The 72,089-nt window shown below is 47.2% G+C and overlaps 1 protein-coding gene across 2 annotated transcripts; it reads left to right on the top strand.

Moving 5' to 3' along the window:
• Positions 1 to 32,578: 32,578 nt before the first annotated feature.
• Positions 32,579 to 48,663, top strand: TMEM250 (transmembrane protein 250). Of its 2 annotated transcripts, none has more exons than XM_086921010.1 (2): positions 32,579 to 32,718; positions 47,960 to 48,663. In XM_086921010.1, the coding sequence occupies exon 2, from the start codon at positions 48,078 to 48,080 to the stop codon at positions 48,510 to 48,512; it is 435 nt and encodes a 144-aa protein (XP_086777136.1). In that variant the 5' UTR covers positions 32,579 to 32,718; positions 47,960 to 48,077; the 3' UTR covers positions 48,513 to 48,663. The 2 variants fall into 2 exon arrangements, with proteins under 2 accessions (XP_086777136.1, XP_086777137.1); XM_086921011.1 differs by having other exon boundaries at positions 32,712 to 32,849.
• Positions 48,664 to 72,089: the final 23,426 nt, after the last annotated feature.

Here is a 72,089-nt window from a genome sequence, read left to right as displayed (position 1 = left end):
TGGATCTGACAGACAGGCCCTTGGATGAACCGGACGGGGAGTTGTATGTGGATGGGTCTTGTTACAAACTGCCAGATGGTACATCGACAGCAGCATATGCAATAACGACATTACAGACGGTAGTGGAGACCTCTAGGATACCTTACAATTCGGCCCAAGCTGCTGAGATCATAGCCTTACTGAGAGCATGTGAATTGAGTGAGGGGCTAGACGTGAACATTTATACTGACAGCCAATACGCCTTTGGCGTGGCTCATAATTATGGGCGACTTTGGGCAGAACGGGGATTTCTGACTTCTCATGGCCAACGCATACAAAATGGCCCACTGATATTACGACTGCTAGCGGCACTGACGTTACCCAAAAGATTGGCTGTGATAAAGTGTAGCGCACATAAGACAATAGTGGACGATGTGGGACGAGGCAACGCCTTTGCAGACGAAACAGCAAAAGAGACTGCTCGGACAAAATTACCACGGATGTTTGTGGCTGGACCAGCTAGATGGGTCCCAGATATAAATATGTTTTCAGATACTGTACAGAGTGTCAAAAATATACAAGGAAAAGTGACTGAAGATGAATTGAGGGCATGGAAGGATGGGCAGGGGCGATTGGATGCGGATGAATGTTGGACAGATGTGACCGATAAGAGATGATGGTTACTTCCAAATGCATATGTTCTTCCAGTAGTGACGATGGCTCATGGGCCTGCACATATCAGCGCAAAGGGCATATGTAAACTGTTGGACCCAGTGTGGAGCAATAAGAATATCTCCAAAGTGGCGACTCAATTGGTCCGACAGTGCATGGTGTGTTTGAGGCACAATCCTGGAAAGGGTACCCCTGTCCCAGCTGGAAATTTTGCACCTCCCTCTTTCCCTTTTGAGGTGATTCAGATGGACTATATTGAAATGGAAAGGGTCAACAACCTAAAATATGTTCTCGTAGTTGTATGTGCCTTTAGCAGGTGGGTGGAGGCTTATCCAACTAAGGACTGTACGGCCATTTCTACTGCAAAAATGTTGATAAAGGAGTATTTTTCTCGCTTTGGATTGCCTAGGGTGATCTGGAGTGATAATGGTACGTCCTTTAATGCAGAATTAGTTAAGCAAATATGTAAAGGCTTACAGATTTCCCAAAAGTTCCACTCGGCCCTGCACCCTCAGGCAGCAGGACTTGTGGAGCGGTTTAACGGAACGCTCAAACTGAAAATGGCCAAAATACAGGAGAGTACAGGTCTCCGTTGGCCAGACGCCCTTCCTTTAGCCTTGCTTTCTACAAGAGTAACAGTGAATTCGAAAACGGGGATCTCCCCCCATGAAGTGATATTCGGCCGCCCGGCCAATATCTGGGGAGTGCCCAGGCCTAAGTGCTTTTCCGAAGTACCATATCCTTTGTTGACAGACTATCTGTATGCTTTGACTAAAGATCTCCGTTCTATTCATCAGCAGGTAGCAGACACCCTGAAGCCGTTGCCGGAGGGGCCTGGACACTACATCAACCCAGGGGACTGGGTCGTCGTCCGAAGATATCAACGGAAGTCCTGTCTGGAGCCCAGGTGGTTGGAGCCGCGTCAGGTGCTCCTCACGACGCGTACGGCGCTTCGGGTGGAAGGAAGGAAGGCGTGGACCCACGCCTCACACGTGAAGAGGGTCCCGCTGCCGTTGCCCTATGATCAATGGATAAAGGAAGGCATTGCTGATGAGGAACATGAGCAAATACCCAGATATGTTCCCTTCTCGGATGCTTCACTGATGGGAGAAGAGCGAAGTGGAAAAAGAAATTCAGTGAGCTCTACTACTCCCGTTGCTACTAGTGGAGAGACATCAGAGAGTCCAGCACCTGCCATTGATACACCTGTTTTGTTCACTGATCCCGAAGTGCCAGGGAGCACTCGTTATAATCTGCGGCCCCGAAGAAAATAAGTGAACGTGACAAATGTGATGGACTAAACACTGGAAGAAGGGCTTAGTGAACTCTCTAATATGAAGATTTAGTGGTAGGGATGGACTTGTAAGAGCCCTGGTGTTTAGCCGAAGATTGTGTTCTATGAGACTATAGAGTGGTGCGGGGCCCAGATTAAGTGCTCCTCTGTTTTCAATTGCTCTAAGCGACGTTGGAATAAGGTATGGACGGTAAAAGCCTGCCTGTGAGGCTTTGAAGGACACAGGGAGAAGATCCCTTTTTAGGGTTGAAGAACCCCTCTGGCCGGTTTTGGTGGTTTTGTCTGGGACTATTTTTTTAGTAGAAGTGTTTTTTCCTTTTTTTTCATTTTTGATATATTTTGAACATTTTTGACAATGTATCCTTTTGGCCGCCCCATCCCTGACGAGGAGAAGCCCTTTGCGGCTCCTCCGAGACCTGTGCCTGATTCCCCCTGGTTGGCCCTTCCACGGAAAGGAAAAATTGTAGTGATTATTGTTGTCCTAATTGCCTTTATAGTGACTCTTGGTATATTGTTTTTCCTGGATAAAGCCTACCCCATTCATGTGTTCGCGCCCACACCTACTGCCGTTCCTGAACATAACATGATTACTGTGGATTATGGTGAACGAATGTTGAGGAAGGGTTACAAGGAAAATGTTTTTATTAAGACTTTGCACCATGCACATGCCACCACCAATTTGACTGATTGCTGGGTCTGTGGGCTTCTCCCTTCTGCTGCCTACAAGAAAGATAGATTCCTAGCACTTCCTTTGACTCCTGTGAATAGTTGTGTGGGGTGGTATACTCTCATAGGTCTTGTTAAATATTTTCAGCAGCCAGATTTTCTGACTCCTAGACTGCAGAATAGGGGGTCGACAATGACAATGCGAGTGCGACCTTTGCCTCCATCTTCCCTTGGACGTATATATACTGACGGGCGTTTTGACCAGACATTTATAGAGACGTGTGAGAAAAAGTTGGGCCGGTTTCTGATACCAAATGATACTGACAAGGTTAGGGAAAGTTTCTTGAAATTGAATTCCTCACTGTCTTATAGACACCCCCCAAAGGGAAATAACAGTGTCAAGTCTCTGATACCCCTGGCTGTGGTGGGTCCTTCACCATTTTTCTGTATAGAGGGAAGGGGCCCTATCAAGGTTGGTAATAGCTCCTGTAATGTGACTGCATTGATACGTTTGCCTCTTAGCCCCTCTTTGGTTACACCCCCTAGCATCTATTTTGTGTGTGGAGATAATGGATACTTATGGTTGCCCGAGGGTTGGGGTGGGGTGTGTTATTTAGCCTATATGATTCCTCCTGTATATGTGGCGCCTTCTGATTACCACAAAACTCATCGTAGATTTCCCAGTCCACAAGAGCAGCGCAACAGGAGGGAGCTTCAGGTAGATGACGTTGACCAGACAGACACCTCGTACCAGCAATGGACTGATTTTTCTAAGGGCTTGCTACCTTTCTGGGGTCCGATATTTAACAGTAGGGCTATTCGACGACTGTCCAGGGTAATGGAAAAGGTAGTCCTTACTGAAGCTGACATTGCGACTAACATGTCCGTTGAGATTCAGGCTATGAGATTATTCACGATTCAAAATAGGATGGTGCTCGACGTCATTCTGGCAGATAGGGGCGGGGCCTGCCGCGTCATCGGGACGTCTTGTTGCGTGTATATTCCTGACTCAGCTCCGACTGTTAACTTGGCAGTACAGAAGTTACATAGATTAGCAACTGAACTACATCAGGATAATGGGACATGGTCCTTGCAGGGGTGGCTCTGGGTGCCTTCTCCTCCTGGGGTTGGAAAATATTGATGGGTTTGGTCAGAGTGGTGAGCGTAATACTGACATGTTGCCTTTGTGTGTATTGCCTCCCTCCATGTTGCTCAATGTGTGCCACGAATTTACGTCCACAAAAGAAGGCGTCAGGTCAATATACTACTTCAATGATTACTGAAATTCCTGCTGATGCAAGTTGGTTGATGTTTATTGCAGAGGATGCTTTAGAATAATAAAAAAAAGATGTTCTGCCCCTAGAATGGATATGTCGGCACTACCTTTTGGCAAATAAATGTGGCCATAGTTAGCCAATGATGCTAAAAGGAGGGTCTGATAGAATTCACTTTTCGATGCCCCAATCATCCTTTCCCATATGTAAGTTAGCATCATATGGCTTACTAATGAAGTTCGTATATGCACCTTTATTTCATTTGCTACTTTATTATTCAAATGTACGTGTGACTGTATTAGTTTCTTAGCTTAGCCTGTGTGCCGCCATTTTGTGTATTCTTCTGTGTCCGCGAGCCTCACTCGCTCTTCTGCCCCTCCCGCAGGAATAGAGAATTTCACTAAGACAGCAGTTTTCGTTTCTCGGCTTACTGTGGCCGAAACTAACAAGTCTCGTTATCAGTAATGTTCTCATGCCCCAGAGACGCTGAAGCCTAGCTCCATGGCCTTGAGTAGAGATAGCGATGTATCTCTTGCAGGTGCGGATGCCTGCTGTATGATGGCATTGTTCGCTGGTCTGGGTTTCAGTAATTTTCCAGAAGGGGCGTACCCTAATGAACTGTATTGCATTATAATGTATTGCTGTGATGCAGAGAGCCAGTCCTCTCGTTCGCACTCCTAGGAGTGAGGTCGGACAGGGCCCTCTCATATGAGTGTTGTTTGGCCTAATAAAGACTCTTGTTTATTCTTCTCCACTGTCCGGCTGACTTCCTATATAGTTACTATAGGTGAGTGCGGTAAGTCACTCGGGTGGATTTGAGCCACGCTTATCAACAGCCACCGCACTAGCCAATGATTGGGGATTTGGCTGCTGCTTCTGCTGTCCACTCTGTCCCTTGGAAACATCCTCCTTCCCTCCCCCAATTGGAACAGTTTTAGTAGTTGTCACGCTTGAGGCAGGAGTCATGTATCCCGCCACCAAGCTGCCCAGACTTTCTACCTCAGAAGCTACTATGTCAAGTTTGGACATTAATGGAGTAATTAGGTCTACAATTTTTGCCTCCAATTTTCCTACTATTGTATTTATAAGTGCTTCTAGATTGGTGTCAGACAGGGTCACATTTCCCCCGTTGTTACTACTATCTTTATTAGTTTTTTCCAAACCCTGGTTGCTTGCACTATTAATAGTAGTGCCTTTGGAGTTATTGGGTGGAATGGTGTGAAGTCTAGTAGTTGCAGACTTTCCCCCGCGCCTCCCTTGAGTCTTTCTGCATTTCCTCACTGATCTTTGTGTAGAGGGGACCGCCACTAGCTCTTCTACTGCTGAGTCTTCCTCTGAAGTGACAAACAGGCCCACAGGCTTCTCAGAGTGAACCTGTGCCTGTACTAACACGCTAGGGCCCTTTGTACAACAAGTGACCTGTTCTGAGGTACTTTCCAAACATTCTGTGATCACATTAGGCACAATGTCCATGACAGGGGGGGCACTTTTACTACCCAGTGATGCCCTTCGATCATTGTTAATTTGCGTAACTTTTTTTACAAGAAAGTTATCCATAGTTCGTAGGCCCGCTGCAGCTGGGTCCATAGTAATTGTGGGCATGCTGACTAGTCTCAAGCGGGATATGTTATCCCAATGTCAGGCAACAGTTACCCAGCAACACACAAGTGTACAATGGTGGAGTTATGATCAGTGCAGAGTCTTGCTTGAATGTTCTGGGTCCTTGGGACCAGGGTCCGTGGCCCGTCCCGTCCTTTTCCGGCCACTGAGATGGTTGTCAATTATAAGCAGTGGTGCAAGCAGGTGTAAGGTATAGGATATGAGGAGATTATGCTAGTGTATGAGAGTGTTTTGAGGAAGAGAGTTGGTGTTTTGAAGGAGAATGTGCATGGGAGAAAGCCGAAGAAGGATGTGGTATTGATTTTGGCCCCTGTTGAGGAGGACTGCCCTTCCATTTCTGCTACTTTGCAGGAAATTTAAGATAATCTTAGAGTTTCTTGTTGCTCAAATGGGTGTAATTTCTGACATTTATATCTTTTCCTCCTCTCCGTTGCTTGATTTTTCCTCACGAGAAAGTGTCACTCACAGTCGTTACAGTCCTGCCAAGTGTCACACATCCGGCATGACGCCAAGCATTTCAGTGTGGTGTTCCCGCATCAACGGACTGAAATGCATTGTCACACATTTTGCCCCTGACTGGTACTCTGCTGATAACGCTGAAACGCTGAAACTGGCTGCCTATGCCAACCTGGGCCGGGTCGCAGCAGACTTCACTTGCGCCTGGCTGGCTGGTGCAGACTAGATTTTAAAATGAAAGCTGCAATGTAGTGGGTCGCGCCCTCCAGGGGGCTCAGCTGCGCAGGCGGCATATTCAACATTCACAGAGTCAGCTGCTGTTTAGACTCACTCAGCTATGGCCGGCTGCGGTGGCATCACGTTACGTGCCGTCACATGACTGTCGATTTTCCAACAGGATGTCACTAGTAGTAAGGCGGCAATTAAACGTCGGCAGTAATGATTCTTGGGCACACCACTAACAGCCTGTGTGCCGCCAATAGTTTGCTGCTCCATCATCATGAGGGACCACACAGGGAGAGCACTCAGCAGAGGTCGGACTGTCACCTGTGCAGAGGGAAGATCTCTAAAAATCGGAGGGCCTCCACGAATGCCATGCTGAAAGAAGAGATCACCCTCATCCCATTGCAACTCAGGTCTGACAGTTCATGCTGCTTTCGGATTTACAACATTCATAATAATTTAGTTATAGCAAGCTGCCTGAGCCTGCAAGTTAAGTAGAACTGCGCGCTGGTGCTGCCGCCGGTTGGGCTCCACTGACCTAACTGGCATTGATTAGGCTCAGAAGAGACCATGGCTGTGCACTGTCATGAGGCCTTCGTAGTTACTTCTGTGGAGAAGTGTGGCTCACTGGTTAGAGCAGGCAGACCCTGAAGCAGAGGTCAGACCCGGGACCAGGGTTCAATTCCCGACGCGGCAGGGTCTTGAGCTCAAATGTCCACGGACTCGATAATTCTCGCTTCGGTGCCTGACCTAATCATGGGTTCACACTCTGCAACTCTGGGCATTAAGCTTGCTTAATCTCCACAACGGCCCCCCGCGGCGGGATGCCTGGCTTTCTCCTTGGGGATGCCCGTTAGGGGCTATCTCACAGGGAAAAGCCAGGACGGGTTCCCAAGGCAAGCGCCGAGATGCCTCCGGGTAGTCGAGCGCTATATAAGAACATACAAAAAAAAAAAAAAATTACTCCTTGCATAAGTACATTAATCCCCTGGGGGGAGCACCTTCCCTGTTGCCATCAGCTGTTTTTACAGCATTCAGCGCTCAGTTTCCTTACTACTTCAGGGACACAAAAAGGCCTGTCTCCTAATGGGCTGCTCACAGTCCAGCAATTAATAAAAACCTGGGAGTTCGATGTTCACAGCACATCTACTTTAGAAGCTCTGTAAGTTTTAGGCCACGCTCCGTGACCTCAGTGATGTTTAATTTTAATCCAACAATGACGAAGATGTTAGAAGAGAACAGGGGCCCTGAATGAACTATGGCTACCAAAGCAGAGGAAACATTACAAAAAACAATTTACTATGAAAAATGAAGACGTTTTTATTGTTGGAGTTGCAGCTAATGTAATATAAGTAGCAATGCACTTGACAACTGGATCAATTAACACTGAAATACTAACAAATGCAATGCATTTTTTGTGCATTATAGAAATGACTAAATTTACTCAATGCCTTCAACTTCAAGTACAGAAAAGCATTTTCATTTTCACTTGAGTGCTATGTAGAGACCAGAAAGTCCTGTCAGTATAGGTTAGATTATATTTTTTTTATTGAAATTAAAATCTTTTTGAGTCAAAGGTTAGTGGTTCTTGCAGTGATGTTTTTGTTTATTAATGCCTCTGCAGTTTGTTGCTGGGGTGCATGAACCAACGTACTGGCCCATCACAGATTACAGTGAGCAATGCCAGCACTGCTGCAGAAGTATACTATAGGAGTGAGAAAGATGTAGGAGGAATTGAGGGAAAGAAAAGGAGTCTGAGAAAGGAGAGTGGGGATGGAGGAGTGAAAGTGTGGGACAAAAGAAAGTAAGAAGGTGAACCCATAAAAAGAGGAAATCGAGTGGAAAAGAGCCATATAGAAGAAACAGAAAAGTGTATGGAGGGGAGACAGATGAACAGAGAATACAGAGAGAGAATAAAAGTTAAGGAGAAAAAGCGAGCAGAGAGTACTGTAGGAGAGTAGGGTCTGCTATCCTATAGTCACCCCAAATTTTTGCTTTTTGCTTCACTGGTTTATGACTTAATGTGGCTGTGGGCCTGCTAATCAGACCCACAGCCTGCTGTTCTCTCTCTAAATTACTGCCAATGCACTCTAGGTGCATTACAAATTGAATACTGGTTCACCTTATAGGCCCCTGTAACAGTGTACCCTAGGTACCCAGGGCATATGTGCATCCAAGGCCTACCAGGGGCTGCAGCATGTATTGTGCCACCCCTGGCCTGGCCTCCATATTTGACACAACTGGCTGATCACTCAGCTGGGGTAAGTTGGTGTAATCACCTCTTACTTAGATATAGTATCCCTATATCTAACCTTAAACTGGACACATATGTTCCTATCAGCCACTCCTATGGAAGGCCTCATCAATCCTGGAGGCAGAGTGCTTGGAAATATGTGAGATGGTGCTCTAGCATGAGCTGAGCCTGTCTGCAGCTGTCGGGAACCACTCCCTAAGCTGTTCCGGGATATTGCCATACTATATACTCTTAAGTGCATAATAATCCTCGCGGTTATTTGCTATCTTTGGTTCGGCTTTATCAAAACATGTCGAGTAAGGTGTCATACGAATTGGAATACTATCCCCTCGACAGTTCTGTCGACGGGGATAGCATTCCACCCTTCTAGAGGGACACGACATGTGTGTAGCCTTAACCCCGGTTAAAGTTAACCAGAGCCTCAGCATCACAAAATGGATGCTGCCACCACAGACACAAGTCTGGCCCCCTGCTACTGGGAGTCCTTCCAGCGAGGGAGGCTTGGACAAAGGGTTTCCTGCCTGGGGAGGTGCGAGCACCACCCCAGACAGGGTTTTGTGTATTGGGTAGGACAGGGCTGAATAGATTGAGACATGCCCGGGGCACACAAGGTGTCCCTGTGCATAAGCCAGTCCAAACCGGTCCTGGGACTTTCCAGACCCAGGCCTGGCGAGGAGCTGGACAAAGGAAAGGGAGTGTAACCGCCCCCCTTCCTGGTTCCACCCAGAGGATGGACCTAGTAGGTGATCCGCCCCTCAGATTGGGAATAAGAGTGGGAGCAGTGCCATTGCACAGCAGATCATCCTGAAATCAACTTTAAACAAGAAGAAGACTGGACTTCGACATTCTGCTGCACAGAAGACTGAAGAGAATCTCCCTTGTGGCCTAGGAGTGGCCACCCTGTGAACATAGGCACCAACCAGCAACTCGACGTCTGCTTTGCCGCAGCCTCCCGCCGGAGCCGGAGCCCAGAGCCTGACAAGACCCAGACTCCCAGACCTCTCACAGCCCGATCCACAGTCCCTGCAAAGAAGGGACCCGTGGAGGCACCGAGTGACGTGGGACCGGACCTCTTGGAAGACACCCGAAAAGCTGACTGCGCAGCATCAGAGGCATCCTCGACGTTGTGCTTTGGGGACTGAGAACACCCACCACCGAGCAGTCCTTGCACCGAAGAAGAGCCCTCCAGCATCTCCACGATCTGCGTGGGGCCCTTTTGCATTGTGCCACTCGACGCGCCATCCCGGCCACTAGCCACGTGGTCAGCGGCCATCTTGGCGACAAAACCGAAGAACTACACTGCGGGTCTGGTTGCTCCAGACTTGCCCTAGCTCCTGTGAAAAGGAGCACCCGCTCTGACCTTGCTGGTCCGAGTGATAAGCCTTTTTCGATTCCTGCGTGGCTTGCATTAGCCAAGGCCTGTTTTCTCCGATCAAGTTGCCGACACCGCCAACAGCGAGAAGCCTGCGTGGGACAGCTTGTGACCGACTCCTGGACGTCCTCGACCCCCAGTGTCCATGTGGCTGCAGAGAGAAGCTACACCTCAACGCCTGTTTGCACCCGACATCGCCTGGTTCCAATCTGGCTCCACGGTAGTCACTGGCTAGTGACTTTGAACATTGTCCCCTCTGCTTTCAGGTCTTCACAACTTCAGATCCACCCTTGGATCCACCGGAACTCTTCACATCGAGCCGCCTGCAGCATCTTCAGCTCCAAGCACCATCGACCTGCGTGACGAAACCCGACACTACTTCGACCCTATGCACCCGCTTCCTGTGGGTGAGGTAACTCAGCTCCGCCGGTGTTCCTACACTGGTACACATCTCTAGGGCCTGTGTCTCAAGTTTCAGCTTTCTAGGTCACTCGGAAGGTTCCGAACTAACTAACTTTGTACTTTTTACGCACCATAGACTTTGTATTGGTGAGTGCGTGCACTTTAAACACTGCACCCGAGTCCCGCGGGCCTTTCCCGACTTAGTCACTGCTAGTCCCGATCAGCTCCAGCGATTCCCAAGGCCCTAGGCCTGTTTCCTTTCAGATTGGTATCTCTTATACCACTTTCTTAGTATATGGTTTAGGTGGCCCCTAGGGCTCATCCATATTGTGCAACTTTTGTGTATTTTAAACTGTCTTGTGTTTAACGCTTGTGCTTCTGTGCTCATAAAGCGTCCCGAGGATACTTTTAGTTAATAAATCTACATATATTTTCAATATATATCTGTGTGGTGTCCTTTCATTTGGTATTCAAGGGGGTTGTGTATGGTAATACAGCTGGCTTCACATGCCTTTCAGAGTTTAGCCTAAGACTGCTTTGTCCACGTTACCACTAGGATAACTGGTCTATAAGGTTGACTTACAACCAATCATCATAAGGGTTGCTTGGCATGGTACAAAGTGATCACTAGAATTAGTGAGCATTATATACCAGGCCAACTTCTCACATTGGTGAGCAGCGGATTGGGATCTGAGCTTGCTGTTGTTTTACCATTACAATCTTTGAGATTATCATTTGAAAGATCATACAGGTACCTGCTAGGTACATATAAAACAAGACTAGTATACTTAAGTTCTACTGAACTTAGTTGTTGTAGAGGAAAGGGAGTAGCACACCCTGACTACAACTACTAGATAGGTTTAGTAGGTAAACACCAGTGTAGGTAGATTGCAACATATCCACCCACACTAGAGCAATGACTGGAGCAGAGGGTTCCACTGGGAATGTCTCTGTTGAGAGTGACCCTCCAAGGGCACCATCCAAATTTGCTATTTTTTCCTTTAAGGAATTAAGACAGCTTTGTGTCTTAAGGGGTCTGAAGACAGGGCCTTCCCCTACTACAGACCACCTTAGAGATATCTTAGACCAGTCTGAGACTCTAAAGTCCTCTAAGGCAGACCCCACAGGGAATGCTGAAGGAGGCTCTCCTATTGAGGATGACACTGCAGAAGCCCCTGTCCCTATAGACCTGGTAGATGAGGAAGCCCCCATCACTGGAGCTCCTCAGATAGATGAGGAGGAGGAAGAGGAAGAAGAGACAGAAGGGGGGAGCAGTGAGTCTGATGATGACAGAGATAGTCAGGTACTGGTCAGTAGACTGAACCAGGCTAACTTAAGCCTATTTGGGACTGAATCTGGGAACAACCCATTCAGACCATGTTGGACAGGCCACGTGAAGGGCCGCTCCCCCTCTGCCCGACCAGGCCCGAGCCCGGCCCCTCAAGTGTCACACACCACCACTTCACGTTTTCCGTCCCCTCCGGGACCCTTGCCTCTGAACATATCGACCTCGTGGGCCCGATCCACTACCGGCCCGCGCACCCAGCCTGGGCGCCATCTTGGACCCTCCACCACGAGGCCGCGTGGCTCCCGATCGACCCCAACCCTGGGCCTGGCCAGGCCTCAGACATCCCGGCACCACCATCCACCCAGGAGGTGAGCGGACTACTTGGCAGGTCAATGGGAGAAAGAGGTGTCAATGGCTCTCCCCCGCCAGGTACCGCTCGCCCACAACCTCCCCGGGCGCTGGCTCCAACCCCCTGCTGGGTGTCTGGACTCCTTCATCCCGGACCCCCCGACCTCCAAGTGCGAGGGTCCGGACATCAAAGGGCCCAGCCCTATAACTGGGGCAGCTCCAGAGCAGGAAGGCAGTTGTATCCTGGAGTCGAGAGACGCAGAGAAGAACTCATCCTTGACGAGCTATTGGCGCTGCCGTAGCTCTGCCTTGCGAACTATCGTCCTGCCTGCTGGCGCTGCCGCAACCTTCGTAAACCTTCATCGTCGTCGGGACCTGCTGGCGTGGCCGCGGACCGTTTGTAACCACCATCTTCATCGGGACCTGCTGGCTCAGCCGCGGACCGTCGCTTCCTTCATCCATCTCGGGACCTGCTGGCTCCGCCGCGGCCCGTCCATCTAGAACGCCGAGCTCGAGGATTGAGAGCTATTCCATCTATTGGTAACAAGACTGTCCCGCTACCCTTTTCCCAAACCAGAGACCAGAATCGAGGGGACCCCTGAGTCCAGACCTCCTTGTATCATTTCACCGTACTTAAAGAATTGCTTATAAAGTATCGTTAAACCTTAACCTGGTGTGGTGTCCGTCTGTGGGGGGGAAGTTACTTGTCTGTACGATCGCTGGAGACGGCTCTCCCCGGAGACCTCTCCCCTTATCCTCGGCCGACCCTCCCGGTCCGTCTAACATTGGTGGCCAGCGGCGCGATCCGAATCACCGCATAATCGTACAGAAAGTAGCTCACCCCACGACGAAATCACGATGACAACCAAAGAAAGCGGATCCACCGAGAAATTTCAGATGGAGAAATTGGACGAGTACAGCCATCGTGAATTAAAACAATTCTGCATCGAACTAGGTATCGCTACCACCGGTCTCAGTACCAAAGACGATTTCAAGCATGCCCTAGAGTCCTGGGCAGAAACCGGGGCCATCGGAACCACCGACCAAAGCATCGCAGGAGTAGAAAAAAACACCACGGCCCCCGAGGAGCAAAGAAAGGGTCTCTCGCAAGACGAGATCCAGGAACGAGAAAAAACACGGCTACATGAGCTAGAAATGGCCCGGCTCAAAATGGATGTTGAACTTAAGTTGGCCGAACAAAAACTGAGCTTAGAGCACCTGCGTCTCCGAGAAGAAAGAGAGGAAAAACAGAGACAAAGGGAGCTCGAGGAAAAGAGACTGGCATATGAACACGAGCGCAAGTTAGCTGAGATAGACTTACGCAAGCAGAACAAAGAATTAGGAGTGCCCGAGCAACCCCCCACCCCAGGGCCAACAGATAAGAAGGTACACATCCCCAAGGATGTCGTTCGAGAATACTTCCGAGAGGACGACATCCAGCAATGGTTCAAGGCCTACGAAATCGCTATGACCGCCCACCGGATCGATCGAAGCGACTGGGGAGCCGGTCTATGGGGGAGATTCCTCAATGAAGGCCGCGATGCCCTGCTACAGCTCCCGGACCACCAGATGACCTCCTATGACCACATGAAAGCTGCCCTCCTCACCCGCTATGGGCTCACACCCGAGATGTACCGTCAGAGGTTCCGAGACTGCACCCGCATCCCGGGTACAACTTGGGTGGACTACGTGAACTATTTTAGCCGAGCCTTCGAGGGCTGGATCAAAGGAAGCAATGTCACAACTTACGAACAACTATTCAATCTCATGGTGTGGGAGCATCTATCAAACAATTGCTTCATTGAGCTCCGGCAGCACCTCCTCGACAGCAAATTGACTGATCCACGGCAGCTCGCAGCCGAGGCTGACCGGTGGGAAATCACCAGAGTGGGCCGAAATGGATCCTATGAACAGAACCGGAACAACAACGGTCAGCACCGTCCCCGAGGAGGAGGAGGGGGCCAAGGACGAGGAAGAGACAACGCTCCGGTCGCCCCCGCTACCAGCACCACCCCCCCGGCCAACCGGGGCAGCACCCCGGCGCGACCGGGATACAGAGCCAATGTCACGTGTCACCGATGCCAACGAGTCGGCCACTATGCAAACGACCCAAATTGCCCACAGTACCAGAGCCCAAGACCCCGCCAGGTGGCCGCTGCTGCCCTGGGGGAAGAACAGATCTCCGAGGAACAGGAAGAATATGAGCAAGAGCATCAAGAATGGGAGCCAGCCGCCATGGCTCTAGCATGCTTAGGGGGGAAAGACATGGTCCCGCGGGTCCCCCTACCCGCTAACACCCGGAAGTACAGCCAATGGGTGAGCATCAATGGACGCCAGGCCGAAGCTCTCCGTGACACCGGGGCCAGTGTAACAGCCGTCCGCTGTCACCTGGTGACCCCAGAACAGTTCCTACCAAACATTCTCTGCCCTGTCCGTTCAGCCGATAACTCGGAAAGTCTGTGTCGGATGGCCTGCGTCCCTTTCAAATGGGGAGGGGTCTCCGGCATGTTGAAAGTGACGGTCCGGGATGATGCCCCCGTAGACTGCCTCCTGGGAAATGACCTTGAAAGTTCTCCGTGGGCAGCCGTAGAACGAAGAGAACACCTGGGGATGTTGGGCATCCCGGACTGGGCGTGCGTCACCACCCGGTCCATGGCCGCCCGTGCCAACCCCCGACCGGAGGAACCCGAATGGCCGGCGCCTCCTCCCCCAGTCGCCCCAGTCGAAGACACCGACCATGCCGTCCCCCCAGAACCAGCTCAACCTCCGGACCTCGCTGGCCTCGACCAGTGGCATCAAGAGGGGGGGCCCACTCAGGAGCAGTTTCGACAAGAGCAGAAGACCTGTCCCTCCCTCGAGGGACTCCGCCAACAAGCCCTCGCCCAGAGCGCAGGGGATACCTCCGGAACACATTGGATTTACTGGGACAATGATCTGCTATACAGTGAGCAAAGGATCGCGGAGCTGGGGGCCAGCCGAGTGCTAGTGGTGCCCCTCCGTTTTAGAGACTTCTTGCTAAACCTGGCCCACGATGTCCCCCTGGCTGGACACCTGGGTCAGGATAAAACCTACAGCCGCCTAGTGACCCACTTCTTCTGGCCCAAAATGAGGAATGATGTACTCCAGCATTGCCGATCTTGCCCCACGTGCCAAGCCAGTGGAAAGAGCGGCCGCAAACTAAAAGCCCCCCTGCAAACATTTCCCGTGGTCACCACCCCGTTCGAGAGGGTCGGGATAGACATTGTGGGGCCCCTGGACCCCCGTACAAGACAAGGACATCGGTTCATCCTGGTACTGGTGGACCACGCCACCCGCTACCCCGAGGCTGTTCCCCTGCGAACTGTGACAGCCCCGGTGGTCGGCCGGGCCCTGATGGGGATCTTCTCCCATGTGGGCTTCCCCCGAGAAGTCGTCAGCGACAGAGGCACAAACTTTATCTCTAAGTATATGAAGTCCCTCTGGCAACAGTGTGGGGTCACCTACCGATTCACGACCCCCTATCACCCTCAAGGAAACGGACTCGTTGAGCGGTTCAACCGCACGCTCAAAGGGATGATTGGGGGGTTGGAAGAGCCCCTCCGTCGCCAGTGGGATGTGCTGCTGCCGTGCCTCCTCTTCGCATATCGAGAGGTCCCCCAGAAGTCCCTCGGCTTCAGCCCGTTTGAACTATTGTATGGACACCCCGTACGGGGGCCGCTCAGCCTAGTCAAGGAAGGCTGGGAAATGCCCCCTCTAAAGAACCCTCCAGATGTCTTCAAATACCTCCTAACCCTCCGCAACCAGACCCGCCGGTTCAGAGAGCTGGCAAAAGCAAACTTGGAGGCCAGTCAAGAGGACATGAAAAAGTGGTATGACCAAAATGCCTCCTCCATCGAATTTGAACCCGGACAACAGGTATGGGTGATGTCCCCCACCGAACCCTGCGCCTTGCAAGACAGGTGGACGGGGCCCTTCAAAGTAGTCGAGCGCAAGGGTCCCGTCACCTATCTCATCGACATGGAATCTTCACGGAACCCCCTCCGAGTCCTCCACGCTAACAGACTGAAACCCCACTTTGTACGTTCAGAACTCAGCCTCCTGATGGCCACAGACAATGGAGCCGAAGGAGACTCCGAACCCCTCCCTGACCTCCTACGGACTCGGGAGAAAGATGGCTCTGTGGATGGGGTCCGACTCTCGGAGGCCCTCACCCTGGAACAACGCCAAGAATGTCGAGACCTTCTGTTGCAGTTCGCCGGCCTGTTTGCCCTCACCCCAGGTGTCACTTCCTGGTGTGTGCACGACGTGGACACGGGGGAAAGCCCCCCTATCCGCCACCGGGCCTACCGCGTACCAGATCGGGTACGGGCCTGCATCCAGGAAGAAATAACCAAGATGCTCACGCTCGGGGTCATTGAGCCCTCAGACAGCCCCTGGGCCAGCCCAGTAGTACTGGTCCCCAAAGCAGCCCCTCCCGGCACCACACCGGAACTCCGGTTCTGCATCGACTACCGGGGCTTGAATGCGGTCACTAAAACGGATGCACACCCCATCCCCCGGGCAGACGAGCTAATCGACCGCATGGGAGCTGCCCGCTACCTCAGTATTTTCGACCTGACGGCGGGCTATTGGCAGATCGGCCTCACACCCCGGGCCCAAGAACGATCTGCATTTTCCACTCCTGATGGCCATTATCATTTCAAGGTCATGCCCTTCGGCATGAAGAATGCTCCAGCAACATTTCAGCGGCTCGTCAATCAGGTCTTGGCCGGGCTCGAAGGATTCAGCGCCGCCTACCTAGACGACATCGCTGTGTACAGCCACCATTGGTCCGACCACCTCCACCACCTCCGAGCGGTGCTACAGGCCCTTCAGCGAGCTGGCCTCACAATCAAGGCCAGCAAATGCCAAATTGGTCAGGGGTCCGTAACCTACCTCGGACACCAGGTGGGAAGCGGCCTGGTGGCCCCTCTGCAGCTCAAGATTGCCGCCATCCAGTCCTGGCAGCCCCCCATCACCCAGACCGAGGTACGCGCCTTTCTGGGACTCACGGGCTATTACAGACGGTTCGTGAAAGACTATAGTACCATCGTGGGGCCCCTCACAGAACTCACGTCCAAAAATCAACCCAAGAAGGTCAACTGGACCCCAGATTGTCAAACAGCCTTCGAACAACTGAAGGCCGCCATGTGCTCCGCCCCTGTGCTCCAGGCCCCCGACTACAGCCGGGAATTCGTCGTCCAGACGGATGCCTCCGACCACGGCATTGGGGCGGTCCTGTCTCAATTGAACACCGAAGGCCTTGATCAGCCAGTGGCCTTCATCAGCCGGCGACTCCTACCTCGGGAACAACGCTGGAGCACCATCGAGAGAGAGGCCTTCGCTGTGGTATGGGCCCTCAAGAAGCTCCGGCCCTACCTCTTTGGCACACACTTCCGGGTGCAGACCGACCATCGACCCCTGCAGTGGCTGATGCAGATGCGGGGGGAGAACCCAAAACTACTACGTTGGTCCATCTCCCTACAAGGGATGGACTTCACTGTTGAACACCGGCCTGGGCCAGATCACGCCAACGCGGATGGCCTGTCCCGCTTTTTCCGCCTCGACGAGGAGAGTCCCCAAGAGGATGGGTGACTCTCCCCGCCTTCAGCTGGGGGGGACGCATGTTGGACAGGCCACGTGAAGGGCCGCTCCCCCTCTGCCCGACCAGGCCCGAGCCCGGCCCCTCAAGTGTCACACACCACCACTTCACGTTTTCCGTCCCCTCCGGGACCCTTGCCTCTGAACATATCGACCTCGTGGGCCCGATCCACTACCGGCCCGCGCACCCAGCCTGGGCGCCATCTTGGACCCTCCACCACGAGGCCGCGTGGCTCCCGATCGACCCCAACCCTGGGCCTGGCCAGGCCTCAGACATCCCGGCACCACCATCCACCCAGGAGGTGAGCGGACTACTTGGCAGGTCAATGGGAGAAAGAGGTGTCAATGGCTCTCCCCCGCCAGGTACCGCTCGCCCACAACCTCCCCGGGCGCTGGCTCCAACCCCCTGCTGGGTGTCTGGACTCCTTCATCCCGGACCCCCCGACCTCCAAGTGCGAGGGTCCGGACATCAAAGGGCACCAGCCCTATAACTGGGGCAGCTCCAGAGCAGGAAGGCAGTTGTATCCTGGAGTCGAGAGACGCAGAGAAGAACTCATCCTTGACGAGCTATTGGCGCTGCCGTAGCTCTGCCTTGCGAACTATCGTCCTGCCTGCTGGCGCTGCCGCAACCTTCGTAAACCTTCATCGTCGTCGGGACCTGCTGGCGTGGCCGCGGACCGTTTGTAACCACCATCTTCATCGGGACCTGCTGGCTCCGCCGCGGACCGTCGCTTCCTTCATCCATCTCGGGACCTGCTGGCTCCGCCGCGGCCCGTCCATCTAGAACGCCGAGCTCGAGGATTGAGAGCTATTCCATCTATTGGTAACAAGACTGTCCCGCTACCCTTTTCCCAAACCAGAGACCAGAATCGAGGGGACCCCTGAGTCCAGACCTCCTTGTATCATTTCACCGTACTTAAAGAATTGCTTATAAAGTATCGTTAAACCTTAACCTGGTGTGGTGTCCGTCTGTGGGGGGGAAGTTACTTGTCTGTACGATCGCTGGAGACGGCTCTCCCCGGAGACCTCTCCCCTTATCCTCGGCCGACCCTCCCGGTCCGTCTAACAGACCCCCAGGTGGACTTAACCAGAAGCCTAGGAGGAGAAGGACTCACTCAGGTGACTCTAACAACTCCCATGCTTCTAGAGGTTCTCATGGTCACTCCAGAAGGGAGATGACTAGCCCTCAGAGAAGGGAACATGAGGCCAAAATGAGAGAGGCTGAATTGAGGATCCAGAGACAAGAGTTAGAGGTTGCCCTGGCCCAAGAGAAACTTGCTAGAGCAAGGCAGCCTAGAGAGAGTGGGGTAATAGAACCTACTGGTGGCAGCAATATCCACAAGGATAAAGACAGGTCTTTTGATAACAGAAACCTGAGTAGGATTGTGCCCCCCTACAAAGATGTGGGGATGATATCCATAAATGGATAACTGCAATGGAGAGAGCCTGCAGAGTACAGCAGATCCCTCAGGAGCAGTGGGCAGCAATCTTGTGGCTCTCCTTTGAAGGTAGAGGCCGAGACAGACTCCTCACAATTAGTGATGGGGATTCTAGAAACTACCTGGTCCTGAAGAGTGCTCTGATTGATGGGTTAGGCTTAACCACTGAACAGTACAGGTTAATGTTCAGAGATACCCAGAAGACACAGACTCAGGACTGGTCTGAATTTGTTGAGTGTGCCACTAAGGCTCTGGAGGGATGGTTGCTGGGAAGCAAGGTTACAGACTATGAAGGATTGTATAATTTGCTGATGAGAGAACAAATTTTAAATAATTGTCAGAACCAGCAGTTGCATCAACATTTGGTTGACTCAGATTTGACATCTCCCCAAGAATTGGGAAAGAGGGCAGATAAATGGGTTAGAACCAGAGTTAAGCAAAAGAACCAGAACCAGGGTGGTGACCAGAAGAAAACAGACCAGAAGGGTGGGGAGCAGAAAGCTAAAGACCAGAAGTCTTCAACAGGGCCCCAAACTGATACAGAGGGTGGGTCCCAAACTTCCAAGAAAAAGAAGAAAGAAGGTCAGAAGAAACCCTGGTGTAAAACTTGTAAAAACACCTCTCACTGGACAAGTGAGTGTAAAAAGGGTGGAGCCCCCAGCACTGCAGCCCCTAAGGCAACTGCACCCACTAGTACAGCTAGCAGTGCTGATCCACAAACAAAGGGGGTAGTGGGTATCACTTTGGGAACTGAAGGAGATTCTGACCTAGTCAGAACCCTTACACAGGCTGTTCTGGTTTGTGAAGGGGACATGGATTTGACCCCTGACATAAGTCCCAGTAACCTGGGCAAATACAGACAGACACCTTTGATTAATAACAAAGTGGCTCAAGCTTATAGGGACACATGTGCTAGTGTCACAATGGTGACACCTAACTTTGTGGACCCTGGACAGTACATGCCAGGTGATAATTACCTGGTGACCAATGCCAGCAATGTCACTACTACACATAGTGTGGCACTTGTGAACTTTTCCTGGGGCGGGTTAACTGGCCTAAAAAGAGTTGTGGTTAGTGATGATCTCCCAGTTGAATGTTTGTTGGGCAATGACCTGGAGAACTCTCTATGGTCAGAAGTTGAGTACAGGACTCATGCAGAGATGTTAGGGATATCATCACATGTCCTTGCTGTGACTAGGTCACAGGCCAAAAAGTGCCTCTCTGAACCTCAGGTCTTGGATCCTGGAACAATGGACCAAGCACCTTCCAAGAAGAAGAACAGGAGGGTAAAGGCTGTGCCTTCCCAACTGCCTACAAGTGAGGATCAGCCTTTACAGGAAGCTGATCTTGAGACCCCTGAAGGAACTGTCTCTGAAGAACTTGAGCCTGATCAGGTTGAGTTTCTGGGGACAGGGGGACCTTCTAGGGCAGACTTGGGGCAGGCTCGGTTAACCTGTCCTTCTCTTGAACCCCTCAGACAGCAGGCTGCTGCTGAGGCTGCTGGGAATGCTCAAGGTGCCCATAAAGTATATTGGGATGATGGACTCCTTTATTCAGAGGCTAGAGACCCCAAGCCTGGTACTACCAGGAGGTTGGTTATACCTCTGCAATTTAGGGGCTTCCTACTCACCTTGGCCGATGATATTCCTTTAGCAGGACACTTAGGCCAGAATAAGACCTAGGACAGGCTTGTCCCTCACTTTCACTGGCCTCACATGTCTGAAGACACCAAGGAGTTTTGTCGCTCCTGTGTAACCTGCCAAGCCAGTGGTAAAGCAGGAAGCACCACAAAGGGCCCCCTGATACCACTACCTGTGGTGGGGGTTCCCCTTGAAAGAGTGGGGATTGATATTGTTGGTCCAATGGATCCCCCTACAGCATCTGGGCACAGATTCATACTGGTGGTGGACCATGCCACCAGGTACCGAGAGGCAATTCCACTTAGGACCACAACAGCTCCTGTTGTGGCCAGGGCCTTACTTGGAGTTTTCTCCAGAGTGGGGTTTCCTAAGGAGGTAATATCTGACAGAGGTGCCAACTTCATGTCTGGATATTTGACAGCTATGTGGAAGGAATGTGGTGTCAACTACAAATTCACCACTCCTTACCATCCACAATGTAATGGGCTTGTTGAAAGATTTAACAAGACCCTAAAGGGTATAATCAAAGGATTACCTGAAAAGCTCAGGCGAAGATGGGACATCCTTTTACCCTGCCTTTTGTTTGCTTACAGAGAGGTCCCTCAAAAGGGGGTTGGCTTCAGCCCCTTTGAATTGTTGTTTGGGCACCCTGTAAGAGGACCCCTTTGTCTAGTGAAGGAAGGATGGGAGTTACCTCTCAAAAAGCCTAAGCAGGACATAGTGGACTATGTACTTGGTCTCCGCTCCTGGATGGCTGAATACATGGAAAAGGCATCCAAAAACCTTGAGGCTAGCCAAGAATTACAAAAAGCTTGGCATGACCAAAAGGCTGTCATGGTTGAGTTTCAGCCAGGACAGAAGGTATGGGTGTTGGAGCCAGTGGCCCCAGCAGCACTCCAAGACAAATGGTCTGGACCCCATACAATTCTGGAAAAGAGGGGGGAGGTTACCTACTTGGTGGACCTAGGAACTCCCAGGAGCCCCCACAGGGTGCTCCATGTTAACAGACTAAAGGCATATGTCAACAGGGAAGACATGGGCTTGCTCATGGCTACAGATGAGGGACAGGAGGAAGAGAGTGACCCTCTCCCAGACCTGCTCACTCAGAACCCTGAGGATGGCTCAGTTGATGGTGTGGCCTTAGATGGCAGCCTCACTGAACATCAGCAACATGACTGTAGACAAGTTCTGCAGGCATACAGGCATATGTTCTCATTGACACCCAGTCAGACTAACTGGTGTACCCATGTGGTGGACACTGGTGACAGTCTTCCTGTAAAGAGCAAGATTTACAGGCAACCTGACCACATCAGGGACTGTATAAAGGCTGAGGTGCAAAAGATGCTGGAATTAGGTGTCATTGAGCCTTCAGAGAGCCCCTGGGCTAGCCCAGTGGTTCTGGTCCCCAAACCTCACACCAAAGATGGCAAGAGAGAGATGAGGTTCTGTGGACTACAGAGGACTCAATGCTGTCACCAGGACAGATGCACACCCTATTCCAAGGGCAGATGAGCTCATTGACAAGTTGGCTTCTGCCAAATATTTGAGCACATTTGACTTGACAGCTGGCTACTGGCAAATCAGGTTAGCTGAGGAGTCTAAAGCCAAAACTTCATTTTCTACCCCCAGTGGGCATTATCAATTTGTGGTGATGCCCTTTGGTTTGAAAAATGCACCTGCCACCTTCCAAAGGTTGGTGAATCAAGTCCTTACTGGGTTGGATGACTTTTGCGCAGCATATCTGGATGATATTGCTGTCTTTAGCTCCACCTGGGAGGATCACCTGGTCCACCTGAAGGAAGTGCTTGAGGCTCTGCAGAAGGCAGGCCTCACTATCAAGGCAACCAAGTGCCAGATAGGGCAGAGCAAGGTTGTATACCTGGGCCACCTTGTAGGTGGAGGCCAAGTTCAACCACTGGAGAGTAAGATCCAGACCATTAAGGACTGGTCCCCTCCAACCACCCAGACTCAGGTCAGAGCTTTCTTGGGCCTGACTGTGTACTACAGGAAGTTTGTTAAGAACTATGGGTCTATTGTCACTCCTCTTAATGATCTGACATCTAAGAAGATGCCCAAAAAGGTTCAGTGGACAGAAATCTGTCAAAAGGCATTTGATGACCTGAAGAAGGCCATGTGCTCTGCACCTATCCTGAAGAGTCCTTACTACTCAAGAGAGTTCATTGTCCAAACAGATGCTTCTGAGTTGGGAGTGGGAGCAGTGCTTTCACAGCTTAATGTAGATGGCCAGGACCAGCCCATTGCTTTTATTAGCAGAAGGCTGACCCACAGAGAGAAACGTTGGTCAGCTATTGAGAGGGAGGCCTTTGCTGTGGTGTGGGCCCTGAAGAAGTTGAGACCATATTTATTTGGCACTCACTTCAAGATTCAGACCGACCATAAGCCCCTCTTATGGCTTAATCAGATGAAGGGTGAAAACCCCAAACTACTCAGGTGGTCCATTTCCCTACAGGGGATGGACTTTACAGTGGAGCACCGCCCAGGGACTGACCATGGCAACGCAGATGGTCTCTCCAGGTACTTCCACTTAGAACATGAAGACACAACTGGTCAAGGTTAGTCTAATGGCCCTGCGTTTGGGGGGGGGGGGGTGTAGGAGAGTAGGGTCTGCTATCCTATGGTCACCCCAAATTTTTGCTTTTTGCTTCACTGGTTTATGACTTAATGTGGCTCTGGGCCTGCTAATCAGACCCACAGCCTGCTGTTCTCTCTCTAAATTACTGCCAATGCACTCTAGGTGCATTACGAATTGGATACTGGTTCACCTTATAGGCCCCTGTAACAGTGTACCCTAGGTACCCAGGGCATAGGTGCATCCAAGGCCTACCAGGGGCTGCAGCATGTATTGTGCCACCCCTGGCCTGGCCTCCATATTTGACACAACTGGCTGATCACTCAGCTGGGGTAAGTTGGTGTAATCACCTCTTACTTAGATATAGTATCCCTATATCTAACCTTAAACTGGACACATATGTTCCTATCAGCCACTCCTATGGAAGGCCTCATCAATCCTGGAGGCAGAGTGCTTGGAAATATGTGAGATGGTGCTCTAGCATGAGCTGAGCCTGTCTGCAGCTGTCGGGAACCACTCCCTAAGCTGTTCAGGGATATTGCCATACCATATACTCTTAAGTGCATTATAATCCTTGCGGTTATTTGCTATCTTTGGTTCGGCTTTATCAAAACATGTCGAGTAAGGTGTCATACGAATTGGAATACTATCCCCTCGACAGTTCTGTCAACGGGGATAGCATTCCACCCTTCTAGAGGGACACGACATGTGTGTAGCCTTAACCCTGGTTAAAGTTAACCAGAGCCTCAGCATCACAAAATGGATGCTGCCACCACAGACACAAGTCTGGCCCCCTGCTACTGTGAGTCCTTCCAGCGAGGGAGGCTTGGACAAAGGGTTTCCTGCCTTGGGAGGTGCGAGCACCACCCCAGACAGGGTTTTGTGTATTGGGTAGGACAGGGCTGAATAGATTGAGACATGCCCGGGGCACACAAGGTGTCCCCGTGCATAAGCCAGTCCAAACCGGTCCTGGGACTTTCCAGACCCAGGCCTGGCCAGGAGCTGGACAAAGGAAAGGGGGTGTAACCGCCCCCCTTCCTGGTTCCACCCAGAGGAGGGACCTAGTAGGTGATCCGCCCCTCAGATTGGGAATAAGAGTGGGAGCAGTGCCATTGCACAGCAGATCATCCTGAAATCAACTTTAAACAAGAAGAAGACTGGACTTCGACATTCTGCTGCACAGAAGACTGAAGAGAATCTCCCTTGTGGCCTAGGAGTGGCCACCCTGTGAACACGGCTTTGCCGCCGCCTCCCGCCGGAGCCCGAGCCCAGAGCCTGACAAGACCCAGACTCCCAGACCTCTCACAGCCCGATCCACAGTCCCTGCAAAGAAGGGACCCGTGGAGGCACCGAGTGACGTGGGACCGGACCTCTTGGAAGACACCCGAAAAGCTGACTGCGCAGCATCAGAGGCATCCTCGATGTTGTGCTTTGGGGACTGAGAACCCCCACCACCGAGCAGCCATTGCACCGAAGAAGAGCCCTCCAGCATCTCCACGATCTGCGTGGGGCCCTTTTGCATTGTGCCACTCGACGCGCCATCCCGGCCACTAGCCACGTGGTCAGCGGCCATCTTGGCGACGAAACCGAAGAACTACACTGCGGGTCTGGTTGCTCCAGACTTGCCCTAGCTCCTGTGAAAAGGAGCACCCGCTCTGACCTTGCTGGTCCGAGTGATAAGCCTTTTTCGATTCCTGCGTGGCTTGCATTAGCCAAGGCCTGTTTGCTCCGATCAAGTTGCCGACACCGCCAGCAGCGAGAAGCCTGCGTGGGACAGCTCGTGACCGACTCCTGGACGTCCTCGACCCCCGGTGTCCACGTGGCTGCAGAGAGAAGCTACACCTCAACGCCTGTTTGCACCCGACATCGCCTGGTTCCAATCTGGTTCCACGGTAGTCACTGGCTAGTGACTTTGAACATTGTCCCCTCTGCTTTCAGGTCTTTACAACTTCAGATCCACCCTTGGATCCACCGGAACTCTTCACATCAAGCCGCCTGCAGCATCTTCAGCTCCAAGCACCATCGACCTGCGTGACGAAACCCGACACTACTTCGACCCTATGCACCCGCTTCCTGTGGGTGAGGTAACTCAGCTCCGCCGGTGTTCCTACACTGGTACACATCTCTAGGGCCTGTGTCTCAAGTTTCAGCTTTCTAGGTCACTCGGAAGGTTCCGAACTAACTAACTTTGTACTTTTTACGCACCATAGACTTTGTGTTGGTGAGTGCGTGCACTTTAAACACTGCACCCGAGTCCCGCGGGCCTTTCCCGACTTAGTCACTGCTAGTCCCGATCATCTCCAGCGATTCCCAAGGCCCTAGGCCTGTTTCCTTTCAGATTGGTATCTCTTATACCACTTTCTTAGTATATGGTTTAGATGGCCCCTAGGGCTCATCCATATTGTGCAACTTTCGTGTATTTTAAACTGTCTTGTGTTTAACGCTTGTGCTTCTGTGCTCATAAAGAGTCCAGGGGATACTTTTAGTTAATAAATCTATATATATTTTCAATATATATCTGTGTGGTGTCCTTTCATTTGGTATTCAAGGGGGTTGTGTATGGTAATACAGCTGGCTTCACATGCCTTTCAGAGTTTAGCCTAAGACTGCTTTGTCCACGTTACCACTAGGATAACTGGTCTATAAGGTTGACTTACAACCAATCATCATAAGGGTTGCTTGGCATGGTACAAAGTGATCACTAGAATTAGTGAGCATTATATACCAGGCCAACTTCTCACAAGAACAGTGTGAGAAAGGAGAAGAATGGGTGGAAGGGTGGAAGCGCATGGAAGGAGAATGCAGAGAAGAGAAAAGAAGAGGAAGAAAAGCAAACAGTGAGAGAAGTTTGAGAAAGGAAGAGTGGATGAAAGAGCAAGGAAAGAGAGTGAAAGTGAGAGAATGGGATGAGGGAAATTGGACGGAAAGAGTGGGAAGAAGTAGACCAGTTTCAGTGCATCCAGCTGGTTCCGGTTAGCAAGTTTGCTTATCTCTGAAGGTGGCATTTATTTCCATTACCTGAACTTGCACTCTGTAAAGAACTGCTCCTTAATCCAGTTACCTAAGTTTGAACCATCACCTTACAATGCTAGAACAGAACTAATGGGCAGATTTCACATATTTAGTGATTGTGTTGGCCTGTGATAGAACAGCACTGTTTTTCTCTTGCCTGCTGTACATTGCACCCCTCTCGTTTTGTCACCATACTCCATACATTGTTTTAACATGTTCTAAGGGCAGGGGACACAAACTCAAGCTGTCTCTCAACACCATTCTGTTTTTCCTTCGGAACCACTCTTTCAAAAATTCAGGTATATCTTATTGGAAGAAAGATTTAAAGTATTGCCCTTAAATGAGCACATGAAAGATGTTGATCTCTGTTATGGGCATTTCTAGACCATTATATTGCACACAAAAAAGAGTAATTTCTGTAATTTATCTCAATGCGCGTGAGATTATGCATTTGTTCTTCTTGCAATTAAGTCTCACTCATAGTTTGACATATGGCATTGGAATGTCACTCATGAGGACTCTGAAAACATTTAAATGTCGCTTATGAGGCGGCGGAAAACTTGGCAGCTATGGCTGGGGGCTCTACATTGCAGCAATCGCACTGTCTGCTCAAAATTGAGTTTAGCCGCATAAGTAAAGTTAGTACAGCTGAGAGCTCTTCATTGCAGTGAGTCGCTGTCTGCAGTATGATTAGGTGTTTTGCAAGCCTTTTTAAGATCTTCTTAGAGTTTCTTGTTGCTCAAATGGGTGTAGTTTCTGTTAATTATGTTTTCCTCATCTTCATTGTTTGATTATGCTCGCAAGAAAGTGTCACTCATATTCGCTGAATGTCACTCATAATTACACTGAAATTATGAAAGTGTCACACATAAGCAGTCTGAAACCTTGGCAGCTATGTCGCTGAATGTCACTCATAATTACACTGAAATTCTGAAAATGTCACACATAAGTATTCTGAAACCTTGGAAGCTATGGTTTGCATAAAGGCGGATGTAGCGTTCTAGTTGTTACACGTCACGTTGACGTGACGCACGGCGGCCATGTTGGCGCCGGATATGCGCGCGCATCATTAGCGCGCTGTACACTCACCGGAGCAGAGCGCCGGCCGGCGCTCCTCGGACGAGTTTATTTAAATATAAATAAACGTGCACAGTACTGCCACCACTGTCTCAGAGTCATCATTAACAAACGTTACAGTGGCGACGAGGTCGGGACGACGACCAGACCGACGCTGGGAGCACAGGAAGGAGCACCAACCACGTGGCTCCCACGAGGCACAGGGACACCAGGCCCATCCAGCACCAGCAAGGTACACCTGGAGCAGCAAGGGTGGGGACACTCCGCAAACGACCCCAGTGAACGCACAGAGGCAGTGAGGAACCCGAGGAGCGTGGCAGTGCCACAACACAGCATTAAAGCGGCATAAAGGCCAGAGAGACAGCAAGTCCACACAGCAGCCATAGCACACGAGCCACCTTCCGGCATAACCACGCACAGGGAGCGCTGCGCTGGCTACTAAAGAGGAGGAAGGGGGGTCTAGCGACAAGAGCCCCCAGAGGAACAAGCACACAGGAGAAGAAAACAGCACCCCAGGCAGCCCCCCAGGAAAAATCACCGACGGGACAGGCGGTAAGGAAGTGAAGATGAGTACCCCGGCGGGATACGCAATAGCACCGGTACAATTCCTACCGAAGCCCGGAGAGCCTCTAATGAAGTGGGAGGACTGGAAGGAGTATATAGATAACTTTATAGGGGTCCTGGAAGATGAAAATGAAGAAAAATTCACCCCCCAGAGAAAGAAACGGATCCTATTATTAAATCTAGGACCAGAAGGACTGAGAATATACAAGAGTCTAGTACCGAAAAAGAGAGAAGACACAGACAACGATGTATATGCACACGCGGTGGAGGACCTGGATGAAAGGTATCGCCCCACCATCTGTGTGTCTGTGGATAGATATAACTTCCAGCAAAGGAAACAAAAGGCGGGAGAAACTATCGAAGAGTATGTAGCAGCATTGAGAAAACTGGCAGCCACGTGTAAATACGCGCTGTGGGAGGATGAATTCATAAAAGACCAGGTGGTCATGCATACCACGAGTGCAAATGTACAGGACAAATTGTGGGCGAGCGGTGATACCACGCCTAAAGATGTGTTGGTGATAGTGAAGAGAGCAGAACTTGCAAAGAGATGCGCCAATGCAACCAAGAAAGAGGTAGCCACTCCCACCATGGTGAACAGAATACAGGAGGAAGATCACCGTAAAGACCAAAGAAACAAGCAACCACTAACCAAAGGAAGCAGCAGATGGCAAGGGAAACCGGCGAGCAGTGAGAACAAGAAAACGTGCTACAGGTGCGGAAGCTGGTCTCATGAAGCCCATGACAGAAAATGTCCGGCATTCCGGGCCAAATGCCTACACTGCGGCATCGTAGGTCACTTCGAGAAGGTATGTCGAAAGAAACAGCAGAAGGGAATGGTGAAATACGTTGACCAAAGTGAAGAAGACCCCGAGGAAGTCACGGAGGAAGAAGTGGTCACCGTCTTATGCATATACGATCAAGTGTTGAGCGTGGACAGCAAGAGATCTACCAAACCAGTCCTAGACTTGTCCATAGGCGGCATCACCATCACAGTTGTGGCAGACACGGGATCTCCGTTCACCATCGTGCAAAGAGCAGTGTGGGAAGAAGAATTCCAACCCAAGTTAGGCCCAGAACTGGAGAAACTTGACATACGGCCAGTCACTTACAACGGGGATCACATTCCCATGTTAGGCTTCCGACACCTATTATTCGAGTTCAGAGGCCGATCGGCATGGTGCAAGCTATATGTTGCAGAGAAAGGACCCTCCGTCCTAGGATGGCTAGACCAGGGTGATCTCGGCATAAAACTCGACCCCGGAGGAAAGGAACAAATTCTCCTCACAGAACAGGAGGAATGGCCAGACTTGAACAGATGGAAGAGGAACTACCCGAAGGTGTTCGGGGGCACGGTAGGAAGAATGGAGAAATTCCAACATAGAATAGTGCTTAAGGAAGGAGCCATTCCAGTGGCACACAAGGCGAGGAATGTGCCCATCGCAGTGAGAGAAGCGGTCCAGACAGAACTCCAAGACCTGGAAAGGAAGGGCATCATAGAGCCAATTACCTGCGCCGAATGGCTAGCGCCCTTGGTAGTAGTAATGAAACCCAACGGGAAGGTCAGGCTCTGTGTAGACCTGAGAGAACTCAATAAAAACATAGTAGTGGAGAAATTTCCCCTTCCCAGGATAGAGGAGATGTTGGCAAAAACCAGAGGGGTTCAGTGGTACTCCACCATCGACCTTACGTCAGCCTACCATCAGGTGGCACTGCACCCGGACAGCAAAAGCCTAACGTCGTTCATTACCCCGTTTGGATGCTACAGATTTTGTCGCATGCCGTTTGGGCTGGCCTCGGCGGCAGCCGTCTTTCAAAAAATGATGCACCACCTATTCAGAGGCTGTGAAGACGTCCAGTACTTCCAGGATGATATCCTGGTGATGGGAAGAGACAGAAGAGATCATGACCGGAAACTAGAGAAGGTACTGCAAACATTGGAAGCCAAAGGTCTCACGGCAGAGTGGTCGAAGTGTCGGTTGGGCCTACAATCGGTGACATACTTAGGCCACGAAATTGGACAACAGGGGATCACGCCTAAGGCGGAGAACGTGAAGGCCATTGCAGAGGCACCGCCCCCCAAGAACAAGGAGGAAGTCAGGTCGTTCCTGGGAATGGCGGAGTACTATAGCAAATTTGTGGTACACTTCGCCTCCAAAACCTACAACATGAGACTGCTGACCCGTGAAAGCACGGCGTTCCAGTGGACACCGGAAGCCCAAGCAGAGTTTGAAGTCATCAAAAAGGAGATCTCAGGAGCCATACCGCTCAAGGGGTACGATCCACAAGGCACTACCGTGCTCATCACCGACGCCAGCGACAAGGGCCTAGGCGCAGTCCTCATGCAAGACCGAGGAAGAGGAGACATGGAGACCATCAGCTTCGCCTCCAGAGCGGTGACAGAGACTGAAAGCAAATACAGTGTCATCGAAAAGGAGATGCTAGCGGTAGTGTGGGCCACGACGAGGTTCCGGCAATTCTTATGGGGCACCCGATTCCTGCTTAAGACGGACCACAAGCCGTTAGTGAAGGTACTAACATCGTGTGGACATGCCAGCGCCACACCCAGGATATCGAAAATGTCCTTAAAACTCCTGGAATTCAGATATGATGTAGAGTACATCCCAGGGAACAAGAATCGAGTGGCGGACTACCTGAGCCGAGCAGCAGCCATGGAGCCTGGGGAGGAAGATCCAGCAGACGGAGGGGAATTGGTGGCGCTCATAGAAGACCAAGAGAAGGTAATTAGCCTACAAGAATGGATGGAGGCGTACGAGGAAGATCCCGACATCAAAGATGTAAGGGTGCACATCATACAAGGTTGGCCAGAGAAGAGAAAAGTGAGGACAAACCTCAAACCATTTTATGAGGTGAAAGAAGAATTGTCAGTAGGAGACAAGGGCATCTTCATCTACCGCGGAGACAAGGTAGTTCCCCCAAGAAATCTCATCAACAAATTGCTGGATTTATTACACGAAGGCCATCTTGGAATAGGAAAGCTCAAGGCCCGAGCGAAGCAAAATTACTGGTGGCCAGGAATGGACGTAAGAGCAGAGAGGCATGTCAGAGAGTGTTCCCAATGCCAAGGGGCCGACAAAACGTTGAGACCACTACGTCCAGCTCTAGGAAAATTTGACAATCCCTTAAATCCATGGGAAGAGTTGTCTATAGACATCCTAGGACCGGTGCTGGATGACCAGAGCACACAGAACTATGTATGCGTCATCATAGACCGTTATTCCAAGTGGCCAGAGATCAAAGTGAGTGAATCCATGGACACGGAGAACATTCTAGAGTTTCTGTCCGAAACGTTCACCCGTGAAGGAATTCCTAAGTCCATCCTAAGTGACAATGGACCCCAGTTCAGGTCGGAAAGATGGAAACAATTCATGGAAAGGAATGGCATCTCCATAAAGCACACAGCCATCTACCATCCAGCGGGAAATGGTTTAGTCGAAAGATTTAACAGAGTAGTGATGGGAGCCATACAAGCGGCTATTTCTAACAACAAAGACTGGAAGAGAGCGTTGGAGAATATGGTATGGGCCTACAGAATAACCCCCACAGGTACGGGGTACAGCCCGTTTCAAATATTGAGAGGACGTGAGCCCTTCACGCATGACAACAGGGTCTGGAAGGAGAAGGTGGTAACCAGTGAGTGGTCTCCGGCCGTAGTAAGGGCCAATCTTGAAAGAGCACAAGCCATCTACACCAACAACTACAACAAACGCAGGAATGTGAAGGACACTCAATTGGAAAGAGGAGAGTGGGTAAGAGTAAGGCTAGCCACATTACAAAGAAAAGGAGACAGCAAGTATAGCAAACCCTTGCAAGTCAAGGAAGTATATGATCGAGCGGCTCTGCTCAGCGATGGGAATGTGTGGTCGCAGGACCGCATGGCCAGGTGCAACAAGATAGTGAGGTGGGGACGACGGTCCTCAGAAGGTGTGGATATGGATGACGTGATCGGAGAAGAGAAGCCCAGTGGAAATGAGCAAGAAGACGGAGCAAGTGCTAGAGGAGAGCAAGGAGGTGAGGAAGGAAGCGAGACTCAGAGAGCAGAGATGGACGTGTTGGGTGGTAATACTAATGATGAAGGAGCAGTGAGCGGAGGAGCAGAAGATACAGAAACGCAGGGGCAAGGTGCCCGAGAGAACATTGGCAAGGTGACCCGGAGAGGCAGACAAATTGTAAGGCCTGCCCGATTTCGAGACTTTGAGCTAGACTGCGAACTGTAAGTGACTGATCTTGGTTTTGGTAAAAGGGGGAGATATGTAGCGTTCTAGTTGTTACACGTCACGTTGACGTGACGCACGGCGGCCATGTTGGCGCCGGATATGCGCGCGCATCATTAGCGCGCTGTACACTCACCGGAGCAGAGCGCCGGCCGGCGCTCCTCGGACGAGTTTATTTAAATATAAATAAACGTGCACAGTACTGCCACCACTGTCTCAGAGTCATCATTAACAAACGTTACAGCGGAGACAACGGTAATGTAACAAGCTATACGTTTACTGCTCTAACCCGTATCGGCCCAAGCGAGACCGACTGCTTTTGCCAAGTCTTGCATTATTTGTCTCATGTTGTTTTCCTCCTTTCAACTTTCAGTCTTCCCGCTCTCGAGGACTCCCTTCGTTGCTTTGTCCTTCTTTCATTTCTACACTTAATAGATTGAGACCGGAAGCTGCGCTTTTACTTGCGTGACGTTCGTGGAAGTGCTGGAAACCAGGAAATACAAGGTGCCGCTGCTGGTCTGCGCTGCGTGAGTGCGTGGGAGGCTGCGCCCGGGCCCCGCCCCTCGGAGTCGGGTACCCACAGGGACGAGCCATGGACAGCGCCATCCACACCGTTGCTTGCCCTGGGCCGGGGCGTCCTCTTTCGCCCGCCTCCGGGTGAGGGGAGCGCGGGCGTCTGGTCCAAAGTCAAGGAGGTGGGTGCCATTCATCCGCAAGTTCCAGTGCACTTCAGAAGGGGAGAAGTTGTGAGCAGAAGCCGGTGTTCCGGCTGTACGCAGACCGGGCAGAGAGTCCTCGAGCTCCAGGATCATGAGGGAGAATGGAGGTGGGGTAACTGTACATCTGCAGGAGATTTAACAACCTAGATAGGTGAAAAGATACCCCATGGGCATGGGAGGAGCAGTGTTGACAAGAAATACGTCACCCCACAGGTCCCTGAGAATACTCTAGAGTGTGCGCAGCTGTGCCCTGACAGCCCGAAGCTCTTAGATGTTGACTGGAGGGCTGAACAAGGGCAGTGCAATGTGAGCCATTTCTCCAGGCGGCATAGCCCAGTCGTAATGTGGCCTTGTAGATGCGGCAGGGTGTGCACCGTGCAGCACAATGCGACTATCTAATGATCTAGGGAAATATAAGCATGGAACAGCCTGTAGGGAGGGTGGGAAGGTACAGCCGGTGAATATTAGTTTTGAACACTTACAGCACATTCCTAGGAAGGAAATGCTGTGCAAAGATATGCCTTTGGAAAAACGAAGTTCCGTGAATTAGACTAGAGTGAAAAGACGAACGTGTCAGTAACTTAGAAAACCGAGTGATCTGGGGTGGTAGAATGCATTGTTTGCATAGACTGCACAGCAAACGGCGGGCGAGGACGTGATTCACTCGGTCTTGTGGGAGTAACGATAACTGGACGTTGAGAGGAAGGTATAGTTTCATGGCTCCGCAAATGGGATCATGGCCCCGTATTTCAAAGTACAAATCTAGAAAAGGTTGTTCACTGAAGCATTTGAGGCTATGCGATTAGCGCTAAATACTGATAGCCAATTGCATAAACCAGGCATCGTGGATCAAAAGACTAATTATTCTAGCCTAGGGGCCTGTTTTCGAACCCATGATCACTTGTTCTCGTGCGTTCACTTAAGCTTTTACCATTCCAAGGTCGATAAATGAGTACCTATGAGGTAGGCAACACAAATATGTTATCTGTCACTAGTGTTACTAGATATATCTGTGGACTCTAAAGATACTCCTGTTATTTTAAGTATGCACACTGTTCTCTCACTTCTTTAGAGGTTAAGCTCAGCTATGATGACTTGGTTAGTCTTTGGCATGCACACTAAGATCAGGAAATTCTTACAGTTACCACTGCCCTCCTTTTCACAGCTATCATGGCTGTGCTTCTCTGTCTATTTTCAATTACATGCGCCCTTTTTGTCCGCACTTGGTATTACCGATGTTCTATTTTGAATGCTGGCGTATTGTTGTCTGAGCTCAGCAAACGGTTTGTTCAGTCTTTGGTTTCCCACTGGTGTTGATGGGGGTACTGAAGGACATGGAATGGATAGGTTTTTCCATTGCTGAAAATATCTCTTTGTAACTCACAAGGGTCAGGCTAAAATGCCGAGTAGACCATGTTTAAACCACTTGCTGCTGATATCTGTGTTTATCTGCCAGTCCAAGCCATTTTAAATCTAAGTGGGTCAGTTTGCCCACCCTTTGGAGCGCTGCATCAAAACCAAAGGTCTTGGGTGTTTTGAAATAATTCTTAGCTGTATTTATGTGCATGAAGACCATTCACTGACAGCTTTTTGAGACGCGTACCTAGAACACTGGGTTCACGGTAGGCTGCAACTTATGTATGTAAATCCCAAATGACTAACTCCAGCGCCACCAGTCCCCCCACCCCCCCATAAAACTGTATTAGCCTTTAAACTAATGAAAGATTAAGCCAGTTCTTAAAACTATTTTTAACAAGGCCCTGAAAGCTATCAAGTCTTGAAAAAAATGATGGCAAATAATTTTTTTTTTATTTCAAACCATTTTATTATTTTTTTAAGACAAGTACATTAGCATTTCCATTGCGCGGTACCAGCCAAACGTGGTTGGTGTTGCAGTAGTTACAGGTACTTGGTATACGTGTTTAGCTGCAGCTCTTTACATTGACTTGCTGGGCGATTAAGGACAGGATGATAGAAAGAGAGAGTGTAGAAAAGAAAGGGTGGAGATAGGTTACAAGAAGTGTTCTATAGCGATGAGCCTAGTCTGGGTTTGTAGTGTTTTGTGAATAAAAAAAAACCCAAGTGGCCTCACGGGGTGGAAATTATGCCAAATAATAAATCCTCTGAACCAGAAGTAAGACCTCACCATCTTCTTTAGGCTATCAGAACTGGATTTTACAGTGAGGATTCCGATAACACCAAATAAACTACTGCCAGAGTTACTCCACTTTAGTAAAGCAGGCCACTGGGAGAAAAAGTGGGATATATACAGAGGGAGTGGAAGCATCTTAATAAGATTGCAGTGACCAATACGGCCCAAATAAAAATAATTACATTTAGAAATACTTCTATGGAATGTTGCTACAGCTTCCCATAATTTTCTCTGGGATCAACAAAATGTTAATGTTGGGGACCAAAAGGAGCCACATTGGATAAGATCTGAGTCTTGTCAGAATTTACCTTATACCCAGCTACTTCTCCGAATGATTTGGCCACTGCACATAGGCCTTCGATCAGAGGAGGCATCAAAATGGCTATGTCCTCCGCATATGCCAAGATTTTAACTTCATAATGAAGTGTCACGACTTAGATTGTTTTTGTGTTGGGGAGTGTGGCCACTGGGGCATATGTTCAGAGTTTCTTCTGCTTGGAAAATCTATAGTCCAAGGTGTGGGTATTGTGGATACATTATACTTTAAGCACACTCGCTTTAAGACTTTAAACGTTTTTCATCTTGTATGCAGTTCCCTGAAGCTCATATTTTGTGGTATCACCCACTTAATCGGCTCGCATATCTGGGCTATAATCCTAATCGTCCTTATTGTATTCATGACCGCTTTAGTGAGATTTGGAGTAAGGTTAATCTTACAAAATTAGGTGAACTACTTTGATGGAGATGATCTATCCTCATTTGGGAATATACAGCAACAGTTCTCTCTTCCCAACACAGTCTTTTATAGATCTCTTCAGCTGCAGCACTATATTTATTTTAGTCTTCAGGAAGAACATTTGAGTTGGTCTGATAACCCTGGCTTGGACCTTATTATAAGGAAGGCCCCATGAAAGAGAAACATCAGGCTAATTTATAAGTTAATATATCAGCTTCCCAGGATCATCTGGAGGATCAGTTTCAGCGGAGGGCAAATAAGTGGAGCGATATGCTCAATACGGAAGTAACAGTTGCTGATCTCTGGTGCAGTAATGTGTTGTCTCACTTAGCTCTGAATGTGTCGCGTATTAAGGTATATCATCTCAAATGTGTCAATGACTGGTACTGTACTCTGCACCTGCTATTCGGCTTAAAGCTACTGCCTGAGGACCGTTGTTTCCACTGTGGGCTCATGGATGCCAATGTGGTTCATGATTTGCATCTTTTTCTATCTTGCGTTTGTATTTGGAATTTGTTTTTGGCAAGTTGTATAACATTCCTAACCTGGCAGTCATAGCTGATCATGTTGGGACATTCACCAGCTGTTCCTTCCTACCTGTCTGGTTTGTGTGTATATATGTGTATGTATATGTGTGTATGTGTGTGTGTGTGTATATATATATATATATAATTTTATTTTACTGAAAACTCGTGTTGGTATGTTTCTGGCTTTCCGGTGGGCCTCCCTATCAGTGGATCTGGTGGCGGAAATTCTTGAGAATAAGTAGGTTGGAGATGGTGCTAATTGAGAACGATCCTCGGAGGAGTAAGCGGGGCTGGATCTGTGATCCCATTCCGGGCTAGTTGGTGGATGCGACTGCTTCACATGACTTGCCCACCTCGTTTTCCTTTTAATTCTGCCTGCATGGTGCCCTCCTGCACAGTTGCACGGCTTTGTATTGAATTTGTGGTTGATTTGTCTTTCTACTGCCAATATTGTTGGTTTCAGCTTTGCTGCTAATTTTGCTCTAACTTTATTTCCCGGATAAGTAACTTATTGTGTCCGCTTCTGATATTTGTTGCTTTCTTTGCTATACAAAAATGAATTCCAATTTACAAAAGAAAGAATACTATCAAGTCTTAAACCCTGTATTTTGATGCATAGAAGAATTTGTGTTAACCCCTTCGCTGCCGGCCCGTTTCCGCCGCTGTGCGGTAAACAAATGAACTGGGGCGGGCCATGACGAACCCCAGCCGTCATCAGCACACGAGCACCGTAGTGCATGACGGCTGGGGTTCGTCACCAGCATACAAGGGGTTAAACCATTTTCGTTATGTGACGTCAGAGCCTTTCCCACAAACATACGCTGCATGAAAAGCACTAAAACTGCCACAAACAGATATTGTGCATGCCCAGACGCACACTAACTTTCCAACTAGGGACACTTGTTAAGGGCATAAAGAATGTACGAAACAGCTGTGCCATAATTGGTTGTCTGCAGCAAAGGTAACACCCGAGCGGTTGTGTGCTGGAAAATTGGCAGTTTTCCTCGTTTACTTTGTGTGGTATAGGGACCTTTGTTTTCGATGCTCTCTTTTACGTTCGCAGGTAGTTGTCATGAGATGACAGAACCGCATTGCAGAAATTCTTCAACACCGTAGAATTGAAACGCTCAGCCAGTGTTAAATAATGTGAGCAATAATTCCCACTCTTGCTAAGTGCCCTAACCAAGAGCGAGACAATTCTGCATGTTTGTGGTTTTGGCACTCACTATCTCAGAGTACCTGTTCACTAATTAGACGTGTCCGTACTCTCCTATTAAAGGTACTCAGCCTATACAGAGAAAAGGGGGTACTCTCTTTAAAATAAAAAAAAGTGCTGATACTCAGTACCTGACAGTACCCGTCCATTTAAAGCACTGCCCTCAGCCCAGGAATATGAAGCTTGAGAGGGGAGATACAGAGCCAAGTAGCTTGCAGAAAATGGTACCTTGATGGTGTCTAGGGACTGGCAGAAGTACTGTGTTTATATAGCACATACTACCCCCGACGAGGCTTTGAAGCGTTTTTGGAAGTTTGGTTCTTAGAAGGCCTGTTGCCATATCGAAGAAAGCACTGGACCCGTAAATATGAAAGAATGTATAGTCTTATTCTGTTTATAAAAGTCCTTTAAATAGTCTTTGGTTTACATAGTATACGCACCCATTCAAGAGGAAAATAACCTCCCTCTTAAGGCCCGCAGATTCATCATGCATAATTACACACAAAGGCACAACATTACTTCTTCGTGATGTATGTATATAGAGGTATTTTTTATAGTGAGAGCCTAAAACAGAATGCTGAACAGGGTGAACGTGCCCATAGGTGTGATTCCAGTTCATTTATATATAAGGCCAAGCATTTGTGTGGTGGTTTGTTCATTTTATGCCATGAGTTATTGTTTTCTGAAGGCTTGTCCTATGATCCTTTTTTAGGTCTCGCCTAGCGATGCAGCGCATGCGCTGCTCGCCTTGGCGTGACCTATAGTCGTCTGTTTGGTGGCCGAAGGGGGACAGGGATGTGCACGCTCACGGCACCCGGACAGCCCATGTGCACGCTCACGGGTCTCTTAACTTTCAAGCGCTCCCACCGCGGACAGCACATTGAGGAGCTGGTCGCACGTAACACGGCCTGCTGCCATATGCGCGTCTCCCCTCGCGCCTCTATTCTGCAGCGCGCGCCGGACCCCATGGGAAGGGCGGTAATTAAGCTCCAAAGAGAGCTACTGATTTTGAGCTAAAAGCAGGACTTTAAATAGTGAATGTCTTGTGACGCCGGCTTGAAGGCCCTCGGGTGCCTGTTGACACACCGTTGGAAGCTGGCGCCTGCTCCGTTTCAACAGCTAAACCGAAGGAATCGCGAGGCGCTCATCTGCATAAAGCAATATGATTCTGCCGGAGAGTGCAGGCAACAGGGAGTGATTAACAAGACATCTTATTATATATTTTTTTTTTTGCTGCTACTTCATTGCTCTGCTAACACGCCACTTGTCACAGAGAATGCCGCGACTGGGCTATGTCAGGCCGCATCTGCCAGGACCCCCTTGCTGATTGCACAGCGAAGATTTTGTCCTCTGCGCACAAAGTGCTGTCAGGAGAAATTCTGAAAAACACAACAACCAGGCTGCAGAGGCAGAGCGCCTGCTGTTCCGCCACCCTCTCCTTTTGCTGCAGACCCCCTCTTTGCAGCAGGGCGAGGAGAAGGCGGCGGCGTGCCTCTGCTTGCTGCCGCAGGTTCTGTGACGCAGAAGCCTCCGGGTCACTCGTGCTCCATTCATCTGTGTCCCTGATTGGACAAGCCATGGTGACTCTGGTGTCCCGTGAGATTGACGCATGCAGCAGGGCGGGAGCACATTCGAGGTGCTGTGTATAATTAGCACATAAGTGCCACATTAGCTCTGTGAGTTTGCGGCAGCCTTACAAAATGTGAGATTGAAATCTAGACCTGCTAATCAATTAACGCCTTTCTTTAAGTGCGCAAAACTGTCCTTAGCGTAACTGAACAAACAGCGCTGTTAATTATTCTTAGAGCGGTCTGCCTCCGGGCCTAGGCTGCCATTGCATGGTTGGTATTTCTACCCTGCTGCAGGCCCGCACTTCAAACATGACCGCTTACATTTGCTGTCGACCGGCGCATACACTAACCTAGGCCAGGCATGCCCAACTGCTGGAAAAGCCTGCTTCTCTTTCCATCATAAAAGGTGCAGTTTTCATGGCACAAATATTCCTTGTGCCACACTGTGAGAAAGGGTGTTAAGTGGAATTGAACCATTGCAAAACACCCAGTGATAGAAGTGGGTGGGATCGGAAGGGCATGGTGTGCCCCTATTTTTTAAATTTAATACAGACCGTTCCCCTACTTCTTTACTTTAGACCTGTGTCCCAGGACGGCAGGAATAGTCTGCATTAAAAAATATTGTGTGATTGTCCAGCCCTGTGTTTTTCACATTAAGGAAGGTGTCTACCGTTGCCACGACCTCCTCCCCCTTCCGCTGTGTCTGGGGTCCTGCAAAGCAACACTGTAGGCCCAATCAATCTGCAATTGAAAACTGGTTCCTTTGGTGGCCCTGCTGCCAGAATGCGATTTACACCTTATTTAGTGAGGAGGCCCCCTGCATACCCCCACTGCGACCAATACAATTGTCACATCAGGATGCATTTTAGGCACCATCCTTGACCTCATCTGCCCATTATTTTCGGGCTCACACAGACTTGACTACGCCATGAAGAAATGGAAAGTACTCCAGTGTAGAATTCCCGGCAGACTATGCCCAAACCGTGGCGCTTTAAAAAACAAGCATTTACAATGCAATAGGTCTCGCATTTTCAAAACTTTGACCTATTGGTATTGCAAATGACTATCTTTTTATTATTGCAGGTTTTTTAAACCTAAATAAAAGGCATTGTCATTTACAATGGCAATAGCTCAAAATCTCCCAAATGCGAGACCTATTGCATTGCAAATGCTTGTTCTTGCCTAGGCAGCGCTTGCACTGTCTCTTGCTGTATTCAGGATATGGGCTTTAAACTCTGCCCATTGCCCGCCCGTGTTTTCAATTGGCTCTTGTGACTGTCCTTTGTAAATGCTTAATTTTCTTTGGTTACTTTGCTTAGTAGTCCCTCCTTTTGTACTCTTGTAGCCTCCCATAAGGACTGCCGTTGTTACTGAATATGTTTTATTTACAGTTTGTGAGCACTCTTTTGTTAATGACTTCTTAGTCGTAGCTGCAGTTGCAAACACAACAGCTACCCACTGCCCCAACTGCACTTCCACTTCCCTGACATGTTGTTCTTGTAATTTTAGGTGTGTTTTTCTATTGTTTTAGTTGTATTAGCGTGCAACGTAACATTTTAATGTTTTTTTGGGCACGCTATGCTTGATCTTTAATAATGGTGGGCGCTCGTCTTTTCTTTTGTTGCACGCGGCTCGCCCAACACAAAGGTTTTTTTGTGTGTTTTTTTTGTGTGTTTTTGTTTTTAGCACGACATTCCGCAATTCATTTTTACCAAAGACGGGTGCAAAGTCTTTGTTTTTTTTTTTTTGTTGCGCTTCATCTTGACCAAAGGCACAAGCAAATTAAACACATTAACGCAACAGCCCAGCCCCGGCCCGTAATTACGCTTGCACATTAGACACTCGGCACAGGCTGTTGCTGGTTGCTTTTCTATGACAAAATAAAAGTCTGGCCTGGTAGGAATCGGGGGTAACGCTGTAAAAGGAGGGCAGATAAACTCCTATTCTAGCTCGCTGTGCTCGGGCAATGCTTGTGAAAGTATGGTATCTACTTTTTAAGTAACTTGCCCACACACTAGCAAACACACAGCATTTCATAAATTATCACGCGCAGCTTTTATTTAATCAACACATTCATGTCATTTTATGCACCATCATTCCAAAATCTCATTCCTGTCCGGCTAATTTATCCATTCCCATGCTCTCAGTTGGAGCCCTTTAAGCATTATTTATCAGTGTTTAAAGCAAAATTAAGCAGGAGTTCCGCTTCCTACCCTTCTCTGTTGTGGCCACAACTCATTTCCTACCCTCAAGACTCTGCCTGCAGACTCTTGACAACTTGTGTTCATATAAATACAAAAGGGCCCTGCCAACTCTAAACCAAAAAATGTAAGAAAAAAACTTTCGCATTAACACCACCAATTGCTCTAACTTTCACCAATGTGAGACCTATTGTTATAGATTTGGTGGGCATGTTATTCCAGATCCTTTTTGCATCTCCTTGTCTCCAAGTCTAGCATTGTACTGGCGCTTGGTGTCTTGTTGTCCAGCTTAGGTTGTTATTTTTTTGAGATGAGTAAACAGGGCAGCTATTTAGTAGTTTTGTACTGACTGCCATCTGCTTTGAAGAGGAGGTGGACTCTGGGCAGCCTATGTTGTTAATTCAGTGTTTGGGTGATGCAGTTTGTCAGAACCCCATTTGGAGATCTACTGTGCTAGTCGGCGCTACTGGGCACAACCATGGAACCTTTTATTCCTGATGTCCTGGGACCTTACCAACTATGGATCCTGAGCAACTGGGCCAAGTGCCCTTTCATCGCTTCACCCTCAATGGTAGCACCTATCAAGCAGTTCACGGCTTCTCGGCAGAGAGGTAGACATAGGGGTGAACACTGACTCACAACTCAAAATACGTTCAGCAGCAATAAATGATTGTCCAATCAAATACTTGTAGGTAAAAATAAGCATTTATATATGACCACAAAGTAAAATACAGCATTTCCAAATAATACACACAGTCCCTTGATGTCAGGACTCTAGTGTTTTTATAGGCAGATTCCTTCGTCCCACTCACCTTGCAGTAGTGGATATTCACCATTCACTATAGGCGACATTCAGGTTAAGTCCCAGTAGTAGCCCAACTTTTTATTAACATTAATAAAGATTGACAGGCAAGTTCCCTCAGGGCCATCTGGCCCGCAAATCAGTATTACCCACACCTACATCTTTCTTCATGTCCACCCACCTGGGTTGCGAATCCACACCAAATGGGTTACGTCCTGACCAGCACTGCAGTAACTTCAGGCAGCCTCACCTGGCTCATGAGGTCGCTTATATTCACTCATGCACGTGGGCGATTAAACGATTGGTGCATCAAAGTTCACAGCGGCTCTCCTCTGGCATATGAGGGTCGCCGAGATTTCCCTTCACATGGGCAACAACCCGATCTGTGCAGCAGCCTTCTCATCACACCCGGCTAGAGGGATCCAGTTGCAAGGACCCCCCCTACTGGACTTCACTCCCTCCAGTGCTCTCCTTTTCCTCACAGGGCACACTGGTCTTGGCAGGCACTTGTGCTTCAGGAGCAGGGGGCCTTTGATTCCCTGGGTGACATTTCCTCACCCAGCTGGTTGACTGGTAGGCCTTGGCCCCCAGTCATGGTCACAAGCAGGAATCTTGCAAAGCTTCTCCAAAGAACACCCTTTGAAGTAATTCTAAATAGCCTGTCTACTCACACACCTGGTCGCTCACCCATACAGTTAAACATACACCCACTTACTCATACAAATACTAACACATACTCGCCTATACAGTCGCTGGCAGTAGTACACACTCGCCCACATAACCATTCTCACATGACCTCACTCACTCAGACAGTCACTCATATACCCATCACTCATCTATACTGCCTTTCACATACCCAGTTACTCACCCATATACCACTGACACATTCCCTCTCCCCACTCTCCGCCCTCTCTCCCCTCCCCTCACATACAGCCACTGGCTCTCACATACAGCCACTGGCTCTCTCTCACATACAGCCACTGGCTCTCTCTCACATACAGCCACTGGGTCTCTCTCACTAACGCATACAGCAAATGGCTCACTTACTTTTCTTATTTTATAGAGCGCGGTCTTGACCCGGTAGGGTATCAGAGCGCTTTACAGGAATCAAGCTGTAGTATACAAAAGACTGGGGGGCGGAAGGGCTGGATACAAAGGATAAAAGGGACAAAATACAAGTTACATATACATTAACAAGAAAATGAATGTCCCCAGGTCCTTGAAGGGGTGCCGGGAGGAGAGTGTCTGTGTACTCTCGGGATGCATTAGAGCCGAATTAGAGCAAGGCCTCTGTGTGAAGTAGAGGCACAGTTTAGGCGAGGAATTTGGCCAGTAGGAAGGTTTTGGCATCCTTTTTTAAGCGAGCCAGAGAAGGGATTCTTCTAATATCGGGCGGGAGTGAGTTCCATGTTCTTGGTGCGGCCCCTGAGAAGGCCAGATTGTAAGTTTTCTTTTTCCGAAAAAGTGCAGGTTGGAGCAAATGGTCTCTTGAGGACCGCAAGTTTCTGGTTCCTCCGGAGATCACAAGTTTCTGGGCAAGATATGCAGGGGAGTTTGAGTATAATGCTTTGTGCGGGATACATGCCATTTTGAGATGGATACTGGCCTGAAGGGGAAGCCAGTTCAGAGCTTTTAGATGAGGTGAAATGTGATCGAACTTCCTTGAACCTGTTAGTAGTGTAGCAGCAGCGTTAAGGCAGACTTTTAAAGGTCCCACCGAGATCTTAGGTAAACCCGAGTGGGTAGAAAAGCCATATTCCAGTCTAGAGATGACTGGTGCTTGAACTGCCATTTTTAGATCTGGAGTATCCAGGAAGGGTTTCAGCTTCCATAGATAGCTCAGGTAGAATCTGGCTGATTTGGCCATCGAATTGATGTGGTCCCGCATGTTCAAGTTGCAGTCCAGGGTAATCCCAAGGGATTTGGCAGAGTTCACGATGGTCAGAGGGCAGTTTGAGGCGGTGAAGGCCTTAATCCATACCGGAGTCTCAGGGTTGCTTTTGGGTGGGGAAATTAGAAGAAGTTCTGTCTTCTTAGCGTTAAGTTTGAGTTGATTGGAAGAGAGCAATTGGACCGTCGGTTTCAAGGCTTTGTTCATGGAGAGAATCTCCTTGAGAGAAGCGATCTTGATGTAGATCTGGGTATCGTCAGCGTACATGTGGTAGGATATATTTGTGGTGTATGGTACTTCGGCAAGCAGTTCTAGGTAAAGGTTGAAGAGGGTGAGGGACAAGGTTGATCTCTGGGGGACTCCAACAATGACTGGGGAGGGAGCAGACAGGTTACCGTTAAATAAGTATCTCTGTGATAGGTTGTGGAGAAAGGACCATAAACCATTCGAGAACAGTCATCCATTCCCATCCTAAGTTTGAGGCGTTCGAGTAATTTCTCATGGTTGACCGTGTCCAAGGCTGAGGACAGATCTAGGAGGGTTAGGAGACAGGTTTTGCCTTGGTCAAGGGCTTGGAGGGCATCACCCACGATATGGAGAATGGTTGTTTCAGTGCTATGCCCTGGCCTGAAGCTGGATTGGAAATCATCTAGCAGGTGGAAGTTGGTGATGTGTTGGCTCAGCTGCTGTTGCACACATTTCTCCAGACTTTAGCTAATAGTGGGATGCTGGAAATAGGTCTGAAGTTGTCCGTGGAAGCAGGAGCCCGCAACAGTTTTTTCAAAATGGGGAGGAGCTGGCCAGCTTTCAGAGAGTCTGGTATGGATCCCTGAAGCAGGGAGGCGTTTATTATTGCAGTCCAGTTCGGAATGATGGATTGTGAGGTGGCGGCTAGGCAGTTAGAGAAGAGTGGGTCATTGAAGCGGTTGTTCGGCTTTAAGGTGGAGAGGATTTTCGAGATGGAGTGTTCGTCGTAGGTTTTGACGTTGGTCCAGTGTGCTTGGATTTTGGATGAAGCCTGGGAGGCAGCACAGAGGGAGGAAGTAGAACTGCTACTCACTCTCAACCCCATCCTGATCTAAGTTTGTTTCCTAAATATGTGATTTTGTCAGCGAAACAGGAGGAGAATTAGTCAGATGATATTAGTGACTTGGGTTTTTCTTTAAATGTTTTGGCCAGTTTGTTTGATTGGTATTTGACCAGTTCGAAAAGTTTGCGGGGTCTGTTTTTGGCATTCCCCAGTTCAGATCTGAGCAATTCTTTTTTTGAGTTTAGTATGTTTCTGTTGTAGGCATTACTGGCCTGGCGGAGAAGTTTTAAATGAGCAGGTGAGGGGTGCTGTCTCCAGATTCTTTCTGACTGCAGCAGGGATCTCCTCTTGCTATTGAGGGATCCATTGAACAAGGGGTTTCTGTCTTTACATTGGATTCTTTTTAGTTTTAGTGGGCAAGATCATCAAGAATGTTAGTTATGGTCCCAGAGTAATGATCGTTGAGATCATTGACCGTTGTGATATGGGGGGAGTTGTAGGTCAGACTGGCAATAGGCTGCCAGTTTCCTAGGATCAAGGTTCTTGGTGTCTAACCCAGCGTTTAGGAAACACCTGTTGTGGAGCTCATGTTTTGAGGGTCCCAGGTAGTAGGAAAGTGATAGCGTGGTGGTCAGACCAATCACAAGGGGCTATATCAATAAGCTTGACTGTTGATTCTTTGGCAATGATCCAGTCTAGAATGGCGTTTTTAGAGTGTGTAGGGAGTGAGCAGACTTGGGTTAGGGCTTGGTCGGCCAGGACATCTTTGATGGCGTCGACATGAGGATCATTGGGGTTGTTCCAGTGAAGGTTGAAGTCACCAAGGAAGATGTCTATGGAGTTGGAGGAAACATTGGCTGTAATTATTACATGAGGTGGTCAGGGAAGAGGTCATTCATGCCTGGGGGATGGTAAAAGATGTGCGGATTGCATAGTTGCATGGTATTGCTGCCTATGGAGAGTACGAGGTATTCACAGGAGTGTGAGGTATCTGGCAGGAGTTCAGTGACCAGGAGATTAGAGCAGTAGATGCAGGCAATGCCTCCCCCTTTTTTGCTGGATTGCCTAACCAGCCTTGTGATATTGTACTTGGGAGGGACTAGGAGGTTTAGGCATTGAGATGAGGATTCATTGAGCCATAATTCAGTCGGGATTGCTAAGTCAATGTTTTGGCTCAGTATGAGATCTGCGATATTGGCGGTGTGCTTGACTGCAGAGCGACAGTTAATCAGGAGGCCAGATAAAGGGGGATTGGAGAGCGTGTCGTGCGCTGGGGCGGACAGGAGCATTGGCGCTAGGTTGCTATCACCCACACTTCTGTTGCGGAGAGTAGCTGATCTGTTGGGGTTGATTGCGACTGTGCGAATGGCATGTTCGACATTCACGTCTAGTGTACTGAGGGCTGCCAGGGCAGAGTTGTAGGAAGAGAGGGTAGCTAGAGATTCCTCCCCCCGAAAGGTGGCATGTTACTTTGCGAGCGCGAAGGTGTCTTGGGGACAGCGCTAATGGGGAGTGTGGGGCTCTTTGATAAGTAGGGGAGTGGGGTTCAGCGGGGTTTGAGTTTAGAGAAGGAGAGTTCAGTGAGGTGGAGGTTATTTTACATCCATAATAGAGTTATGGATGCTCTGCGTTAAATTGGTCGCTCTTTGATGCAGAGTTTCGATATCTGTATAGGAAGGAGGCACTTGACAGCGGGGGAACAGTGTCCTGGTAGCGGTTTTAGTGATATGCGTTGGTGGTTTGGTAGTGGTTTTGTTGGCATGCTTTGGTGATCGCATATAGGGGCTGGGCCGACTTGTGTCGTAGGTCCATGGCAGAGTATCGGACTCAGAATCCGCGGGAGGAGACAACACGCCTGGGAACGATTGTTGGTAATTCCCAGTCGGCCTGTGTCGTGGGCCAGTGGAAGAGTTCCAGACTCCGAGTCAAAGGGAGGAGCTGGCGGTGGAGAGATCAAAGATCTGAGAGTGATTCTGCTGGTTGGCCCAGGTCGACTTGTCGTTGGCCAAAAGGAAGAGTTTCAGATTCACAATCAGCGGGAGGAGCTGGCGAGGAGGAGACCGAAGGTCTAGGAGCGACTCTGTTTGTAAGCCCAGGTGGGGTGATAGAGGGGTTAGGTTGATCTGAGTAGTGGGCCCTTAGGGAAGGAGCTGGCAATCACACTCACCCTCGCACAGATACCCAAACAGGCACTCAGACAACCAATCCATCACCTATACAGCCACTCGAGTACCAACTGACCAACCTATACTGCCTCTTAGACACCAACTGACAGACGGATGCAGACATTCATACAACCTAGTCACTGACCAAAAATTTACTGTGACACCTGATCACTCACTTATACAGTCAGTCATGCACCCACTGAATCATCCATACAGGTACTCATACACCCACTGATTCACCAATACACCTTGGTGTATGTATTTAACACTCATAAACGTTTTTAAGATCCCCGGTAACTGGATGATGTCAGTGATGTCATTTGAGATGTCATCAGTGATGTCACTGACCATGTCATGAGTGATGTAATATGTGAGGACATAAGTAGTGCATTGTGGGGCACGAGTTCTAGTTAGCTCAGCTAACTATAACAGTTAAATATAACTGGTTTTGTACAAGCGAAATCTGACCACAACTATAACATCCCTGTAACCTTTATTTTTTGGGGGTGAAAGTGTGTGTGTGTGTGTGTGTGTGTATGTGTATATATATATATATGTGTATATTATTGGTTATGATAGAATTTAGATATTGTGATAAACTGAGAACCATCAGTATCTAATCAAATAACTTGTATGAAAACTTTTCCGTGATTTATATACATGCTAAGCATAGAATATCATAACCATAAGTATTATGTACATTTGTTAAGCAGACCTAAAGATTATCATTTATAAACCTAATTACTGGACATATTTCCCATGTCTAGATACATATTATCGAATTAAATGCTTATATACACAAGGATATTGTGAGCTGCAATAGAGCATGAGCCCTAACTTGTTAGTGGCTATTCATAGCTATATATTTAAAATGTATTTGTGTACTTCCATGCTTACACAGGCTGACAGCTGTTATCTCTTTTTAGGTAGGATCTTCTCCGGGACTTCAAGCTGTTACTACCCTACAATGCTCTTTGGATCCATTTCGTGTTGAGTGATAACATCTGCTATGATCACAGCACACCATCCCTTGGGACTCTGTGAATGGTGGGGTGCCCGATGCCTGTCATCCCCATTCCTCGCCGAGTTCGTTCGTTCCATGGCCCCCACACTACATGTCTACATGCCGCCTGCAGTCCAATAAGGACGACTAACCTTGTGCGTACCAAGTACAGCAACTTTGACATCTACCTAAAGTCCCGATGGATGTATGGGTTTATACGTTTCCTCCTGTACTTCAGCTGCAGTCTGTTCACCTCGATACTGTGGGTGGCCCTTTCCATCTTGTTTTGCCTTCAGTACCTGGGGATGAGAGTATTTCTCCGGTTCCAATATAAATTGTCTGTCATCCTCTTGCTGTTAGGTCATCGGCGAGTAGATTTTGCCCTCCTGAATGAGCTGCTTATTTATGGAATCCAAGTGACCATGCTGCTAGTGGGTGGGCTCGGGTGGTGTTTCATGGTTTTTGTAGATATGTAATTAAGGTTACCGCATGTAAACGAAACTTAAATTTAAAAAGTTCAATTTGCTTTTAACACTTAAATCTGTATTTATTTGTTTGATACTTGCACTTAAAACATAGCATTTGATGCATACAACGTGCCAGTAATACAGATTACCATCTTTCAAATGCGGTTCCGAAATATAGACATCAAACATGATTATAATCCTATAAACTTGAAACATAACCATCTTTGTAATGAGGGAATTGATGAGAAGAGAGAGAGAAGCTTTGAATGTTGTAGACCAATGACATGTCTGAATAAAGGTGATTTGCTCAATCCAAAACATATGCCTCCTACTATGTGGACGAATATAATAAACAAGCAACATCAATGAAGAGTGACTGTTCATATGTGGTTTGCTGAGGTCATTTTACACAAATGCCTAGACCACTCCTTTTTTTTTTTTTTTTTTAAACCAGAACAATTAATGAAGGCCAAGAATACTCTTTATTGAATTCTGACCATGTACTTATATTTTATACCTTTGACTTCTTTTTTTTACTTTCAAAGTTTTTTTACATATATAATCATTAGCAAAGATAGGACAAACTGTACATATATTTACAATACTATACAAACCAATTTATAAACAAAACATGTCACAATGTATCTACACAAACTCAAAAAAAATCATCACAACAAAAAACACATTAAATTGATGTGTACTTAATCTCAATAAATGAGAGACAAAATCAAAAGGAGGAAAAGAAAGGCAGGAAGGTAGGAGAGCTTAAGGATGAGAGTCAAATTAATGATACACTTTCATGGTGTTAAAGCTAACAAATAGTTCTTCTGAGTAAATGTGTCTCCAAGTGTGCCTGTGCCTCCAAGTATGCCGGCGCGTTTCGATTACAGGAAACCAGTTCCTGGAATCTCATCAGGACCTTTTTTCTTTTGTCTGTATGATGTGAGCAACAAAACAATAAAGTTTTGTGTTTAAAAATCTCATTGTTTATCTCCATTAAAGTTGCACAAATGACCAATGTAATGTCTCTGACTTAAGACTACATACCAGATTTAGGAGGTGGACTGTGGAAGACTCTTGTAATGCTCGGAACTTTTTCTTTCTTTAATTCCCAACGTTTTGGCAGTGAAAGGTGCAGGGGGCTGTTAAGAAAATGCGAAGTGTAAATTATTCAAACCTAGAGCCTCTCTAGCCTAGTGTGAAAGCCATTATGTGGCCTACCTTTTGTATTCGTTGTTGGCAGATTCCTTTCTGATTCTTCGCGTTGTATGTGGAATTTACTCAACACATGTACACTTTCAAACACTCCATGTCATGAAAATACACAGCTGCAAAACATTTAAAAACGTTTCAATGCTGCTGTCCTGCCTTTCAAACAATTCTAGCTTATCGGGGGGCTTTTTGGGAAACAAGGAATATGATTTCCTTGTTAAAAAATTCCCTAGGACTCCAGTCCTACATCTTCTGCCGAAGATACATAAAAATCTTAAAGACCCCCCCCCCCCCCCCCGCCCCCCTCCCCCCCCCCCCCCCAGGCCGCCCGATAGTTTCGGGATGTGACTGTTGTCTCGAACCTATTGCGAAATACGTTGACTTTTTCCTAAAACCATTTCTTAGTGAGGTAAAATCATACCTTAGAGACACTACCGAGTTCCTGTTGAAAGTGGAAGGTACTCACTTTGACCCTGAGCTACAGATTATGGCAACAATGGACGTCACATCCCTCTATACGCAAATCCTGCAGGAAGAAGCGTTGGAGGTGATGGAACTCTATTTGGACAAAAGAGAAAGACCCCATAGGGTGCCCACTTCTATCATTTTGAAGCTTGCTGAAATCTCACTGAGAAATAATTATTTCACCTTCAATGGTGAGTTTTTCATGCAAGTGAAGGGGACTGCCATGGGTTGTTCTTATGCCCCTGAGATGGCAGTCCTCTTCATGGCACAGTATGAAGACAAATTTGTAGAAACTAACAATCCGTACAAACAAAACATCACACAGTGGTACCGCTATATTGATATTGTCTGGCTCCTGTGGCAGGGTAGATAGGCAGATCTATTGGCATTGCATGAGTGGTTAAATGCTCGTGATAGAGACTTACAATTTTCCATAGATTTCAGCACCACTAAAATGACATTTCTGGATGTGGAACTGACATGCTTCCAGCGACAATTACAGACATCTCTATACAAAAATCCAACAGATAGGAACACCATCTTGCACCACAGAAGTGCACACCCTAGAAATCTTACGGCAAGCTTGCGTTATGGCCAACTGTTGCAAATAAGGAGGAATTGCTCTGATTTGTACCAGTATGGTACCCATTAATACAATTAACAGGGGAACCCTACTCACTTTAAACAAAAACAATGGCTCCTGTGGGTAAATACTCAACAAGTTATAATATTATAAATGCACAATGGCAATGTGGGTGATATAAAGGAGACGAAAGGCAAGTATGGTCATTTACATTGGGAAAACAAGCCAACAGGTACATATGCGAATCAGCCAACATCACTCGCGCATCAAGAAGAAAGTTATGACCACACCCATGGTTGAGCACTTTGTCGAGAGAGGCCACGATGAACATGACTTCAAATGGTCTATCCTGTTCATGGCCAAGCAAACCAATCGCTGTATTGATGTAGAGAGAGTCCTTTTACAAAAGAAAATCGCCGTATAAATCACTTTAGATGATCAGATAAGGGCCTCATTGCTCCAACGGAGCCCCCCCAATAAGCTAGAATTGTTTGAAAGGCAGGACAGCAGCATTGAAACGTTTTTAAATGTTTTGCAGCTGTGTATTTTCATGACATGGAGTGTTTGAAAGTGTACATGTGTTGAGTAAACTCCACATACAACGCGAAGATTCAGAAAGGAATCTGCCAACAACGACTACAAAGGTAGGCCACGTAATGGCTTTCACATTAGGCTAGAGAGGCTCTAGGTTTGAATAATTTACACTTCGCATTTTCTTAACACCTTTCACTGCCAAAACGTTGGGAATTAAAGCAAGAAAAAGTTCTGAGCATTACAAGAGAGTCTTCCACAGTCCACCTCCTAAATCTGGTATGTAGTCTTAAATTGGAGTCATTGCATTGGTCATTTGTGCAACTTTAATGGAGATAAACAATGAGATTTTTAAACACAAAACTTTATTGTTTTGTTGTTCACATCATACAGACAAAAGAAAAAAGGCCCTGATGATATTCCAGGAACTGGTTTCCTGTAATCGAAACGCGTCGGCATACTTGGAGGCACAGGCACACTTGGAGGCACATTTGAAGGTATAATTTACTCGCAAGAACTATTAGTTAGCTTTAACACCATGAAAGACTATCATTAATTTGACTCTATTCCTTACGCTTTCCTTTCTTCCTGCCTTTCTTTTCCTCCTTTTGATTTTGTCTCTCATTTATTGAGATTAAGTACACATCAAATTTAATGTTTTTGTTTTGTTGTGGTGATGATGTTTTTTTGAGTTTGTGTAGATACATTGTGACATGTTTTGTTTATAAATTGGTTTGTATAGTATTGTAAATATATGTACAGTTTGTCCCATCTTTGCTAATGAATATATATGTAAAAAAAAATTGAAAGTAAAAAAAGAAGTCAGCGGTATAAAATATAAGTACATGGTCAGAATTCAATAAAGAGTATTCTTGACCTTCATTAATTGTTCTTGTTTTTTTTAAAAAAAAAGTGGTCTAGGCATTTGTGTGTTTTTTGCATTTATATATGGTCCAGCCTTTTCCACGTCCAAAAAGGACCTAACTCCTTTGGGTTATAGAGGTCATTTTACAGATACGACCACTGGAATTAAGCACAGAAGAGGATCAGCCTAGGCAGCAGGATTCACTAAATTATGTGTATAAAAATGGCAAATTATGCGATGTAATGCACAGGGGTGTGGAATTTAATCAAATATCTACTTGTCCATGGGGCAGGTTGCTTCATAAATCAACTTGTCCTGTAACAAAATCCACTTGGCCCTTTGGGTCCATGTATTTTCAGCGACAAATTATGGCAACAATCTCAGTATATAAGAGCTCTGATATAGCCTCTCTGATTATGCCAGAGCTCATTCCATAGTACTGTTTGAATACTTGCAATCCTCTTATGTTGCCAGGTTTCCGCATATCTACATACTGGGGATAAAGGTAATGGCAAGATATAGTTCCAGGTTTAGAATGCCCTTTTGAGTCTGTGCAAACCTACTAACCTGCATGTTTTAAGGGTATTCAGCAACTCTTCTCTAATCTCTTCCCTTACTGAAAAATGTTGGAGATTTATTCCTGACAATGACGGATGTACACCTTCTTCCAGAGTTGGCGAAAAAAGTGATTGGAAGGAAAGTGAACTTGAAAACACTCAGATTTTTGCATGAGCAAATCTACGTATGCATATTTGCTCATGCTAAAATACAGTTCGCAAATATTTTCTAGGATTGCTATTTCTTGTCCTACCTCTGTAAATTCTTGGGCATTCATGAAAACCATAAAGCTGCACTTAATGCAAGGACATACATCATTGGGTGCACTTTTGAGACTTTCTTTAATAATTAGGCCCTTAATTTGGTCTGGCATTGACCATGACCTTTTGTGTTTGTTAAAACTCTGTCTCTCTCGGTTTCAGCTGGCATCGCTGTGAGTGACAGCATTCTGCTCCTTCACAAAGAGCATATCGGCACACAAAGTAGTTTTGTTCAATGCCAGTAACTACTGTGGCAGTGTGTGCTTTTTGAGACAATTTTTTTTTTTGCTTTTGCCAGTGTTTGTTATAATGGTGAGGGCCCGGCATCTCCCACACCAATAAGGTTTTACAAAAACCATATACACACACACTAAGCCCTAGTGGTTGCTAGGTAAGGGAAGAAGAAGCTACGGCGTATTCAGGTTGAGCTGGCCTCCAAGTAAGACATGTACCCACAAAAAGAAGCTACCCTGAATGAGCGAGGACTGCCAATGATGAAGCATGACACCTGGTGGTGTGTGAGGACAGTCCTTCACATTTTCTGATATGCCCAGCACCCCATAGAAAGAGGTGTAGCGCACCTTCTTCCAGATTTAGAATTAGACATACACCCAGGGTAGCTTCTTTTTGTGTGTACATGCTTTACAAAAACCATGCCAAAACAAGTTACCCATTGACAAAACTAAAAAGCTGACCACCAATTTCAAAAAATGTGACTTTACCAATGCTTGTTTATTTTTGTTTCCCATAATCTTATTGAAACTGGTTACCCTGATTTTCTATTGTAAATATGTTTGGGTAAAACTAGCATGTATCAACACTTAACTAAATGATGCTGCAAAGAAATGGTACCTGGAAGTTTACAGTAGGTTCTCAAAATGTTTTTTTTTTCCTGTTATAATTTTTTATGAACATTTTATTTTGAAAGCAAAGAATCATCAGTCTTGCTTTCAAGATTCTGCAAATATTTGCATCAAATCAGAGAGCCTTCTGGGAACATTATACATAACCTTATATTGCTAAATGTTGAAAACGCTTGTACACATGTATACTGGAACCACTGTCAGTAGTACAGTCGGAGCTTACAACATTTACTTGCAGGGCTCACCTTAAAAATAAAGGCTTTCGATAATGAACCATAAATGCTGGTTTGAACAGCATTAACATATGGACAAAAAGTACCTTAATTGCAGACAGTGCCTTTTCCTGATCCATAATGTGGTACTGGAAACTGGCAGTAAAAGCGTTTGTGCTGCAGAAGGGTGGGCCTACTTAGCTCAAGGACCAAATGCACGTGAAAACGTGTTGCCCTTGACCCCAAACAATATGTCCTGGGCATCGGACTATAGGAATCCCACATCCCTGAATGCACCACATTTAGTGATATTACCTATTTTGGATATTATACTTGTTAACACTGTTTGGGCAAAGGTTTCATCTCATTGGTCCACTTCAACACACACAGAAATAATCGAGAGAAACTTGACCAGTCAGTCTTTGCAAACAGCTTTCCAATGCACAGAAAAACATTTTGCCATGCTTTTAGTAACTTTTGATCCATGTGCGCTAGAAAAAAATTATTTTGTTGATAGCCGCTGATGATGGATTATGTGGCAAATGCAGCAGATCCATATTTTTTCAAAAAACTCTTCAGACACAAAATTGCATAATTTGTGGCACCTGGCTACAGACCACGTTGTATACAATACATGAAAGAGTGGGCAGCAGGACTGAACTTGCATACAAACGTAGGTGCACGCCTCCTACTGCTAGTATTGTCTTTAATAAGGCAGCTGACTTAAAAAAAGTCTATACTATCTGCACTGCCTGTATTTCAGTTGTTTTTTATGCTCTTTAATAGATAATACAGATTTAGCATATCAAGATGACCGCCATGATGAGCCAGGCCTAATATGGTTATGGCCATTTTGCTATGCTATACCTTTCATTACAGAGTAAAAAATAGAATGAATAGATGCAACGTGACAGCCGTCTTTGAATCCTAGAATAAACAATGGAAAAAATTTAATTCCAAGATGGCTACCACATTCTGTCTGATTGTTTTCATAAACAATGTGGCGGTCATTTTGGAATTCTTTCCTTTTTAAACTTTAGTACAGTTATGCCATGCCACGATGGTTATTTTCCTCAGCAGGGAAGCTATATTATTGTACAGATCTAAGCATCAGTCTGTGTAAAAAAACATTTTTTTTTTTAAACTCTAAAATAATATATAACTGACAGTGCACCATCATTTTGTGGCACACTGTCAGGGAGATTCCTGACTGCTTTTTTGCCTTTGTGCTCAAGTTCATAATATGGCGCAGGCGCATAGAGATCTGCTGATTTGCATGAGACAACACCCCCATGCAAATGAGGGTATGCCCTCGAACGTGGTGGCGCTCTCAGTAATACAGATGGGGCCACACATGCCCATTGCGCTCCAGGGAACTTTGTGTAATACGGCCCCAGGCAATCCACACCAGCAGTAGGTCTCCTGAAGTTCTAAAATGCCTAACCTTCGATTGTGCTAATTTTACATCAGGTGGAAAGTTCTGCATGTTTATTTGTTGTGTAGTTGTGCATTCACTTGTTCATTTTTACTCCTCGCCGTGCCAAAAGTTATTTTTTTTCTTTAGTGGAGAATCCCTATATCTTGCAACCCGTTTAACACCTTGGCTGCTGTGGTTATTTTTCCCCTGTGCTGAAAAATGTAAGCACCAATTTTACATGACGAGCTCAGCTCGTCATCAGCACACGACCACCGTGGCTGATGACGAGCTCGTCATCAGCATCGAAGGGGTTAAATGTTACTCCACCCCCCTTTCCTACACTGCAGCAGCACTTTTGACAGTAGCAACTTCACATGAGTTTATAGGTTGGTGATCTACATGAAGGGATATAGGAATGCCCGTGAATGTAAGAGTATGTAAATGTTCACCTACTTTGGCAGAGTAGCAAAACTAGAAGTCCTTCCCCTACATTTTAGAGTATGACACTGCCATAGGCCTGGTATTTCACTATTTCTACTTCCGGAAGTCTGATCTCGAGTATTCAAGGCATGTGTGCTGTAGATACACATGCTTTGCATACTCCTGCCATCTAGTGTTGGGTCCGGGTGTTTGTAAGTTGTTTTTGTTCTAAGAAGTCTTTCTTAGTCACAAGATAAGGTGACTCCTGCTTTCGGTGATAGTGCGAATAGTCATCGACTCCATTGTAAGATTGTTTTCCCACAAGAGGGTGAGAATGGAGTAATTAAGTGTAGTAAAAAAATGTCCTTGTGTATAATGAAGAACTCCAACAACTATAGGTACCCGGGGAGGGGGTTGGCCGCATGTTAATCTACAGCTCTACATGACGAGAACAGATGCCTACTGGGTTAGTTACATCCGTTCGAGGCATGTGTGCGGTAGATACACATGCTTTGCATAGACTACAAAGCAGCATACCCCAAAGTGGTGGCTAACCTGTAGATGTTGTAGTTGTCTGAAACACTGTTTAAGTACTGCTGGCCTACATTAGCCTACTGACGTGCCAACACATCCACACAATAGTGTTTGGTAAAGTGTGTGGTGTAGACCGTGTAGCTGCTTTACATAAACAAAATATTTCACATTAAAATTGTTCTTTCCCCAAGTTCATTGAATTGCAATTAGTTCCTCATAAAAGCCATTTTAATCCCTGTCACCCTTATGGATATCTAGGCCCTGTAGGTGTAACAGCAAAATAAAGGTAGGAAATGAGCAAAAAGGTGGCAAATTAAAGGTCCGAAACAGACCGAGTCAAAATAGAGGTCAGAAACAGGAGGCAAAATTAAGGTCAAATTAACAGAAAGAGGCAAAATAACAGGCAGAACAAAGTAAAATAGAGGGCAAGAACGAGCAGAGAAGGCATAAAACCAAAGGCAATAGAGTGCAGCAGACTGCGGGTAAGCTGGACAGGAGGACTGTCGCACGGGGAGCTGGCATAAGGACTTGCTCAGTGGTCCTGGGGAGGGCTGGGCAATGGGTGGCAGGAGGAGGGAAATGGGAGGAAGAGGGGGAAAACAGGTAGAATGAGGCAAAAAGGTCATAAACGTGTAGAAAGAGGCAGAATCAAGCTCAGAAAGAGGCAACATAAAGGTAAAACTGGGATCAGCGGCTATCTAGGGAAACCTACCAAACCCAAACATTTCGGAAAACTAGACCATGGTCCCTGGCCATGGAACCAGGGACCAAAAACTTAGGTGGCTCCCTTGCAAAATCAGATCAATTTGTGATAGGTAATGTTGATGTCTCCACAATACATTCGGGGCCATTTCCTGTTGCACGCACTAGACCTACCTAGACAAGTCATGTACCATTTTTATCGAGAGACTTGGGGGAATGCTGGGTGTGTGGCAACTTGTTGCTCTCCGCAGATTCCAGAACTTTCTATTACAGAAATGTGAGGAAAATGTGTTTTTTATTTTTGGGGACAAAGTTTAAGGTTTGCAAAGGATTCTGGGTAACGGAACCTGGTAAGAGACACACATGTCACCCCATCCTGGATTCCCCTGGGTGTATAGTTATAAAAAATGTACAGGTTTGCTAGGCTTCCCAAGGTGACAGCTGAGCTATGGCCCAAAGTCCACAGCAAGGCACATTGGAAACCAGCATTGGCATGTCCCAAAGGTGAGACCTATTGGCTCTTATAAGTGTTTAGCCATGCAACAGTTGATGTTGTTGCACGAAGGATACTGTGCTGGATAATTAAACACTTATTAGGTCCCAAAGGCGAGACCTATTGGCTATGCGAATGCTTGTTTGTAGTGCAAGGCACTCTGCCATTGGACTAGGAGGAGTAAAGATAGGAATCCACAGAATATTTAGATGCACTATTTGGAGAAGCGTTTGCAGCACGGGGAAAGTCTGCCCTGCTTGGGCACAGCCTGAACAAGAAGGGCATTCTGAAACATTTCTATTGGGAACATCAGGGAGCTGTGGTATGGTGTTCAAGGATCCCACTGTATTAAACATTTTCTAAAAGACTCAACCTCCTAAAGAAAGCGGTATTAAAAAATGTATAACCTCTTAATGAATAACAATTGCCGGGAGAACCTGTTGACGCATATGAAGGGGTTGTAAGAATGATGACTGCAACATGCAATTTTGAGAGTTCAAAGATGAGATACAAGACCAATTAAATGTGCAAGACTTGTATACTGAGATTTCAGTCTAGAGAAGTCAGTGGAGATATCATGAGGGACTGAAAATGCAGCAAACTATTTGAAGGAAATATTCATGACAAGAAAAACAATAAAGGGCAATATCATCAAGTATACTTGGGGGCAAGATAGAATAAAGAACAAGACAAAAAGTTACATTTGAAATGAAGGAGGTGGTTAAAAGCAAAGACGGAGGGTATTCAATGTAAGAGAACAAGTTTCATGTATGCAGTGCCAAGGTGTGTAATGAATGGCGCAAATTTTAGATGCAACTGGAACGGATACTGTGTCCTAGTATATCAGCTGGAATTGGGATGGAAATGAGTGTAAATACTCTATCCCAAGGAGTGGCTCACAAATAAATAATCTGTTGCTGGATGTGAATAAATGACATCCCTGTATTATCACAAGAGCAGCAGTCTCAAAGTGCTTCAACGGGATGATAAAACAGCACCGTCAACAAATATTGGTGTATGAAAGAATGAAAAGAAACCCTCAGATATATGCTGTAGGCAGTACATGCCGTCGTCCATGTCAGGAGTGGGGATGAAACGTGCGTGCTCGGTGCACATGCTTGTGATCACTTTTGCAGCCGCTTTGATGTTCTCAGTGGCCGCGCGGCTCACTGAGAACATCAAAGCAGCCGCAAAAGTGATCACGCAGGATGACAAATGGTGCGTTTGCCCAGGGCACATGCACTGTATCCTATCTGCCTACAGCCTTTGGGAGCACTTTCCAAAGCCCCGTACTAAATATCTTGCAGGGCATCGCTTACGCGATTGCTAGGCGAGACCTAAAAAAGGCTTCGTTTTGAGTAGAAAAATGTGATATGTCCATGTTGTGTTTTGGGCCATTTCCTGTCGGTCAATCGGTCTACCTCCACAAGTGAGGTACCATTTCTATCGTGAGACTTAGAGGAACACAGAATAGTAGAACAAGTGTTATTGCCATTTTTCTTTCTATGCATTTCTGACTTACAAATGTAAGACAGTGTGTAAAAAAGAAACAAAATGAATGAATAAATAATTTTGAAAAATACCCTCTAATTCACATGCTATTATGGGTACCCACAAATTCAGAGATGCACAAATACTCACTGCTTCTAAACTCCATATTTGGTTCCCATTTCAGAAATACGTAAGTTTCCTTGATATCTATGTTTCACTCTTTATTTTTATCAAATGAATTGCTGTATACCTGGTACACAATAAAAAACATTGCAAGGTGCAGCTCAGTTATTGGCTGTGGATACCTCTGGTTCTAGGTAAACCTACAAGCCCTATATTTACACGCAAGCAGAAGAGTCCCACAAACGTAATGGTACATTGTTTTCACAAATCTACCGTAGTTAAAAGAAGTTACTGGTGAAAATGTAGGCACAAATGGCTGTGTTCGAGGCATGGGGGCCGCTAATTCATATCTTGTGCATAGATCGCCGCCTAGTGTTGGGTCCGGATGATTGCACTTGTTGTCTTCGAAGAGTCTTCAAAGTATCACAAGATAGGCGACTCCTCCCCTGGACTACAGTGTGCATGGGCATCTTCTCCATCCTCAGATTGTTTTTTCCCGCCATTGGGTTCGGATGCAAACTCCTATACTCCAACTGTGGAATCAAAAACAAAACTTTTCTAAAGGCCAAAAGGCCTTCGATTCAACGGTATTGTTCTCGCTCGGTACCTCTCTACTCGATCCAGCCTTCCATCTCGAATCGGTCGTTGACGCGGGCTGTTGGGCCCTTTCGACACCACGTGAGCCGACCGCCGATGGAAAGAAGCCCGTTTAAAAGTTGCCCACAATGCCAATCCAAGTTCCCACATACTGATAAGCACTCAGTATGCAACAAGTGCCTTTCCCCAGACCATAAGAAGGAAAGCTGTCCAGCCTGCGCACAGTTTCGATTGAAGAAAACTATTCGTAACCGACGTGCCGCCAGGCAAGAAATGCAGCGACAGGCACCCGACCCGGACATCTTCGATGATGACCAGGATCTACAAGACGCTCCAGACTCTGATCTAGAGATCGTCACCGTCGATACTACTCTGACTCCGATGATGACATCCCACCGGGGCAAACTGTGAGTACCCTGCCCCCGACACCATCTACCCCGTTGCCAACGGCTCCGGTCAAGGCATCACCAAACGGCCTTAGCCAAGATCATAAAAAAGTTTTGCTTGCCCCGCCATCCGGCTCGGCTCCGAAACCTTCCGAAACACCTGGGCCCAGTAACATCGTCCCAAAGAAGGTTCCAAAGCCAAAGAAGGTCGTCGATCCGAAAACGGCCGCACAGCCAAAGAGCGTCAAGCCGAAAAAGACTGTCGACCCCTAGAAGGCCGCACAGCCCAAACTTGACGAGCCAAGAGTGGTTGCCGAACCGAACAAGGGCACACAACCAAAGGTCGCTGACCCAAACAAGCCTTCGGCACCAAAATCTGTCGACCCGGCAAAAGGCGCCGTACCTAAACCCGCGTCGAGGCCATAAAAACCTATCAACCCGAAGACACCGGCTCCGAAAACACCAGTCGATCCACAGAATGCAATCGACTCGGGAAAGGACACTCATCCAAAAAAGCCGAAGTCGCCAGTCGATCCGAAAAGGAACATCGACTCTGAAAAGGACACTCCTCCAACGATTCAGAAAAGGGGGTGGTGATGAACAGAGTGTCTGAATTAAGCAGACCACTCTTACCCAGTCCAAAGATCAGGGCTTGATCCATCACCGTTATTTATCTCGCTGCACCATCCCAGCTCAGAACGAAGTCTACGGAGCACAAAAAACGCGTTGAACCGAAAGTCACGGTCGACCCGAAAAAAGGCCAGAGCCGAAAAAATCGTCTACTAAGCCAAAAGTCGTTGAAAAACCAAAGTCGAACACTCAACCCAGGACTGTAGAGGAAGAACTCTTCCACCCAGATCCCTCTGACAACCAAGCAAAAATATACATCAATCCAGAGACTGGTAAAGTTACCATCCTGCATAGAAAAAAGAGGCCTTTGGACTTTGAACCTCAGTCCCCCATTCCATTGAAGAAGAAGGACTTTGGGACTTCTCCCTCTAGACCCTTCATTTCTTTTCAACCTATCATGCCTACTACTCCTTTTAATCCCTACTCTCCTTATTCTCCTTCTCAACACGGGGACAATGAAGGTAACACAGGGGATGAGCCACAACCTCAATATGACTTCCCACAGGATCCTGAACCACACGAGGAACCATGGGAAGAGCCAACTGACCCTTACAACACCCATCCCATCCCTGATATATCCTCTTATCCTACTAAGCCGTTAACCACTGATGACACTGTAGTTTTTAATCAACTCATAGGCAGGGCTGCACAGTTCCACAACGTAGATATGCATAACGACCCTGTTGAGGAAGACTTCTTGTTTGACACCTTCCCTACATCGGAAAAATGTGTCAAAACACTTCATATGTTAAAGGGAGTTCTGCAACATGCACCTGACATATTTAAGGATAAAGCCAGGGCAATCAACCCCAGAATAGAAAAAAGTGTAGGGCAGCTCCTACAGACCCTACTTACATCTGAGGGCAGTTACCACTTGATACCCTGGTAGTGGCCAACACACGTAAAAGAACCAACTCCCAAACCACGAGTGAAGCACCTCCCCCGACAAGGAGTCAAAAATACTAGAGTCATCAGGGAAAAGGGTAGCAGCACAAACCTCCAACTCCTGGAGGATCTCTAATACACAAGCCCTACTGGCTCGTTACAACAGGGCGCATTACGAACAGCTAGAAACCCTAATGCAACACCTACCTGAGCCTTTCAAAGCACAAGCCCAAGATCTCATTCAGGAGGGAAAATTCATAACAAACGCCTCCATCAAATGCGCGCTTGACGCAGCAGACACACCAGCTAGGTCAATCAACACTAGCGTCCTACTCCACAGACATGCATGGCTATTTCTGGTTTTAAAAATGAAGTGCAGTCCACCATTCTTAACCCGCCTTTTAATCAGGATTTTCTATTTGACCCTGCTGTCGACACCATTTTGGATAAAATGAAAAAGGACACAAACGGCAAAATCAACGGGGGTATTGCAATTTCAGCAACATAGAGGCTCCTTCCGTCGCTCCTCATACAGAGCGACTACACGAGGAAATACCTCACAAACAACGGCCTCATACAAAAGTAACACACAAGGTTCCTTTAACAAGAACACAACCAGAGGAGGTTACAGAGGTAACAATAACAAGGGGAGAGGACGTGGAGGCAATAACACCAGAGCCTCCACTGCCTCAAAACAGTGATTCCATTACGCTACCTCCAGACCACTTAACCCCGGTCGGAGGCAGACTCCAACAGTTCCTACCTGCCTGGAACGCAATTACCACAGACGGGTGGGTGAGAGAAATTATCCAGTCTGGATACTGCCTAGAACTGACTTCTACACCACCAAACATACCACCCAGACATCGTCCAATGTCCAGAGAACACATCACCCTGCTAAAACTAGAGGTGAACTGCATGCTACAAAAGGGGACCATAGAGCAAGTCCCTTTCCAACAGCAAGGGACAGTAGTGTACTCCCTATATTTCCTTATTCCCAAGAAGGACGGCTCTCTCAGACCAATATTGGACCTCAGACCCCTAAATCAATACATACTGTCGGACCACTTTCATATGATAACGCTCCAACAAGTGCTCCCGTTGCTACAACAAGGAGATTTCCTAGCAACACTGGACCTCAAAGATGCGTATTTCCACATACCCATCCATCCAGCCCACAGAAAATGCCTCAGGTTCACAATAGATGGTCAACACTACCAATTCAAGGTTTTGCCCTTCAGAGTTACCACGGCTCCAAGAGTGTTTACAAAATGCTTAGCAACAGTGGCAGCACATCTCAGGAGGCAGCACGTCCATGTGTACCCTTACCTGGACGATTGGCTAATACAAGCAAAATCGTACCAACAATGTGCAGCACACATGTCTCAGACAATCCAGTTGCTACACAGCTTAGGCTTTTCAATCAACTACACAAAATCACGTCTGTAACCGTCCCACACACAGCAGTACCTGGGAGCCACCATCAACACCTCAGTGGCAAAGGCATATCCAAACTCAGCGAGGATAGCCAGTATGCAGACACTCATTCGCAAATTCCTACCAAAACACTCTTTGCCAGCTCAAGTCTTCATGCAGCTCATAGGCATGATGGCCTCCCGCATATTCATTGTCCCCATGCTAGACTTCAAATGCGCCCATTACAGGAATGCCTAGCACGGCAATGGAACCAGGCTCAAGGACAACTAAAAGACCTAGTGTTGGTAGACAGCCGCACTCACAACTCTCTGCAGTGGTGGAACCCACAAAACCTTTCCAAGGGGCGACTGTTCCAAGAGCCGGTTCCACAACTAGTACTGACTGCGGACGCATCACTGACAGGCTGGGGAGACCATCTCCTTCAATACACAGTACAAGGGCTCTGGACAAATAAACAGAAAAAGCTGCATATCAACCAACTGGAATTGCTAGTAATATTCCTAGCCCTAAAAGCATTTCAGAAATACTTGTACAGCAAGACTGTGTTGATCCGGACAGACAACATGACCGCAATGTACTATATCCAGAAACAGGGAGGAACGCACTCTCCACAGCGGTCCCATCTGGCACAAAGCATATGGAAGTGGGCCATTCCAAAAAACATTTTTCTCCTAGCAGAACACCTTCCAGGGAAGGACAATCAGGTTGCCGACCTGCTCAGCAGGCACAGCCTACAACTACACGAATGAGAGATTCACCCTCCGGTTCTCCAGCCATTCTTCGAGGAGTGGGGTCACCCAGAAATAAACCTGTTCGCCACAAAAGAAAACTAGAACTGCCAATACTTTGCTGCCAATACTTTGCCGCCAGGTTCCCACATCCATTGTCTCAGGGGAATGCGATATGGATGAACTGGTCAGGCAGATTTGCATACGCTTTTCCCCCAGCACCACTGATCCCGCTGGTGGCACGCAAACTGCGACAACACTCCCTCACACTAATCCTAGTTGCTCCCACATGGGCAAGAGAACCGTGGTACATAACGTTCCTGGAACTCTCAGTAGTTCCCCATCAAAGACTGCGCCTTGCACCTCAACTTCTAACTCAGAACCATGGAGAAATCAGACACCCAGATCTCAACCAAATGAACCTAGCGATCTGGCTCCTGAGGTCTTAGAGTTTGGATACCTTAACTTGCCCACAGATTGCATGAACATCATTAGGGAGGCAAGAAGACCAACCACACGAGCGTGCTATGCAGCTAAATGGAAGAGATTTGTTATTTACTGAAACAATAACCAAATCAACTCCTTAGACGCTCCAACACAAAATACTATATGTTACCTGCTGCATCTACAAAGATGTAACTTAGCATACTCTTCAATATGACTACACCTCGCTGCTATAAGCAGCATACCTTCAAAACAGGCAACACCTTTCACTGTTTAGAATACCAGCAATCAAAGCCTTCATGGAGGGTTTGAAAAGGGTGATTCCTCCTAGGCACCCCCCCTTCCCCAGTCTGAAATCTCAATATAGTACTTACCAGACCCATGGGCCCTCCTTTCGAACCTTTACATTCATGCGAACTACAATTCTTAACGTGGAAAGTTGCATTCTTGGTGGCCATCACCTCACTCAGAAGAGTGAGCGAATATCAAGCACTTACAATTCAAGAACCTTTCATGCAGGTACATGCCAACAGGGTGGTTCTTAGAACAAACCCTAAATTCATGCCTAAGGTTGTATCCAATTTCCATATCAACCAGTCAATAGAACTGCCAGTGTTCTTTCAAAAACCACAGTCAGTAGCTGAAAGACACTCTTTTCTTGATTTTTTGATTGCTGAAAGAGCCCTGCACACATTAGACATAAAGAGAGCTCTACTTTATTATGTAGACAGAACTAAATCCTTTAGGAAAGCAAAACAATTGTCTGTTGCCTTTGCTCCACAACACAAGGGGAATCCAATTTCAAAATCAGGAATAGCCAGATGGATAGTTAAATGCATTCAAATATGCTATCAAAAGGCAAAACGCACTTTAACCGTCCCCCCAAGAGCACACTCCACAAGGAAAATGGGGGCATCCATGGTTTTCCTAGGAGATATTCCTCTTGAAGATATCTGTAAGGCAGCCACATGGACCACCATACACACTTTCACAAAACACTACTGTGTAGATGTGCAAACAAAACAGCAAGCTGCTGTAGGCCAGGCTGTCCTCAAAACTTTTTCAAACTGCTGCAGCTGGCACAGGTAGCCACCGCTAGAGGAGATACTGCTATACAGTCTATGCACAAGATATTAATTCAGCAGCCCACATGCCTTGAACGGAATATGCTACTTACCAGTATGCATCTGTTCTTGGCATGTAGGGCTGCTGAGATTCATATCGCCGCCCTCCCCGGTGCCTGTAGCAGCTGCAGCATTCTCTCTGGCATGGCCATCTCTTACTTTACTATCTCCATCTTTGCCACAATGGTGAAAAATAATCTGAGGATGGAGAAGATGCCCATGCGCACTGTAGTCCAGGGGAGGAGTCTCCTATCTCGTGATACTTCGAAGACTCTTCCAAGACAACAAGTGCAATCATCCGGACCCAACACTAGGCGGCGATCTATGCACAATATATGAATGTCAGCAGCCCTACATGCTAAGAACAGATGCATACTGGTAAGTAGCATATTCCTTGTTAACTCCATTTCAATATGTATTTTATTTCATAGGAACTTCTTGAAGGAGCTACACAAATGACCCCTCGCTGAATTCAGAATTATGTCTACTTTCCAGAAATGTATAGCTTTCCGGGATCCATTATTGGTTTCACATCCATTTCTACCACTAACAGGAAGGTTGTTAAAACCACAAAAAATAGGAAAAATAGGCTACGTACCAGAAAAGTGCTAAAACTGTAGAAAAGTTTGGTTTTCTGACAAAAGTCTGTCTGTTCCTGAAAGCTGGGATTGATTGTGATTTTAGCACCACAAACCCTTCATTGATACAATTTGCAGGGATTTAAACAGACTTTCTTCTGCAGCACTTCTTTCCCATTTTCCCCCAAAAACAGAAAATGTAGCTGTATTTTGTCTCATTTCTCAGTCTCCTACAATCCCTGGCTACCTGTAGAATCCTCAGGATGTTGGAAGACAAAGTAGCACATTTGGCCTGGATACCTTATGTGGACAAAATGCTATGGAGGCCTAAGCACAAACTACCCAAATAGCCAAAAAAGGGCATGGTACAGGGAGGCCTGGCAGTGAAAGGGTTAATAAACGAACGTTTGCCCTTGAGCGTGCTTTCCAAACTGAGGAAGTTTCAGAAAGAGACCCTACTCATGCTATGACGGAAGTTACATATTGTTTGGATCAGAATGGTTTTCCCACTTTATTAGGGACCACCTAACCTACAGGGGAGCCAATGCCGGAAATATCTAGTCCCACAGGAGTGTATTTTAAATTGGAACATGACAAACCAGTCCAAATATACAAAACTTGTATGCTGAAATCTTATGCTGTTAGTTTTTGATTGGGCTGGTAAGCATCAAGGAAGGTAAAATAAACCACATGGAAGACTAGAGAATTGTCAATTGTGGCATTGCCATTGAGGGATATTATCAAAGATGGGGTTTTAACTGCATGTGAATTACCCAGGCTTCGGGCTCAAAATATTTCTCAAAAGTTGAGTTGGACTCCCTTCACGTTGAAGTGTCTTTAGAATATGTGCTATTTCAACACACCTATGATTATTTCAGAACATACTACTGCACTTAGCGGGAGATTACTTTAGGCACTAAACTGCCTGTCAGGATCACTTTTGTTTCTCCATCCACCTCCACAGCCCCTGCCGCATGTGTTTATCCATTTTTATACCTCTGCCAAGCAAGCATCTACTGTCTTCGGCTTACATGAATCTCTCTACCCTCCCGATTAGGTGTGTGTCTGTGTAAGACTGGAATAAAAATTAATTCCTTGGGATGATGGTAATTAGGGGCCTTGCATATAAGTTAAGGTCGGCAACAATATTTGCCCTGAGGAACCTGGTGAAATTAGGATGGGGGGTAATTAAGAGGAGCACAGTTTACCACCCTGGGGTTCTGAAACACACCTCTTCCGTGCAGATGCATTGAATCTGGATAACAACTGCATATGGTACACCAGTAAATCGCTATCCACCCTGTTAAATGTGGCCAAGAGATCGAGGAAGACAAGAATACCTACATCACCCATATTTCCTATTTGCAGGAATTCAACAAATCCAGCAGGGCTTGCTCTGTGCCCTAAATTGTGACCACCTCACATCTCGAATGTTCATTTTATGTAGGTTTTCATAAAGTTAAGATGCCTCATATTTTTTCCCATGATCTTGGTCATGAGAGTTGTAGTGATCAGGTGCTAGTTCCCTCAATCATCTGCATTCAAGTTTGCTTTTCTCGAAAGCAGGGTTATAACGCAGTCCTTCAAAACCCAGAGTAAGGTGTCTTCTTGTAATGAGAAGTTGACAATTTTTGTGATGAATGGGACAAGGGTATTAGCAAATTGTCACAACAGCCAGCCGGTGACCTGGTCCTATTCCATTTTGTTTCTTTAAGTTTCAGTAGTAAACCTTTCACCTACTCCTCAAGGACTGCGAAGAAGGGTAATCGAGACCACCCATGGATTATCCGATCGATACTCAGGGCAAAATCTAGTTAACTCATAACATTTCCTTGATTAGAATTATTCAGTACATTTGCATGGAGCTGGTGTTAAGTAGTTGTATCTTCAAGCCATCCTTACATAAATGATTCTTGATTGATAAATCTTTGTGATCTCTTCACTTGTCTCTTGTAACTATTCTGGGGGCCACACTAGATGGACAGGAAAGAATCCATTGTGAGGAAGTGAGATTATGAATTAAATTTAGCATCAACAGTATACAGTATCAAAAATGTACTGAATCTTTATATAGTATAATGTATTGGAGTGTTTAATTGTTCAATCCTAAAGGAACAGATCATGCCAGTTTTTTTTCCATTTTCTACCCATCTGTTTTAATTTTTTTAAAACTCTGTATTAAACCGAATATTTCTGTGAGATGAAATAGTGCAAGCTTTCGGAGGAGCCCGTTAATTAAGCGCCCCAGCAAACAAAAAGTAGAAACGTGGCATGAGCTCTGTGCAATTGAATCTACTCCCTCTAATGATGTGATAGTCATATTATCACATAGTTAGTCCTCTGTAAAACCCTTACTATTTCATTTTGCTTGTAGGCGGAGGCACTGAACCTCTATAACCTTTTGAATTGGGGTAGTGCATTTAATAAGAATGTCACTGCGATCGGAACATAGGATAGGTCAAGTTCAAGTTTAACATTTGTATAGCGCACTACTCACCCAGAGGGTCTCAAGGCTCTTGAGGGAGGGGGTACTTTACTTATCGAATATCCACGTTTTTAGTTGTTTTCTGAAGGAGAGGTGGTTCTGTGTGAGGCGGAGGTGGGTGGGGAGAGAATTCCAGGTCTTGGCCGCTAAGTAGGAGAAGGATCTTCCCCCATGGTGGAGCTTTGGATGCGTGGAATTGCGGCGAGGGCTTGATTGGACGCTCGCAGTTGGCGGGTGGGGGTGTAAAAGGACAGGCGCGTGTTGAGGTATTCGGGTCCTAGGTCGTAGAGGGCTTTGTGTGCGTGGGTGAGGAGACGGAACGTTATTCTCTTGTTGACGGGGAGCCAGTGGAGGTCTTTCAGATGACCGGAAATGTGAGCTTGGTGGGGCATGTCAAGTATGAGTCTGGCTGAGGCGTTTTTAGATGCGTTGGAGTTTTTTCTGTAGTTTGGCTGTGGTTCCGGCGTAAAGGGTGTTTCTGTAGTCCAGTCGGCTTGTGACCAGTATGTGGGTGACCGTCTTTCTTGTTTCGGTGGGGATCCAACTGAAGATTTTTTTGAGCATACGTAGGATCTTGAAGCATGATAATGATACGGCGTTGACTTGTCTGGTCATTGAGAGGGAGGAGTCCAGGATGAATCCCAGGTTACGTGTGTGGTCCGTTGGTATGGGTGCGTTTCCCAGGGCCGGTGGCCACCATGAGTCGTCCCAGGCAGAGGGGGATGATCCTAAGATGAGGACTTCCGTTTTGTACGAGTTCAGTTTTAAACGGCTGTTCTTCATCCACTCGGCTACGTCTTTCATCCCTTCGTGTAGGTTGGTTTTGGCGGTGTTTGGGTCTTTGGTGAGGGAGAGGATCAGCTGGGTGTCGTCTGCGTAGGAGATGATGTTGAGGTGGTGTTGGCGCGCGATGGATGCGAGGGGGACTCATGTATACGTTGAAGAGGGTGGGACTGAGTGATGATCCTTGTGGTACGCCGCAGATGACTTCGGTGGCCTCTGATCTAAAAGGGGGGAGGCGGACTCTCTGGGTTCTTCCGGCGAGGAACGATATGATCCAGTCCAATGCTTTTCCTTGTATTCTGACGTTGCTGAGGCGTTGTATAAGGGTGCTATGACAGACTGTGTCGAAGGCTGCGGAGAGGTCAAGTAGGATGAGGGCAGCTGTTTCTCCGTTGTCCAGTAGAGTTTGGATGTCGTCTGTTGCTGCGATGAGGGCGGTCTCTGTGCTGTGTTTGGCTCGGAAGCAGGACTGTGAAGGGTCGAGGGATTTGTTGGATTCGAGGAAGGCGGTGAGCTGACTGTTGACAGCTTTCTCAATGACTTTGGCAGGGAATGGGAGGAGCGAAATGGGGCGGTAGTACTTAAGCTCGGTGGGGTCTGCTGTGGGCTTCTTTAGGAGGGCGCTGAGTTCGGCATGTTTCCAGCTTTCTGGGAAGGTAGCGGAGTTGAGGGAGCAGTTGATGACGTCACGGAGATGGGGTGCGATAATGGAGTCAGCTTTGTTGAAAATGTGGTGGGGGCATTGGTCAGTTGGCGATCCTGAGTGGATGGAGTTCATCAGGCGGATGGTGTCTTCAGTGGTGATTGAGTTCCAGGCGCAAAGGTAGTTGGAGGGGGTTTTAGTTCGGAGGTGGGTGGGGTGGACTGGTCTCCGGATTGGTTTCCAAAGCTGTTATGTATGTCAGCGATTTTGTTGTGGAAGAATGAGGCTAGGGAGTCGCAGAGGTCTTGGGAGGGAGTGATATCGTTGGTGCCGGCGGTGGGGTTGGTAAATTCTTTGACGATGTTGAATAGTTCCTTGCTGTTCTGGGCGTTGTTGTCGAGTCGATCCTTGAATGCTGATTTCTTGGTGGATCGGATCAGCTGGTGGTGTTTGCGCGTGGCGTTCTTGAAGGTGGCCAGGTTGTCAGTGGTTGGGCTTTTTCGCCAGGCTTTCTCGAGGGTGCGACAGATCTTCTTGGATTTCTTTTTTTAAAATTTTTTTTAAATATTTTTATTTAAAAAAAATTATGGGCACACATATAGCAATACACAAAATATAAGTACATATATTAAACAAGTACTAAAGAGCAAAAATTCTATATAACATTATACATCTCTTTTACTTCCATTTATCCTACAAAACATAACAAAGATTATTAAATCAGTTATGGCTTTCATTAAGCCTTTCTTTCCATCGATGAACTGGTTCCCATATTTGCCTTCCCAACCTCCTTGCCGTTTTTCCTTTCCTAGCATAAATGCCTTTTTCTAGATTGAACGTCCCCAATAACAAGGCAATCCATTGTTGAGTTACTGGAGGTACTATATCCAGCCAGGCTCTGGCAATCAGCAATCTATACACCGCCATTGCTACAAATAAAAATTTGCAATATTCACCATCAAATCCCCTAACCCCTAACATAATTACAGTTGGTGTTAATGTCACATCCAATCCAAGTATACGATCCATAAATTATTGAATACCTTTCAACAGTGTTCTTAATTGAGGACATAACGCAAAAATATGAATACTATCCGCTGCCGGAGTACTGCAGCGTGGACAAGTAGTCCCTGTAATACCACCCCACTGTGCAATATGATCCGGTGTATGGTAGAGTTGATATAAAGTTTTGTCATGTTGGGATTGGAGCGAGGCAGAACAGAAAACAGAGCATCCTAGTTCCAACGAGTCCAAAAAAAATCGGCTCTGTATCCCTAATTTCCCAGCCCATTTATTTCCATATTTTTCAATATCATCTTGCTTCAATTCTACCAAGTTAGCATAAAAACGGCGAATAGAACACATCCCACCTTGTTCTATAGCTTCCAGAATATTATTTTTTACAAATCCAGCCTCGCCTCCTTTTTTCCTGCTGAGGAAGCTCCTAATCTGCAGATGCTTAAAGAAGCTCTGTCTAGCAATATTAAATTTTGCCATCAAATCGGAAAATTGCAGTATCTTTTCATCTGGGCCCAGCAGATCTCCTATTTTTATAATTCCCATTCTGCCATAGTAGCATCCGCAAAAATTAAGGTTGGGAGGGTCTTATTCCTGTATAGTCTGGTGTATCTGTTGTATCTTCCCAACCCACATTTTTTTGCTACAGCTGACCAGATGTTATGCGCTTCTAGAACTGTCTTAAAACGAGTGCGTTTATAGTATGAAAAATCAGCGCAGTTTTGGAAAGCATTCGCAGTTTCAGAGCACAGTACAATAGAGTATATCATGGTCGAAAAGGCATTAACATTCAAATCCGCTCCACTAGCACCAATCAAACCTTGTATATATTGAAGAGCCGAAGCCCAATAATATAATCTAAAATCTGGAACCCCCCAAACCCCCCTAGCCCTCGGTAAAGTCATAAATTTGTAAGCCCGCCTGGTCTTCCCATATGACCAAATAAATTTATTCAAAATTGACTCAAGCTTATTAAACCAAGAGGACTCAAACATTAGGGGTATTGTTCGGAAAAAATAAAGAAACTTAGGGAGTATAAGCATTTTGATGACGTTGGTTCGGCCCACCAGTGAGAGTCTAAGGTTGTTTATCTTGACCAAATCTAAGCTTACTTTTCTCA

The sequence above is a fragment of the Lissotriton vulgaris genome, chromosome 5 (genome assembly GCF_964263255.1).
Source record: "Lissotriton vulgaris chromosome 5, aLisVul1.2, whole genome shotgun sequence".
NCBI classification, from domain to species: Eukaryota; Metazoa; Chordata; class Amphibia; order Caudata; family Salamandridae; genus Lissotriton; species Lissotriton vulgaris.
This window is presented reverse-complemented; position numbering and strand designations above follow the sequence as displayed.

Bases quoted from the DNA above. Each gene is read 5' to 3' on its own strand.
- TMEM250 (XM_086921010.1), top strand. From the start codon at position 48,078: ATGGTGGGGTGCCCGATGCCTGTCATCCCCATTCCTCGCCGAGTTCGT.